General features: G+C 34.9%; 7 protein-coding genes across 10 annotated transcripts; 4 read left to right on the plus strand and 3 right to left on the minus strand.

Moving 5' to 3' along the window:
* Positions 1 to 2464: 2464 nt before the first annotated feature.
* On the plus strand, positions 2465 to 4777 carry LOC133314571 (protein CutA, chloroplastic). 3 transcript variants are annotated; one of them, XM_061516062.1, is made up of 6 exons: positions 2465 to 2746; positions 2864 to 2970; positions 3046 to 3108; positions 3816 to 3847; positions 4065 to 4159; positions 4415 to 4777. In XM_061516062.1, the coding sequence occupies exons 1-6, from the start codon at positions 2565 to 2567 to the stop codon at positions 4494 to 4496; spliced, it is 561 nt and encodes a 186-aa protein (XP_061372046.1). In that variant the 5' UTR covers positions 2465 to 2564; the 3' UTR covers positions 4497 to 4777. The 3 variants fall into 3 exon arrangements, with proteins under 3 accessions (XP_061372046.1, XP_061372044.1, XP_061372045.1); XM_061516060.1 differs by having other exon boundaries at positions 2466 to 2737; positions 2843 to 2970; positions 4415 to 4771; XM_061516061.1 differs by having other exon boundaries at positions 2466 to 2716; positions 2843 to 2970; positions 4415 to 4769.
* Positions 4778 to 6564: 1787 nt separating this feature from the next.
* LOC133314573 (14-3-3-like protein B) lies at positions 6565 to 9281 on the minus strand. The gene is made up of 4 exons (XM_061516064.1): positions 8708 to 9281; positions 8496 to 8618; positions 6974 to 7090; positions 6565 to 6828 (listed from the first exon to the last, which is right to left on the minus strand). The coding sequence occupies exons 1-4, from the start codon at positions 9194 to 9196 to the stop codon at positions 6808 to 6810; spliced, it is 750 nt and encodes a 249-aa protein (XP_061372048.1). The 5' UTR covers positions 9197 to 9281; the 3' UTR covers positions 6565 to 6807.
* Positions 9282 to 9525: 244 nt separating this feature from the next.
* On the plus strand, positions 9526 to 11286 carry LOC133314608 (pentatricopeptide repeat-containing protein At5g18475). Its single transcript, XM_061516106.1, has one exon. It carries the CDS (start codon positions 9549 to 9551, stop codon positions 11073 to 11075), a length of 1527 nt encoding a protein of 508 aa, XP_061372090.1. The 5' UTR covers positions 9526 to 9548; the 3' UTR covers positions 11076 to 11286.
* A 1243-nt stretch (positions 11287 to 12529) lies between these two features.
* On the plus strand, positions 12530 to 22499 carry LOC133314572 (glucose-6-phosphate isomerase 1, chloroplastic). The gene is made up of 14 exons (XM_061516063.1): positions 12530 to 13153; positions 13261 to 13383; positions 14634 to 14732; positions 14824 to 14907; positions 15467 to 15610; positions 15683 to 15748; positions 17540 to 17608; positions 17698 to 17805; positions 20568 to 20620; positions 20706 to 20844; positions 20955 to 21111; positions 21325 to 21403; positions 21786 to 21852; positions 21965 to 22499. The coding sequence occupies exons 1-14, from the start codon at positions 12626 to 12628 to the stop codon at positions 22097 to 22099; spliced, it is 1851 nt and encodes a 616-aa protein (XP_061372047.1). The 5' UTR covers positions 12530 to 12625; the 3' UTR covers positions 22100 to 22499.
* Positions 22500 to 22702: 203 nt separating this feature from the next.
* Positions 22703 to 27054, minus strand: LOC133314593 (uncharacterized). Of its 2 annotated transcripts, none has more exons than XM_061516088.1 (6): positions 26512 to 27054; positions 26197 to 26287; positions 25925 to 26082; positions 23892 to 23919; positions 23587 to 23695; positions 22703 to 23288 (listed from the first exon to the last, which is right to left on the minus strand). In XM_061516088.1, exons 1-6 carry the CDS (start codon positions 26710 to 26712, stop codon positions 23207 to 23209), a joined length of 669 nt encoding a protein of 222 aa, XP_061372072.1. In that variant the 5' UTR covers positions 26713 to 27054; the 3' UTR covers positions 22703 to 23206. The 2 variants fall into 2 exon arrangements, with proteins under 2 accessions (XP_061372072.1, XP_061372071.1); XM_061516087.1 differs by having other exon boundaries at positions 25925 to 26085.
* Positions 27055 to 39251: 12197 nt separating this feature from the next.
* LOC133314585 (rho GTPase-activating protein REN1) lies at positions 39252 to 53546 on the plus strand. The gene is given in 24 exon segments (XM_061516078.1): positions 39252 to 39310; positions 39487 to 39573; positions 39879 to 39915; positions 41797 to 41873; positions 43301 to 43371; positions 43488 to 43566; positions 43846 to 43990; positions 44404 to 44523; positions 44653 to 44730; positions 45309 to 45364; positions 45449 to 45518; positions 45843 to 45927; positions 46988 to 47236; positions 47238 to 47262; positions 47661 to 47873; positions 48964 to 49269; positions 49475 to 49524; positions 50466 to 50526; positions 50618 to 50701; positions 50797 to 50853; positions 50968 to 51131; positions 51380 to 51440; positions 52274 to 52384; positions 52773 to 53546. Coding segments are annotated over 24 exon segments (2727 nt in total). The 5' UTR covers positions 39252 to 39280; the 3' UTR covers positions 53184 to 53546.
* Positions 53547 to 59057: 5511 nt separating this feature from the next.
* LOC133314592 (mitochondrial uncoupling protein 5-like) lies at positions 59058 to 60572 on the minus strand. The gene has a single exon (XM_061516086.1). It carries the CDS (start codon positions 60215 to 60217, stop codon positions 59258 to 59260), a length of 960 nt encoding a protein of 319 aa, XP_061372070.1. The 5' UTR covers positions 60218 to 60572; the 3' UTR covers positions 59058 to 59257.
* Positions 60573 to 70633: the final 10061 nt, after the last annotated feature.

Consider the following 70633-nt stretch of genomic DNA (forward strand, 5'->3'; position numbering starts at 1 on the left):
AAATTTAGTTAATATTATACTACTTAATCTATAATTTTGCAAACAATAAGTAAAAGGGTGATTGATTCCTTAAAAGGAGCTAGGGGATGAGAAATAATGTAAATACTTCCTCAAGTTATCATGAACAATTTAGATAATGTTTTTTTATATGTGTTGAATCTTGATTGAATTAATTTTAACACTCCGAAAACGGCTTTTTGACCCTTATAACATTTTATTAATAATTATTTATCAAATTGACCTTCATTATAAACTATTTCAAAAATTTAACCTAAAAAAAAAACATAACACCAATCTACCCCTGTTTGACCGTTGACCACCAAGCCTACCCAGGTACACCCCTCCTTACCCGGATATATTTTGAAATTTTATGCCTACTCGAGTAGGGAGGGGTGTACCCAGATATATTTCTTGAGATCTGAGAAATTGCTTGAATTATTTACTCGGGTACTGAGATGGTGTACCCGGGTAAATTCTGGAACTGCAAGTAGTTGCTAGATTGTCAATTATAGAAAACGCAAACTAGTTTATCATGATCGGAGGCTCAAATTATAAAACTAGCTTCATATTTTTAAACAACAAAGATTCTAAAGACCTTTTGAATTGCCTTCTTCATTTTCTTCCTAGATGCCAAGTATTTTTCACCCTTACTTGTGAATTCATTTTCAACACCCTTTCTTCGGATAACTGACTGAATCTCGTACATGTTTTCCTTTGATTGCAAGAGGCAATCATGGGCTGTACTACAAATATCCAGAAGCCTCAGAGACCCTTCTAATAGGTCATCAACCCACTTGTCACTGCATTTTAATGTCAAGGATTGTTGGGTAGTTGGCAACAGAAGCAACTTCCTAGCATAATTAGTTTGTGACATATAGAAGATGATGACAAAGAGGTGGTGGTGGCGGCTTCAGAATCCTTCAATCTCTGCAAATGCTCCTGCAAATCCGTCAACTTCTTAGCTCACTTGGTTGCTTCTACAAAGAGGTGGTGGTTGCTTCTACCTAGTGAGATTTACCCGGGTACACCCCTCAATACCTGGGTAAATAATTCAAGCAATTTCTTAGATCTCAAGAAATATATCCGGGTACACCCCTCCCTACCTGGGTAGGCATAAAATTTTAAAATATACCCGGGTAGGGAGGGGTGTACCCGAGTAGGCTTGGTGGTCAACGGTCAAACAAGGGTAGATTGGTGTTATGTTTTTTGAGGAGGTTAAATTTTTGAAATAGTTTATAATGAAGGTCAATTTAGTAATTAATTATTAATACAAGGTTATAAGGGTCAAAAAGTCCTCCGAAACCACTTAGAGGGTGTTTGGTAGGGTTTTTTTAAGGGGATAGATGGGTAAGTATAGGAGGGGATTTGTGATGGATATGTTTGGTAGAGGAGTCTGAGAAATAAAGCTGGGCAATGGGTTTCCCCATGAATCTCTGAAAGCAGCATTAAATTGGCTCCAAAATACTGTTCTAGAACACCACTTTGGAGGTGGTATAAGAAGAAAACTAGGAAAATGATCTTTTAGGAGCCAAAAATGTTACGTTATTGCCCCTGACCACTTACCTCTCTCCTTTGCAAAACTTCTTCCTGTGTAGTTCACTGACCTGTGGACAAGTGAGACATGAAGATGGTTGAATTCATTTTAAAGAAAAAGTGGAGGATGATTCAACACGTATTTAAGTAAGTGAAGTCAGAATGTTTATTCTGATGAACACCCTAAACAAACGGATTTTCACAAATACAGGTGTTAAGATTTTTGTTGGTTGTTCTGTCATGCCATAGCCAACACCATACTGTTATGGAATCATTCTGAAATGCATCGGTGTTGCAAGTGGCCATGTGTGTAGAAGAACTATTTTTTTTTTTAGCATTGGGGATTCAAAAAAACCTACCAAAACGTTTCGATTATTATATGTATTACAACTTATGGGATTCAACCATTTCAAAGGCGAGTTAACAACAAAAATAAACCAATTAACTCAGACCGCACACCATGGAATCATATAACAAACTCAAAAAGCAAACGAGGAAACCCACCTCACAACGAAAAAAAAGAACACTCTACGCATGAAAGGATAAAGCAGAAATTACTCACTTTTGATGGCACCTTGCAAGTCGATCTTGATGTCAAAGCTTGTAAGTCGGTGTAATATTAAGGGAAATTTTGGAAATTTTGTCATATTTCCCCATCAATCTTTTACTTTCAACCAAACATAGTTTTAGTAAATTTTATATAATTTTTCTGGTATTATTTCGGTCTACCAAACAACATTTTTAAAATTTCTCTACTTATCTAAGTTTACAACTATTTCTCTACTATTTACATTTATCTGGTTAAAAAAAATTTATCCTTTACCAAACACTCATTTACGCACCATAATCTGGTGCATCGGGAAGCATTGGGGGCAGTTCCTGAACTTTACAGGTGTCACAAGCAAGGACATGATACGTAGGTTGTTGAGAGAAGCAAAGGTTTAGTTCAGTGTGACAAGCAAAGGAGCAGGAGGGAGCTTGATGGATACGCGCAGCACCATATAAGATGTTGTCGATCCTCACTTCCCAAAATGGCTTCAACACTCTGCTCCTCCGTCTCTTCATCATTCCTCCCTTCCTCTACGTTACGACGTCGTCTACCCCTTGTTGGTGCGTTTTGCGTTCTCAGTTTGGGATTCTCCAATTTCTACGCACCCTTGTATTCCTCTGCCTTCAAAACGGGGTGCGTTCAATCTCTCTTACGGTACTCACTGTGCCACCGTCATAACGGAGTTTCTCTTCGATTTCTCTCTCTCTCTCTCTCTCTCTCTCTCTCTCTCTCTCTATAATTCAATTGCTTCTTTTTCAGATCCAAATTAGGTAGCCATAGCCAGTCTCGTGCGAAGAGCAGTAGCTTCATCAGAATGGAAGGGAGTAACAGTAACACCACTGTCCCAAGCATCGTTGTCTATGTCACTGTTCCCAACAAAGAAGCAGGTTCCAGGAACATGTCCGGTTCTTTATTTTTAATGTTGTTTCTTTGTTATTTGATGTATGTTATTGTTTCTGCAGGTAAGAAGCTGGCTGAAAGCATTGTTACAGAAAAGCTTGCAGCTTGTGTAAATAGGGTACCGGGTAAGAATTTCCTACGAATCATGTTGTTACCTTTTGCATAATTATTGGATTTCTAAGCGTGTATTGAGGTGAGAATTTTCGTCTTGGACTAGAATTTTCTAATGACTACCAAGATCCTGATTAGAAATTTCACTTCGCATTATGGGTTACTTTGTTTGCATCTATCTGTATAAGGTGTTCCGGGAAATACTCTAGCAATATGAACATGTCAGACAAAGTTTCATAGCTTTCTTAAACTTTTACTTTTTTAATTTTTTTTATTGGACTCATTTGTCGCTTGAATCACTAGAATAGATGGTTCTATTACTGGTTCCTCAAATTGAAAACGTTTTTGGGTATTTTTTTTTTAATTACTCCATTTCTGATCATGTAATTGCTAAATTGTGAACTATAGATATATTTATTTTGATACATGGTCAGAACTACCTTTTGCATCCTTTGTTATTTGCGTGCCCACATGTAGGATTGTAGGTAACTTAGACTTGAATGAATTCCAATACCTGACATCTACCTTCACTTTGAGCTTATATACTTGTTTCACATATGGTGTGTATGATCATGTCAACCACCTGTGCCATCGTAGTGGTAGGGTGGAATGGATCGAGTTTGGTATGGTCTTGAGTTAATTTGTTTTCTAACCAAGTTGATTATAGAAGTTGCATCCCATGTCTGACTTTTAAAAGCCACATGTATTATGTCCTGTGCAGGTATCGAATCAGTGTACCAGTGGCAGGGAAATGTATGACCTACTATTTCTCAGTTGACCTGTTTGAATACTAAATTACTGATAGTAGTATAAACCTTTTTCTTTTATTTTTAAGAAAAAGTTTTCATGCTAACATTAAAAGTTCTTATTTTCTAGTGTGCATTTAGGTTCTTGTGGAGTTTTTTAAGAAAATTTATTTGAAAGTATTGTTGTAGCTTGATTTTGCAAGCTTTGTGTTGCAATTTGACAGATTGAAACTGATTCTGAGGAACTTCTCATAATCAAGACTAGGCAATCCCTTCTGGAAGCTCTGACAGAGCATGTCAAAGCAAATCACGAATACGAGTAAGGCTGATACATCTAGTAAATAATCTTGCAATAAAATTTGAATTTGTTTTGTAAAATGAAAAGTTTGAGTTGCATTTACTATTCGATCCTAAAAGAAAGCTTGAAGAACGGAACACTTAAACCATATATCTGCCAGGACTCAAGAATCTTGACGTTAATATTTAAATCTATGTTGAAATGAACTTGAGGTGCAACTGCAGAAAACAGTAATGCATTCACATGCTTCTTACCTCTTCCTTTTGTCTCTTTCAGTGTGCCAGAGGTGATCTCCTTACCCATCACTGGGGGCAATCTTAGATATTTAGAATGGATTAAAGAGAACACAAAGGAGTGACTAACAAGTTTAGCCAGAGGGAGTGAGTTTAAGAGTTCATTCTTCTGCCTTTGTGTGATAAATAAAGCTGGCATGTCATCTATGTAACTAGGCAATGAGTTTTAAATATAATTATGCCGAGAATGATGATCAGACTTGTGTTACTGCTGGTGGCTAGGGTTGAATGTGAGATTTTATGAGTAGACATTTTCGTTGTGATTTATGTACATTCGACCTTTTTTTTTTTTTTTTGTTATGGCTGATTTATGTGTTCCCAGCACCATGCACCTATCTATCTGCTTTGGGGTTCAAAAGTATTTTTTTTTTCTACATAAATTATGGAATTAGCATTCCGCCCACTCTTCTGGCCGTGTTATTCCTGTGTTTCTCTAAGACAGTGAAACACCCTTGGTGGGTTTGGTATATAAGCTTTGCCTTAAGCACTCCCCTACAAAAATATGACTCTGAAAAAAAGTTAAGGTAGTTTGCGGCGCTCGGACATAGTAGAATAAAATAAAATAAAATAAAAGCATTTTTTTTATAAGTAAAGTGAAGATGTATTATTGTCTAAGCTTATACATTGTTCTGTTTTATTTTTAAAATGTTAAATATAAAATAGAATCTGATGTCTTGCGTACTGTTCTAATAAGCCTGTCAAACGTAATTCATAGCCTGTGGTACCATAAAATAGTTATATGCCTTATTTTCAAAGGCATCTGTTAGGTCATTGAATTATTGCATGGAAGTGGGAGGCAGGTGGCCAACGTTTTAAACTTTACAGAGTTATAGTTGTAAAGCCAACAAATTGGTTTGGCTGCTTAGAGATTTTATGTTTATTTTGTTTTAAGCACATAATAAATACAACTAGTATCTAATTTCGTTAAAACTAGCCCAATAATACGTATAACTTTTACCATGCATTGAAATAGGGTAGATTAGTAGTGCATAAAATTATAAATTTGGTAGTCAATCCCCTTCACCAAAGTTCTAATCGAATCGTCTTTCAATTTCTGCTTCACATATAAATTTGGTGGTCAGTGCCTTTCAAAGAACATTCTCCCAACTAAGCTCCACTGGTCCGATTCTGATTTTCAATCTCAGATGTTTAGTTCTGATAGTGACTAGCTGCAATAAGATACTGTACAGTTTATTTTATTTTTATTTTTTTGTTAATTTTTTTAATGCTATCCTTGAATCTAGCCTACGGTTAAAATTTTTGAAGAGGGATTGACGGCATGGGTTTAATTAATTTTTTTCTTCAAATTATAAGGATTTAATTACAAACTTTTAAAACATAAAATAACTAAAAATTCCTAACTTGTATAGGTAAAAACACATTGATTTAACCTACAATTCTTCTGTCCATACAAATATAAAGGAAAGAAAATTGTTATTGTTCAAGGCTGGTAGCTAATCTAATAGACAACTTTTGTAGTGAGATCATTTACTGCCAATACTCAAGAATAAAGAAAAGCTCAAGCGTAAAGGACGAAGAGGATTGCTGCTTGTTGAGACTTGTATTTATAAAACCAACGCCAACACAGAACTTACAACTTTTTAGCCACGAGAAACAAAAAATATCTTCAATTAGTAGAAACAAAAATGATTGGTAGAGAATAAATTGTGCATTGCTCCAAATGTTGTAGATAGACAATACTCAACATCAAGTGTAGTTTTTTGGAATCTTACAAAAATAATGTGGTTCGCTACAGCAAACAAATTTGATATTTGTGTTTCCGAACAATATACCTGTCAGCATCATGTACGACGGAGAATATATTCCATAAGCGCCATCATAGTTGTTATGAATAATGCTGCTACAAGCACAATTCTAGTTCTTAGAGGACCACATGCTTGAATGGCGGCGTGCCCAAAATTTTAAAATAGGACCCCACTTGCAATCGAGTGTAAACTATGGTGGCTACTTTTATGACCCTATAGAAGTAACATGACCCTATAGAAGTAACATTTCTCGAAACAAATTATATAATCAATTGTCAAGTAATCTCATTCCATCAGATCAATTTCTTCCTTGAGTATTAAACTTGGATGTTGCACTCTAAATAATCTTTTCACAAAAAAACGTAGGTAAGGGAAGATTGCACCAGATATAATTAATTGGATTTCACATTATATAGTATCCTTTCCAGATCATATAACACAAAAAAGAGAAAAAAAGAAGAAAAAGGAGCCTGGTCTTCTGTTCACACAATATATCACAGATTGCCAATCATTTATAAACTAGGGTGATTCTTAATCAGCACAAAGAAATGACATTCAAAGCCCACCTCCTTCAGAGGAAGAATACGAGCCATCAACCTACAAGGGGATATCAGGGCTCATCTAGCTGGTCCTGCAGGAAGTCAGATATTGCTTAAACTAAGATTTTGATGCGTCATGTGTAATATTAGGAAGAGAGATTAAGCAAAATGCTTTAACAAAAAAAATAAAATTCTGTAATGTAATGAGCGTGGTTCTATGATGACATAAACATTTACCTGGACATCAGAAGTCCAAAGGGTGAGGTTGTCTCTTAAAAGTTGCATTATAAGGGTGCTGTCCTTGTAGGATTCTTCTCCCAAGGTGTCCAGCTCAGCAATTGCTTCCTCAAAAGCCTTTCAGAAAAATGAAAACCAATACGGTTCAGGAGATTTTAAATTCAATAAGGCTGAGTTCTTGTCCGAGTACTCAGTACACTAGAAGCCAAGCATGTTTTCTAGTATTCCAGGTAAATTTATTTAAATTTACAATAATATTTTTGCATTAAATCACTTTATATTAATATCCATGTTTATTATCACATTCATCAAAACACAATCATATTAAATGAGAAGAGGTGGTCACATTTGGTAAACACACTAGGGGATCCAGCATGTTTCAAACACGCCGGACCTCTTAACGAGTTTACTAGATGCTGCCATGTAGTAGCAGAGACACGCTTGGTGAGTTAGCGTGTTTCTGCTATACTAAACGGTAAATAAGTTGACTTTGTCAGCAAATGAGTATATTAAATTTTTAATAATAACGGTCAAAAAGCTCAAATCGAAGTGTACCTTTCCCAGGGGAAGAAAATCCAATTTTGGGTTAAAGTTAACAACTCTTCCAGTTTTAGTACACAACTAATTAACTACATTTTACAATTTAAAAAACAATAAATTTGTTTCAGATGAATAATAAAAAATTTCAAGCAAAATATCCCATTTAGTAGCAATTCAACATCAAAATCTCCAGTTTGCTTCATAAACAGATTTTGCAATAGGATAACCATAATATCATACATTGCAGATGAATAATATAACATTTTATTTCCAACGATAAAAAATCTGATGAACCAAAGTGAAAGTATTTCTGTTAACCAGCTTCTGTGTGTAATTTCGTCTGTTCTCTTATAGTTCAATTCAAGTAAAAAACTTACCTAGCTTCATGAGCACATTCAATGTCACATACTCACCAAACACAGAAATTTTTAGAAAATATAAGTTCCCCCACAATAACCTTAAAAAATACAAGTAGTCAAATGTAGCAGTAACACTGCTCTGCATTTCGTTGTTCATCCAGCTCAACTATCATGTGTACATATAGGAACTACGATTTATGCTACCAACCTTTTTCTTGTTTACTGTCAGCAAGGACTAACATTTAGAGCAAACAGATTGCTATATCAAGCCAAACAAGAGAAATTCACCCATCTTCTCATAAGATACACACAAACATATACCCAAGTCGCACAGTCAAAATCTATTAAACAAACCCTACACCCGATGAAGATAAAAAAAGTTCTTTTTTCTTGATAAAGTGGCAGGATAATTGCTTGACCAAACAAGGTGGCCACAAATGTTGTAATCAAGTTAACCAGAAATTTTCAAGGTAACAAATATATAATGTATTAGTAGAGCAAGCAAGCAGGTAAGACTTCATACATCAGTAAAATTATGTAATTTCAGATAGCACTCAACTCACAGCACAAAAATACAAACAAGTTATTGCAAAACAAATAATAAAAATGAGAAGATGCGTTACCTGTTTAGCCATACCACATGCTTTATCAGACTGGTTGAGAATTTCGTAGTAGAACACAGAAAAGTTAAGGGCCAAACCCAATCGTATAGGATGAGTAGGGGGTAGATCCGCATAAGCAATGTCCTTCAAGAAACAAACAACAATTATTATAATAATAAGAAAAAAATATTGAAATAAAAAAGGAAAAAAAGAAGAAGAAGAAAAAAAAAAACCTGGGCAGCCTTGTAAGACAACATAGTATCCTCAGCAGCAGTTTTTCTTTGATCCCCAACCTTAAACTCTGCCATATACCTATGATAATCTCCTTTCATTTTCAAATAGAAAACCTTCGATTCGCCGGCAGAAGCAGAGGGTATGAGATTCGAGTCCAAAAGGTTCAGAATACTGGCACACACATCGGATAACTCCGATTCCACCTTGGATCTGTAGCCTTTCACGAGACCCACGTGTTCGTCGTTCTTACGACCCTCCTCCTTCTGCTCTATCGACGACACAATCCGCCACGCCGCTCTGAGTGACCCAATCACGTTCTTATACGCCACGGACAACAGGTTCCTCTCTTCCACACTCAGCTCCGACGAAGGGGTGGACCCCACCACCAGCTTCTGCATGAACTCCACCATCTCCTCGTACCTTTCCGCCTGCTCCGCCAGCTTGGCCAGGTACACGCACTGATCCCTGCTTAGGTTTTCCAAAGCCATTGCTGAATCGCTATGCCACACAACACAACACAACACAGACAGAGTGTGTAACTGTAGCTGTATAATTGGGGTTTGTGTGATTATATCATATGTTGTTGGTAGGATTGAGCTGTCTTTGGATATGATTAAGTCTTTCGGGTCAAGTTGTGTTTCCTTTAGTCAAATGTTGGGTCAACCTCATAAATCGGGCCTGGCCCATAATTAAAAGGACAATACATTTGGGCCCATTATTAAAACGCTGCGTTCTGAATTGATACCACCATGGATAAATGGAATTGCAACCCTAACTCTAGTGTAGTAGAGAGTGAAGTGAGCATTGGTAACGTTGATTTGAATAGAATCATCGAATTTCATGAAAACTTCAGCGTTTTGCTGTAGCAGGTGTGTTACTTCCTCTCTGCCATGGATATCTCCACTTAAGCTTAGGAAAGCTGCCGAACGTAAACCAGATCCTCCTCCTGAAATCGGTGTTGCTTCAAACGAAGAAGCTCGGAGGAAGCACAAATATCTCTCTCATGAATCTGCCATCAACTTGATCAAACGAGAGAAAGATCCACAGCATGCATTGAAGATATTCAACATGGTAGCGGAACAAAAGGGTTTTAATCACAATAGTGCTACTTATGGAACGATTCTCCAGAAGCTTGCTCAGTCGAAGAAGTTTCAAGCCGTTGATCGAGTTCTGCATCAAATGACCTATGAGACTTGCGAATTTCATGAGGGTATATTTATTAACCTAATGAAGCATTTTTCGAAATCATGTCTTCATGAAAAAGTGCTTGAGACGTTTTTCTCCATTCAGTCAATTGTTCGTGAAAAGCCCTCTCCCAAAGCAATCAGCACTTGTCTCAATCTCTTGGTTGATTCGAACCAGGTTGATTTGGCACGAGAGTTGCTCTTGCATGCTAAGAGGAGTCTAACACGCAAGCCAAATGTGTGCATTTTCAATATCTTGGTGAAATACCACTGCAAAAATGGGGATATTGATTCTGCTTTTGAAGTTGTTGAAGAAATGAAGAACTCCAAGTTGTCCTACCCTAATTTAGTTACATACTCAACCCTGATGGATGGACTATGTCAAAAGGGAAGACTCAGAGAAGCTTTTGAGCTTTTTGAGGAAATGGTCTCAAAGGATAAGATCGTGCCTGATCCCCTTACTTACAATGTTTTGATCAATGGATTTTGCCGTGGAGGTAAACCTGATCGTGCTAGGAATGTGATTGAATTTATGAAAAATAATGGATGCCCTCCAAATGTATTTAATTACTCAGCCTTGGTGAATGGCTTATGTAAAGTGGGGAAATTGCAAGATGCAAAAGGGGTTTTTATTGAGATGAAGAGCTCTGGTTTGAAACCTGATACAGTTTGCTACACTGCTTTGATCAATTTCTTGTGTAGGAATGGGAAAATTGGTGAAGCTATAGAGTTGCTTAAAGAAATGAAGGAAAATGAATGCCGGGCCGATACTGTTACATTTAATGTGATTCTTGGAGGCCTTTGCAGAGAAGGTAGATTTGAGGAGGCTCTGGATATGCTCGAGAAACTCCCTTATCAGGGTGTCTATTTGAACAAAGGTAGTTACAGGATTGTTCTAAATTCGTTAATCCAAAAGGGTGAGTTGAAAAAGGCAAAGAAATTATTGGGGCTAATGCTAGGTAGGGGGTTTCTACCCCATTATGCTACCTCAAATGAACTATTGGTTAATTTTTGTAAGGAAGGCATGGCTGATGATGCTGCTATGGCACTGTTTGACTTGGTGGAGATGGGGTTCCAGCCGGGACTTGATTCTTGGGAACTTTTGATTGAATTAATTTGCAGAGACAGAAAATTATTGTATGTTTTTGAGCTGCTTGATGAATTAGTGATAAAAAATTCTTGATATTTACATTGTGAAATGAGTAAATGGGTTTCAGAAGCAATTGCTGCTTAGAATCCCTTCCTCACTTGTATAGAAGTGTATTCAGAAAAAACAGCAATGCGATTGATGAATTACAAATGTGGCATTCTCCATCAACAATTCCAAGAGGAAATTTCATGTATCAATTTCAACCTTGGTTTTGTCTCTCTTCATTTTCAAGCTAGCACTTCCCAATACCCACCATGTCAATCTAGGGCTGAAATCTGAAGTCTGAACCCTTCTAAAAGAATGAGACCATTGACAACTGCCCAAACAAAGCAGAAAGCTAGAAGCATTGACATTTGACATCATAAACGAAAGCTAGAATCTTACATAACTTTTGCTGAAATGTGATGACTGATGATTGATTTCTATTCATGCACTCCATAAAGAAGCACTTTGCTTAATGATGCTAGCGTAGAGGACATCTCTCCTGTCAAAACAGAATTAAGTCGAAAAACTTTCACAATGTCCAAATCAGGCCCTCCGAACGGTTAAGATTTTCTTGCAGCAAAAGAAATGGAAGAATTCAAATAAAGAAGAAGATTCATCATTGCAATTTAAAGCATTCTTTAGAAACATTGCTAAATTGGTACCGTACAATTGGCTGAATTTTATCGAATAAACTAATGGACTTAAATAGGCAAAATGAGTTACAAATTATAAGAATAAACATATAGACATATACAAAATTTGAATACAATTCAAACTATATACAATCTGAAAACAATCATGCTGATAAACACAGAATTCAAATGTATTCATGCAACAACTTATCCTATCAGGTAGTCTCCAATAAACATGAGTCATGATAGAGGAAGCTCGTCTCCAGTATCTGAAAGTAACACACACATATATAACGGAAAAGACGAACCTGCCACTACTTTTATATATATATATATATATATGTCACGGGCTTCAATAAACATAATTTTTTAATTTTTTTTTTACAATATTATTAATTAATATACTTTAATAAATATAATTTCTCGCACACAACATTGGTTAAGGTGAAATTTTTTTTTTGGCGGGGGAGTCGGAGATTGAGTTTAGTTTTACTTCAAAATAATTTAAAAACAATGCACAAAAAAATAATAATTTAAAAACAAATATCTAGATTATTTAATATAGCGACATCATATTCATTAATATTAGAAAATTTACTATTTCAGGAACAAATTTTGTGCACCTCAGCTGCCGGCTTTCAAGGAAAAAAGACATGGTTGGGGGCATTTCGGTAATATTGCAAGAAATGGAGAGTCATTTTGGCAAGGCAACAAATACACCAACCAATCAGCGTGCGAGTCTGGTGATGTGGCAAAGCACACAGAACCAGAAAACTAGTTTTAAACTAAAAGACAAAAACCACTCTCTCCAACGCTGTCACCTAAAAAACCAAAGCAAAAATCAAGTGACCAACCACATCGTCACATGCTTCAGCCTCACTTGTTCCTTGTTCCCTTCTCCTCCCAACAAACCTTAACTTAAAAAAAAGCGTTTCACAGTTTCATTGTCTCGTGAATAGCGTTGTGATGGCATCAATCTCAGGCATTTGTTCCTCTTCCCCAACAACTCTCAAATTCCAAAACCAATCTCCACCGTTGACCAACCCACACCGCAAAGAACTCATCTCGTTCCCCACTCGTCGGAGCCTCAGCCTCGTCTCCACTCGCTCCGTCGCTCGGGAGGTTCCGGCGGAGGTTTCCGATAAGGCGATAATTCCGAAGGAGCAGAAAGGATTGGAGAAAGATCCACGTGCACTGTGGCGTAGATACGTGGATTGGCTTTACCAGCATAAGGAGCTTGGACTTTACGTTGACGTGAGTCGGGTCGGGTTCACCGATGAATTTTTGCAGCAAATGGAGCCCCGGTTTCAAGCCGCGTTCCGAGCGATGGAGGAGCTTGAGAAGGGTGCGATTGCGAACCCTGATGAGGGTCGCATGGTGGGGCACTATTGGTTAAGGGACCCTAAGCGCGCACCAAACTCATTCCTCAGGACACAGATTGAGAACACTCTTGATGCTGTTTGCAAGTTTGCTGATGATGTCATCAGTGGTAAGGTTAGTAGTTCAATTGTTCTTTTTCTTTTGGTATTTTGTTATGATTTTGTTTTTTTTGTTTCAAATTAAGGTTTTAGTAATTTGTGTATGGCAATGTACTTTGGCAGATTAAGCCTCCTTCTTCTCCGGAAGGTCGCTTTACTCAGATACTTTCTGTTGGAATTGGAGGTTCAGCTCTTGGACCACAGTTTGTTGCAGAAGCTTTGTCTCCTGATAATCCTCCACTCAAGGTATCCATATTCTTGTGATGTTCACTGCTACTTCTGTTAATGCTAAATTGCAAGAGTTAGTAAGGACTACGGATTTATTTTATTGTGCATTCCAATTTACCCCTCAAATGTGGGACTTCAATTCAAGTTACATTACATAATACATATATTCTGATATGAAACCCCACACCAGAACCTTATGTTTCTGATGTGGGAGTCCAAGTCCCATACCTTGGAGTAAGAGCGTAACATTCCACCACACTCCGCATCCCCGGCACCCATGCGGGCTAGCTTTGCGCTAGTCTTTTACTAGCCCTGAGCGATCACTACAATGCCAGTGTCACCACCCGCGCGGCTCGATTGCAACTGGAAGACATAGTGGAAGGTTCTGATACCGATTGTTACGAACCTTGGGAGAACCTCACCTCAAAAACTAGCTCATGAGGTGGAAGAGCCCAAAGTCCACATAAACTCCATACCAGAATCTTATGTTTCCCATGTGGGAGTCCAAGTCTCATACCTTGGAGTAGGATCGTAACATATTCCTCCTGACACCTGAGTCCTGTCTAACATTTGTAAATCTTGTGATTTCAATTGTCACTAGCATTGAATAATGTTGTTACCTTCCTTGACTTCTCTACCTCGGCAGAGGATATTCTTTCTTTCTTTTTATTTGGAGGGGGGATGATGGACTTAGAGGTGTGGGGAAAAACCAAATGAACCCAACTGAACTATAAACTATTCCAAACCGTATTAAAAGAATCACATTTTTTTTAATCCATTCAAGAATCAAATCATTTTTTTCAAATCAGTTCAAGAACCGAACCATTTTTTTAAAACCGGTTCAAGAACCGAATCGCGTTACCAGTTCAGTTCGGTATAAGAATTGAACCAAACCATATCCACTCTTAGGAGTGCTAAAAAGCCAAATGAACTGAATTAAACTGAATCATGAACCAAACTGAACCGCACCACAATTTTCTAAACCGGTTTAAGAACCAATCCATTTTATTTGAACCAGTTCAAGAATTGAACCACTTTTTAAAACCGGTTCATTTTGTCCAAACCGAATCACTTTTCCAATTCGGTTCGGTATAAAAAACTGAACCGAACCATGCGCAACCCATTGATGGTAGTGATTAAGTAAGTGTGCCTTCTATTCTAAAGTTTCTGTTATTTGAAAATTACCTGAGCAACCAGTGTTGTTAAGTATAGATATAATTTTTTTGTTAGGCCTCGGGACTCACGTGATGTTTTTGGTCTTTTGACAGATAAGATTTGTTGACAACACAGATCCTGCTGGAATTGATCATCAGATTGCACAACTTGGCCCCGAGCTAGCTTCAACACTTGTAATAGTGATCTCAAAGGTCTGCATGGATATTATACTTATTTTGTTTGGTTACGATGTTATTAGTGTGTAAAAGATTTTTTTGACTTGAAAATGTCAATTATCTTCAGAGTGGAGGTACCCCCGAGACTAGAAATGGTTTATTAGAAGTACAGAAGGCATTTCGTGAAGCTGGCTTGGATTTTCCAAAACAGGTTTAATCTCAGGTTTTCATTTTTATGTTTTTTATTTCCCCATATTATTGCATAAACATTTGTACCTGAAGTTTAGGTAGCATTGTGGTGCTAGAATTCTGAACGACTGTTTTTTATGAGGGTGAACATGCCACATGTACTTAGATTGCTTTGCATTTACATTACTAGTGTGAAGATGCTCAGAATTCCAATTTTTCTCGCTGCTATACTCTTTATAATTATCATAGATTTGCTTACGTTGTTCAGCAATAGTTGAACTTCTGGTGTTATTTATGTTCCATTTCCTTTTTACTGCTAAACTGAAAAGCATGGTTAATTTTACTCTTTAAAATTGTGGAAAATTACCTTGTTTATTGATAGCAAGACTATTGTGGTTTTATGTATCTATTCTATAATTAAAAGCAATACCTACTGGAAAGTTGCCACTTTTGTCAATTTCTTTTTTGTTTTCACTGTTATGAATTTCCGAATTCTATTGACCCTACATCACTTGCACCTCTTCTGTCAGTGTCATTTTGTGGAAATTTGTTATAATTTGCTAGCGCATGCTATAATGCAGGGTGTAGCTATAACACAAGAAAATTCTTTGTTGGATAACACTGCCAGAATTGAGGGCTGGTTAGCTAGATTTCCTATGTTTGATTGGGTGGGAGGTAGAACATCGGAGATGTCTGCAGTTGGCCTGCTTCCAGCAGCCCTTCAGGTAAGTGGAGGTAAATGTAAATGTGTTTATTCCTTGATATTTTCTGTTCACTTATAATATTTCTTAATTTAGGCCATTGACGTTAGAGAAATGCTTGCTGGTGCATCATTGATGGATGAGGCAAATAGAAGTACTGTGGTATGCATCAGTTTCTAAACCATCTTCTTCTTTTCTTTTCTTTTTTTAAATCTAAATATTACTTTCAGAGTTGTACCCATGCAGATGAAGGAATTCAATTTGTAATAATGCAGGACTTATATCATATATAGAGTTATTCGTACTTAATAATTTGCCATACCTATGCTTAAGAACTACTGGTGCTTCATGTGGCAAATACATGAATGGTGGTTGGGTGTAAAGTGTATGGAAATTGGCATGAAACTAATTACAGCCTCATTAGTAAAACATTTTATGCATAACATTTTGCTGATGAAAATGTTTGTGACTACCTGACCCTTTATGTATCTGTTGGGGTTTGGTGATGTTCAGATCTGCTTCAGAAAATACTCATCTTTTACTGACTTTATCTGGTGCTTAGCAGTTTAGAGGCTGAAAAACTGTTTTGGGAGCTTTCACAGTACCTCCTTGAAAATGAATTATGATAACTATGATTCTGGGGCATGTTTGAGGTACTTCATATGCAGGGATCTGATTATGGGTGTGGCAAGTAATGATGTCATAGGGTAAATGTGTCATATATAGAGCAAATCCATCAAGTTGTATAAGCCAAGAAACTTTCTTTCTGAACCATACGTCATGTTTTCTTAGCCCCATTAGTTTTCTTCATCATGGATGTAGGAGTTTGATCCAGCATCTACTAAAATAACTTTTCACTGGTTTATTTTTTTAAAGAAGCTATATGATGTAGGACAGCCTGGTTTATTTTTATAAAGAAGCTATGTGATGTAGGACACGGCGGGGGGGGGGGGGGGGGATGAATTAGGTTTTGGGATTTCTTGGGCAGAATAGGGATGGAAATTAACAGATTTTATATGGGATAGGATCCTTTGACACCGGTGTCAAATTTTGAAATTTGACACCAAATCATAACCGTTGATTTCCGCGAATCAACGGTTATCATTTATTGGCAATTAATGATTAATTAATAAGTGTAATTTCCAGTAAATGATAACCGTTGATTGATGAAAATCAACGGTTAGGATTTGGTGTTAAATTTCAAAGTTTTACACCGGTATCAAAGGATCCTGCCCCTATATAAATGGGTTAAAGTTGGTAGGTAAAGGCAAAGGGATTTGCTAGTAATAGAACATGGTTTAGGTGGTAAATTAGCAGCTGTAGGGTGCTGTGAACTGTGCGTGTGGGATTAGTGTCTAGGGTTTAATGAGTTTCGAGACAAATTGAAGGAAGAATCGACTGGAGTTTTGATGAAAACGATCTTGTAAGGTTAGTTAATGCATGCAGCCCCAGAATCAAAGCTAAACTAAAATTTTGAGATATTTGATCTCTAATCTTATGTTCCTTGATGCTAGTGCGCCTTGCATCTATATTTTAGAGTTTTGTTCTTGAAAACATGTCTTTTTGTCATCATGGTGAGAAAATCAATAACGTGAGCTTGTGCTTAGAATAGGGATGTCTCAATTTCAACCTATAGCATGCTTTGTGGTGTTGTAAATTACTATTTTCTGCTTGAGATGATAGGATGCCCAAAATCATGTGAGTGTACGAGCACAGCCAAGTTGAGAATATTATGGTTGATGCGCCAGAATAGGGAAATATATATGATGATAAACGGAAATATTTGTCCAGAGGCCAACTTTTTAGAAAGCCCTTGCCTTCTTAAGAACAAACATTCCTTGATTGATTGTAAAATGCATTTTGTTTTTTTAAAGCTACTTTACCATCTTGGCTGCTTAACCTTTCTTCTCTCTCCGAGCAAAGGATCACTGGTTAATATATACTTTTGTGCAGTTAAGGAATAATCCTGCAGCTCTGCTGGCTTTATGTTGGTATTGGGCTACAGATGGCGTAGGATCCAAGGTGAGAATTGTATAATATTAAAGATTAGCATCTGTCTTCTGTTTTATTTCACTGTTGCTCATTGTTTTCTTTTCCTCCTTATTCCATAGGATATGGTTGTTCTTCCATACAAGGACAGCCTGTTATTATTTAGTAGATACTTGCAACAGCTGGTCATGGAATCTCTAGGCAAGGAGTTTGACTTGGACGGTAATCGGGTATGTCTTATTCTTATGGTAGAAAATCTGAAGATTATTTCCATATATTAAGAGATTTTGTCAAGTCCCTAATTGATGGGATTCAATCAATTAGGATTATAGGATTGATTAGTTTCCTTTTTTCACTTTATTTCCTTTTTACAATCACACGTGATATGTATACATACGTGTACCCTCTCCTTATTGCAATTACAATTACATAGAAATAAAATCCTTCTTTTTATTCCTTATTTCTGTTTTTCTTCATTAGTTCAATTCAAACATGGTATCAAGAGCTTTGACAATCCAACCTTAACCCGCTTTTTTTGTCACTGCCTAAAACCAGAACCCACCCTTACGAAGCTCCAATCGTCGAAGTGAGACCACCAGTCAATAGAGGAGGAAAAATCCAGCCGACCCATCCAAGTCCCATCTCCGGAACAGTGCCCACGCGCTGTCCGATCAACCTCCAGTCGGTCCTATTCGTCTCGTTTCCTTATTCCCATTTTGTTCCGGGGATCAAATCCTCGATTGGAGAAAAAAAAATTCCGGGTTCCTAAAGCCAAACCCTAGTTCTCTGTAAAGAATCAATTCAACCCAAAAGCCTAAGTTGTTAGGTGAAGGCCTCTTTAATGGTTTATATTATACTCTAATACGCTCCCTCACAAGAGAGTCCATTGGACTTGAAAGGTGGATGATGCATCAGGCCCAACCAACCTGTGCTAAGAAATTCTACAAAGAAAATGGGGGGCGGCGAGGATCAATCCCGAGACATGAGACTTTGATATCATGTAAAGAACCAATTCAACCCAAAAGCTTAAGCTGATGGGTGAGGCTACATTAATGGTTTTATATATCTCTAACATTCTCTCAGTCAAATCCTTATTCCATTTTATGGCTTCATCTACTGCCTCTTCAGGATCATCGTATGCAGACTCTGGGAGACAGTTTGACTCTGCAGATTACAAATCATAGGTTGAACGGTAAGAGCTTTCTACAATGGTCTCAATCGGTCAAGATGGTCATCTGGGCTAAGGGCAAGATGCGTTATCTCAATGGGAACATCAAGAAACCCGCAAAGAATGATCCTGAATATGAAGATTTGGAGATCAATAATTCCTTAGTGATGGCTTGGCTAATTAATTCGATGGACTGATCATACGTTTTTTCACAAGCACTCCGCAGATGGTAAAATTACTATTCTTATTGTTTATGTGGATGATATGATCATTACAGGTGATAATCATGAGGAATTGGATTCCTTGAAGAAGTATCTGGCAAACCAATTTGAAGTATTTTCTTAGCATGGAAGTGGCTCAGAGCAAATCAGGAATCACTATTACTTAGAAGAAGTATATCATTGATCTTTTACAAGAGATAGGCATGCTAGGATGCAAGCCAGCTAAGACCCCTGTGGAACCTAACTCTAAGTTGGTCATTGAAGATGGGAAAGAGGTGGCTAGAAAACACTATTAGAGATTGGTTGGAAAACTGATTTACATATCTCACACTCGACCTGACATTGCCTTCGTAGTAAGCATGGTTAGTCAATTCATGCACTAACTTAGGGAGAAACACTTGGGTGTTGTCCACAGGATCCTTAAGTACCTCAAGAACACTCCTAGCAGGGGACTATTCTTCAAAAAGGGGTTTAAGAGGATGATTGAAATCTACACTGATGCAAATTGGGCAGGTTCATTAGTGGACTGAAGATTTGCTTCAGGCTATTGCACCTACGTGCAGGGAAATCTTGTGACTAGAGGACTAAGAAACAAACTATAGTTGCAAGAAGTAGTGATGAGGCAGAATTTCGAGCTCTAGCTCATGGAGTTTGTGAGGGAGTGTGGTTGAGAAGACTATTTGAAAAATTAAAGATCTCTTATTCCCGACTAGTTAAACTATACTGCTACCACAAAGCTGCTGTAATCATCGCTCAAAATCTTGTCCACCATGATAAGACAAAACATGTGGAAGTTGACCGCCACTTCATCAAAGAAAAGCTAGATGATGAAAGCGTGTATGACGTACATTCCTACCGAAGAGCAAGAAGCAGACATCCTTACCAAAGGCCTGCATAGACCAGCATTTGAAGACCTAATTGGTAAGTTGGGAATGATTAACATGTTTCTCCCAACTTGAGGGGGAGTGTAGAAAATCTGAAGATTATTTCCATATATTAAGAGATTTTGTCAAATCCCTAATTGATGGGATTCAATCAATTAGGCTCAGTTTTTTTTCAGTTTTTATTTAGGATTGATTAGTTTCCTTTTTTCACTTTATTTCCTTTTTACAATCACACATGATGTGTATATATACATGTGCCCTCTCCTTATTGCAATTACAATTCAATAGAAATAAAATCCTTCTTTCTGTTTTTCTTCATTACTTCAATTCAAACACTTCTGTGCAACTAATCTAATTAACAATATATTTTTGTTCTTCATCCTGTATTTTGGGTGAATTTCTTGATGTCTTTTAATCAGTTTACAGCTGTGCCTGTATCAGAAAGTAGCCTGATGGACTCTGTAGACTGTAGGTTTTAATTGATGGTTTCTGTGTGGGTACAGTGTATGTATTGTCACACTTTCATGTGGAGCCTATTTGCATTACATGTCATATCATTAAATCGACCGAACCTTGTCGATAAGGGATCCTAGTTTTCCTAGGATGGTGGATCTTTCTTTCTACATATTATTTCACATTTGCTAACTATGCTAAGTTCTCAATGCTTCAATCCTGCATGAGTTAATGATATATCTGAAACTAACTTTTGGATTCCACAGGTTAATCAAGGAATTAGTGTCTATGGAAATAAAGGAAGCACAGATCAGCATGCGTGAGTTTTCATACTAGTTTGTAAGTTGGTTTGATATAGTTTATAGATTTGATTAATATCTACTAAACTGCGACCCCCCTTACAGCTATATTCAACAATTGAGGGAAGGTGTGCACAATTTCTTCGTTACATTTATTGAGGTGCTACGTGATAGACCCCCTGGTCATGATTGGGAACTAGAACCTGGTGTCACATGCGGTGACTACTTGTTTGGTATGCTACAGGTCTGATCTACTAATCAAGCATATTTTCTTACCGAACTCGGTGGTTTTGTTTAAGACTGGTTGTTGTTAGTTGTTCTTTTTGCTTAGTGCTAAAATTGGAGTTTCTGCAGGGAACAAGGTCAGCCTTGTATGCCAATAACCGAGAGTCCATCACTGTCACTGTACAAGAAGTGACACCGAGATCAGTTGGTGCTCTTGTTGCACTCTACGAACGAGCAGTAGGAATATATGCCTCTCTTGTCAACATAAATGCTTATCATCAACCTGGTAAATATGATTTCTTCAGCCTGTTTTACAATTTTCTTGTTTTCTAATAAAGAATTAAAAATTCATTTTTTACCCTTTCCTGTATTGGGGTCAATGATTTATGTTTCTTTGAAATTTTGAGTCAGTCAAGCTTAGTGAATTACACACGCAAGTTGTATTGTGTTAGTTTCTTCATTGTCATTTAACTCCCTCTGAATTGTGATAATTACTTAGGTGTGGAAGCCGGTAAAAAGGCAGCCGGTGAAGTATTAGCACTTCAGAAGCGAGTGTTGGCAGTGCTAAATGAAGCAAGGTATGATGTGTATTTTGACTGTATCAGGGCTCTCTTTGTCTTAGCTAGGATTATTTTGGGTATAGTCTTTGCTCTTGAGACTAGTGAAAATGAAAGCATGAGTTCGGAAGAGTTTTTCAGTGTATTTGAATTATTTTCTTTCAGTAAGATGTGTTGGCCCTTCTTGTTATCATGAGTACAAAATGACTATCCTACCTGGGACTTATTCCAATAATACTGTGATGCAAGGTGCATCCTACTGAAAATATTTGCAATTATTTGTTAAGGATAATAATCAGAGGATATCAATATCTGTCTGGAATGTGAACTTGTGCTTAGCATCTTTGTATATATTGTCAGTTAGGTCTGTCTCTAAATTATATTTATCTGTTTCTGTTTTCAGCTGCAAAGAGCCTGTTGAGCCATTGACGCTTGAAGAAGTAGCTGAGCGTTGTCATGCTCCAGACGATGTACATATATATATATTGGCCCTCTTTATTACTTTCTCAATTATGTTTAATAAGCAGTTTATTAAGGATTGTTGGAGAGGTTTAATAACATTTTTCACTTACATGTATGCAGATTGAAATGATTTACAAGATTATTGCTCACATGGCTGCCAATGACAGAGCACTTATTGCTGAAGGCAGCTGTGGATCACCACGGAGCTTCAAGGTTTTTCTTGGGGAGTGTAACGTTGATGAATTGTACGCTTGAGTTTGGGCTAATGAAATTTCGTGTTTGATAATGTTACTGTTACGGATCAAAAGAAAGGAAGCAGCTTGCAATAATTTGGTTTCGATGTTGAATCTCCATTCATTAATAATGAAAGTGGAGATTTTTGTTTAGACAAATTCCTGAGAGTGTTGAGTTTTGGTCGTCTGAATTGGAACCACATTTGATAAAAACATCATGTAACCAAATGGAGAACCAAGTACATAAATATAACTAAATAACTTGTTATTCTGTTGGCTTAGTTGTGTTGATGATTTGGGAGGTTTATGGGATTTGGACACTGTCTGTGCATTGCAAACAAAAAAGGAAACTGTAACATTTTGCGTGAACAGTACCATTGCCTGTTTATAAAGGCTAGAAGCAGGATTTGAAATGGCATTGGTACCGATATCACGACCTTTTTATTAGTATATCAATATTATTAGTGACGTCTTATATTGCTGAAGTATATATAGGAAATAATTTATTGTATTTTATATTTTAATCATCAGGTGTCTCATTTAATGAAAATATTTTATATTTAAAAAATAAAATACGCAGTTAAATATTATTCACTGACTGTCAAAAACATAATAGTGCCTTCACAAAAAAGCCAAGGTACCGAAAAAAAATCCTTTAAAAATTCCTTCGATACCTCGGTCCAAAACTACTACAACTACACTCACATTTTGCCCACTCTATTTGCGTGAACTGATGTGACTCTACCATTAGCAATAAACGCAAATGAAGTCAAAAGGGTTATGGGGTGATGGTTAAAAAAAATAAATGGGAAAAAAGATTAGGGAGCAAAAGCAGCAAAATGAAAGAGAACAAAAGGCAACCACAAGTTGGGTTCTCGGATGTGGTGGAGTGGGGAGACTGTTGCAGACCTGAGTTTTGAATACGATTTTGAATTGCACTTGGAAACATTTGAGTATTGATATTTACAATATCAAACTATATTAAGATCAATTGATCTGTGGTGCAAAGGAATTGCATCTATAATCCAACACGAACAGGGCGTGGAAAGCCAAGCTGAATTGCAGCACAAGCAAGAGTACGAGAGTTAAATTACTACACCACAACTTTGCTCCAAGCTGCATCGGTAAATCAGAGAAGCTTTGATATGACATGACAAGAAGTCCAGAAAGCTTTAGTTGCAGCCTTAAGAATAACAGGGTTTTGATATATCCTGTCAAGAATGCCAAATGTAAGTGGTAAATAAAAATGAACCTATTAGCCGAAAAAAGGTTGAAAATAAATCAGAATGACTTTCTCTTGTTATACTAAATGTAAAAGCAAATAACAAGAAAATGACACGCAAGGTATTCGGTATCTATTACATGAGATTATTAAATGTATGGTATCAAGCTGCAGGCAAATTATATAGGCAACAAATGCCACAACATTAAAGCAAGTTATGCGACGGGTGAATACAACAATAGGTTCCTTAACTATAAAGAGAAGTGGGGATTGGAATAACCACTTACCCAATGGCCGTGGCCCCCCATGATGCAACATTATAAATAACTTTGCTCCCATCCCAAGCCTTTCGAAGCTTTCCCTTTTTCTTTTTCACTGAAAATGTCTTGCTGAGCGCTAACAAAAAAACCAGAAAAAGTCAGAAATTCTTTCCCAGTCTTTTAGCTAACTGGCAATAAATTTGTCTCCACAAGAGCATAAAAAAGTTATTTGAATGAAAAGGTAGATGATAAAAAGTTATTTCTTCCGTGTTTTTCACTCAATTATATGGAGGAATAAGGTATCATATTAGGAAGGAAGCAAACAAACTCACCTTCCTGGAGTTGAAGAGGGGTCAAATCCTACAAATGGCAAAGAATCAATTAGAGAGAGAGAGAGAGCAGAAACTTCAGATACATTTGGCAGAATATGTTTGCTGTTATTGATCATAGATGGAATTAATAAAACAACATTCTTCACAGGCACAGAAGAAGAGAAAGACATGCCTTATTACTCAATGCAAGTGATTGATAGCCTACAGAAGAATGAAAAGGGCTAAAAAGATGCAACTATGGAAAAGGCATGTACATTACATGATTAAGTCTGTACTTCAATGGAATGACTTCTTGAGCATTGACTTGCAAGAAGAATCTATATCCATATCATCAAAGAAGCACAGACTGTAACATGATAGCCAGAAAGGCAGAAAGGAATGAAAAACATAGTATGATACCAATAATAAAGTCTAACAAATGCATTCCCAGCATAACAAGTATCTTGCATCTCTCTATTTTTTCGACATTATAGTTAATAACCTAATGATTGTGAGTTGCAACAACTTATTTCCTGAGATTAAACAGTTACCAGCCTCAAAGTGGGACATCTTTGTAGAGAAAATAAGCATTATAAACATAAAGTTCGATATTAAATATTAAATTCAGAAGTTCCCAGCTCAACTTCGCAAACAAGAAATAGTAGTGGTATATAACTATTCTCAAGTGACCACACACAAGTGGTAGAACACAATTTCATACAAGCCACAATAAAAACATAGAACATTTGTAAATTTAACACCTATATAGAGTAAAATTGTGGTGTCACAGCAACCAGCAGTACTGCTTCAAAATGAAACACTAGGCAAGGCAGCTTAGAATCCATCGACTGGGATAATAAAATATACTAGTAAATAATAACACTCCTTATATATATTTAAAAGTTTAGTATTTTTTTAATATAATATTTAAAGTAAGACCAAAGGAACACATTTTTGCATACAATAAAACACTAGGCAAGTCCTGCTTATATAGCATGGCAGCATATGATGCTCAGGTACAACGCTGATTTGGCATCTTATGAATATGCGTATAATACAGGTACGTCCATAATTTTGACGTTCTTTTTTCTTATTTTTTTGGTCGGATACGGTCAAGCCGATATGTAGCACACCTGTGCCAACACCAAGCTGATACACGACAATATAGAAAACTCCAAAATTGGCAATGAGTACCACTCATATTGGTGCAATTTGACCATTTATGAGTGAATTGTTTGACTCAATACTTCAGAGGACTGAAAATGGTTGTTTCTCAGCCAGGTTGCAACGGATTTAAATCAGATTTCACAACTAGCATGACAAACCTGCTTATTTGTGCTTCGTTGCAATTTTCTTAAACCAAAAATAGGTCTTTCTTGTATACTTATGTTCATTTCATATATAGGATTTTATAAATAATTTTTTATAAATTTTACTTTTGGCATAATTATATTTTGTGATATGATAATTAAGGTTTATTAATTGTGACTCAAGGAATATTATGTACTATGCAATATCTGTTACAATTTTAAAATATTTTATTTAATACCTTACCATATCCATACCTAGATTTTTTAAAAAAAATTGTATATGCATCACATAATCAACTGATCGTGATTTGTACACGTTTCAATGCAAAATAGATCGCAGCATATACATAGAAAAACAACTTTAAAGATGATTAGAGAAGAACAAATCCGCAAAACCTTTCAGCAAACATACAAGACATTTTTCAGTGTGCGGAATTTGCATCTCAATGGAGAAACATATATGGAGGTACGAACGGGCACAAGAAGGGAAAAGGTCCAGTATACATGGGGCCCTTAAGTAAGGCGAACAGCAGAAAGCATAAGACAGCTGGTTCCTATAGCATGTCAAGAAGCAATTGAAGTTTGAAGCCAAAAGATTTGGATTCTCATAAATTTCTAATTATTGCACAATAATATCATTCAGATGATGATATCGCGATGAATTAAATTATGCATAAGAGAAGCAAAAACAATAGGCACAGCACAGAGCGAACTGAAAAACAAGAGCATATACAGATAACATACCTTGGTCTGCTTGAGGGATAGCAAATATGCAGCCATGAAGCAAGCAATGCCCTCCACTATATCTTCTTGCCTAACAAGGACATAATCTTCTTGGTCTGAGTCAACATCTTCACCTTCCCAAAGATCATTTTCACTAATCATATCCCAAGAATTACCTTCTTCTGCCATAAATAACCCAATTTCCCCCACCTTTTATTAGCATTCCAAATTTAAAAGAATAAGAGAGAACAACTTTTATTAACTGAAATCATGAAAATGTAGAGAGATCATACCAGCTGAATTCTGTGAAACTGACACCTGGGCACACTCTAACTTTTCAAGGAAGGCAGGGCATTCAACTCTAGATTTGAGCATATCACATAACTGCATTGGGGCACATGGGGAACATCACATGTTCATTGAATAACATACATTTCTCATTAATTAAGACTCAATAATAGTGATAAATATCAGTGTCTAGATTCTAAACATATAGATAAGTGATATATTATTAGTGTCTAAATTATTAACAAGTTATTCTAAGCATATATCATAAGAGTCATGGCCTATCCAAACCCTAAAATTGAAAAAATTAAAATTAAAATTACCTCATCGGTTTCTGGATCAGGAGTTGACGAAGAGGTTGAGGTTTCAACGTCGCAATCGTCTTCATCAACATCAGCAGAATCAGTAGTGTTAATCAATTCAAGAGCTCTCTGACACTGCAAGAGCACGGCCTCAAGGGTCTTCCTCTTAACCCGAAGCGGGTCAAGGTCCGGGTCCGAATCCACCAAGGGTTTCGGATCCATTAACCTGATCCTTTAATGCAGCAACAACAGATTCATTCGTCGTTCGTTGTTGTGCATTTATTTGTTGGGTTGGGTTGGGTTTGGTGAGTGGGAGAAATGGAATTATTGGAATGGGACACGTGATTTTCGATTTTATGGATGTTAATTTGTTGCGATGCTGTGTTTTTGTCTCTTGCAGGTTATCAACGAAAAATATGAATTGAAATAAATAAAGAAAAAAGAAAAAAAGGAGGCGTTAGCGTTACTGCGTTAGGCTGTAGGGGCGTTCCAGATTGATGCCAAAACAATGTTTGCTTGGCATCGCTTTCGTGTACTGGAACTGTTCCCTCCTCCTATACGAAATGCCTCTATTTGCTTTACACAATCATCTTTGATATCTTTCTTTTTTATTTATTTATTTATATATATTCTTTAGATCTTTCACTTTGTCACGTTTGAAACTTTGAATTCAGTAAGACAGTAATATTCAAAACAATGTACGGATAAACTTTCAGAAATGAGAATCTTATTTTTGAATCTAACAGTGATTCTAATATTTTTAGAGAAGAACTTTGATGAGCTTTTTCAAGTATTATTAAAGGCTAACCTAAAATATCATTGTTCACTAAGTTTTTTATCTAAATGTCATGTGAACTATGTTATTTTTCTATTTGCCACGGGACCAAGTTCGCTACCCGGTGTAGCGAACTCGATTTGCTGACATGTCACATTTCTAGTGGACACCAAGTTCGCAACGTAGCGAACTCCATACTTTTTTTTTTAACTTGGTACTTATCATTCACTAGAAATGTGACACGTCAGCAAACCGAGTTCGCTACACCGGGTAGCGAACTTGCTCTCGTCGCAGATTGAAAAATAATACTGTTCACGTAACATTTAGGTAAAAAACTTGGTGAACAGTGACATTTTTGGTTGGTATTTCACTTGCATTATTAAGGATAATCCGTTTGTTTGTTTTGTTTAAGCTAAGAGTTATTTTTAAATTAAATTAACAAAATAAAACTTATAGGATATTGTAACAACTAATTAGTGTTACTATCAATGTTATTATCAATCAATTTCACCGTTAAATCGATTATGTTGATTCAACGGTTATATTTATTTTCATCTTTATATGGTTATGATTCTTCATATTTTATATTTTATATTTATTTTTACCTTTGTATAGTTATGATTTTCTATATTAAGATTAAAAAATATAAAGTGTTATTAATCCACTAACACTTGAATTTGTATAGCTATTAATGACTATAATGCAACAAACTCCTTTCTTCAAATCATGATCTAATAAATAAGTTTAAGAGGTGTATTCAATAAAGCGATGCTGTTAATTTCATCTGTATAACCTTGAAAAATATATATATATAATTTAAGCTAGTTGATATCAACAAGGTAATAACTAATAAAGATTGGCTTTCAAATAAATCATAATTTAAAATTGTTTTTTCTAACCTTTACTCTCTTACTTTCAAAAGTTACACTAAAACACACACAAAATAAAATAAAAAACTCATTCCAACCGCTTTCTTGAACATTACCTGGGTCTTTCTTTTTCTTTTTTGATACAATACAACTATGCTTTTTGACCATTATAGCTTTTTTTAAATAATTAATTACCAAATTGACCCTATTTATAAACTATTTCAAAAATTTAACCTCTTCAGAAAACATAACATCAATCTGCCCCTGTTTGACCGTTGACCATGAAGCCTACCCGGGTACACCCCTACCTACCCGGGTATATTTTGAAATTTTTTACCTACCCGGGTACACTCCTTCCTATCCGGGTATATTTCTTGAATCTAAAAAAATGTTTGAATTATTTACCTGGGTACAGAGGGGTGTACCCGAGTAAATAACAAAATCTCAGAACTTCGTTGCTCAATCCATATAAGTTCTGAGAACACCTTTAGAATTGTTTTGACATGCAGACGGTTGCTTTTATTAAAGCTGTGCTTAATTTTCCTTTCTGTGCAGGTTCTATCACAAAGGCATTTTGCATTGCATTTGTGATGACTTTCTTTAGTGGGTTTGATGTTCCAGTGTTCTGGCCAATACTTCTCTTCTACTGGGTAGTACTATTCACGCTTACTATGAGGAGACAGATATCACACATGATCAAATACAAATATGAATAATCAATTGCATAGAAGCGTCTTTTTTTTGTGTGGTGATGATTGTGGTTTAAATTTAACGTATGGCAGTGGTATGGCGGAGAGGTTTGAGTGAAGAGAGAAAGCATGGGGAGGAGTAAGGTTAAGCAGGGGAGGAGATTGCAGAAGATAATGAAGTGCTTGTGTTCGGGGGAGCAGTTAAGAGCAGCAGATGAAATGGTTCCTTGTTCGAAATCTGTTGCATCGAAGGATTATTATTTGGCAAATTCTGGCTGTGATGGACAAGTTGTGAGGAGGAGTGGTTGTGCTTGAAGTGGCTTGTAAGATATGCTTTTTGGGATCGAGATTTACCTGGGTACACCCCTTCCTACCCGGGTAAATAATTCAAGCAATTTTTCAGATGTCAAGAAATATACCCGGGTACACCCTTCCCTACCCGGGTAGGCATGAATTTTCAAAAAATACCCGGGTAGGCTTGGTGGTCAACGGTCAGACAGGGGCAGATTGGTGTTATGTTTTGTTGGGAGGTTAAATTTTTGAAATAGTTTATAATGAAGGTCAATTTGGTAATTAATTATTAATAAAGGGTTATAAGGGTAAAAAAGCCATAACTACCTGGGTCTTTTTCCGACAACTTTTGCCTACAGCGCTGGTTACTTTTTGAATTATTTATACCCGTACATTAATTTGGTTTTAGTGTATCGAAGTAATGCATGTTAATAAGTATTAAAAAAATGTGAAGGCAACAGAATTTTTATGAAAAAAAAAACATTTTAAGTGACAAGAGCATATAATCATACATTTTATTTTATTTGTATGTAATTAATAATAGTTAATATGAGCGACGAAAGTAATTGAATAATTGTAAATTATTCGGCCCAAAATGTTTCTGGGCAGCTTGCTGAAGCCTTATTCCAATATGTCTATTGGGCTTAAAAAGACACTTAAAGCCCGTCGAGCTCATTAAAAGGACACAACAAAACCCCTAGTAAAGAAAGAGAGTAACAAGGTTTAGAGGTAGTTTCTTTCAGCTTTAAAAAGAAATAACTTTTATCACTTCCTTATTTTAAAAGTACTTTTTATAAAAGTTAAAACTATTTATATTTTTATAAAAATATTTAGTTTTTGAAAAAAATATTTGGTTTTTGACTTTTGCTTCTTAGAAGTTAAAATTTTAGCTTTTGAAAAAGTAGGTTGTTGGCTTTTTTTGTGACTTCTCATTTTTTTAAAAGCAGACATCCAAACGAACTAAAAACGAGAAGTGCTTTTTTTCTTGAAAAAAATAGCTTTTGAAGAAAAAAAAAGCTCATCCAAACGGACCCTTAGTTGACATAAAACATTTGTTTACCCTCTTTTCTTTTTTTAAAAAAATTATCTATCTCCCATCTGTTTTCCTTGGACCCTTAAGAAGGTCACCTAGGGGGCGTTTAGTTGAGGAGAAATTTTTTTAATACCAGGGAAATATAATTGATAGGAAAATAGTTAGAAAGTGAGTTTGATAGAAAAATGTAAAAAAAGTTGTTTGGTTGGAAAAAAATTTACTGGGCAAATTAGGTAAGATTTATAAAGTTTATGTTTGGTGTGAGATAAAATATAGATGAGGAAATAGAGTTAAATTACCAAAACAACCCTTGAATCTTATATATATAATATTTAAATTATAATTTTAATCACCAAAAGCAACCCAATTCATTTCTCATTCTTCAACAGAATTGAAAACGACAAGGTAAAACAAAATCAGTTTTTTTTTTTGTTTTTTGTTTTTTGTTTTCAATGTTAAAGAGTAATTGGGTACTTAAATGGAAGAACAAAATCAATCAAAATGATGAAGAAGAAAATAAAACAGAGACTCCACTTTCAACAATATATACAAGGTCATTATTGTCTCCAGCATATAGCTCTTTTTCCCCTTCCCCATCTAAATCCCAAATACTACCCTCCATGTGGGTTTTTAAAACAGTATTTTTGATCAATTTTTACAAAAGAATCATAATGGCTGGGGAAACCAATTTGCTAGCAAAATTTGTTGAAACCATGTACCAAACATGGTCAAATAGGAATGCTGATAAAAGTTGCCCAGCTATTAAAATTTTAGCTTTTGAAAAAGTAAGTTTTTGGCTTTTTTTGTGACTTCTCCTTTTTTTAAAAGCAGACATCCAAACGAACTAAAAACGAGAAGTGCTTTTTTTCTTGAGAAAAAACAGCTTTTGAAGAAAAAAAAGCTCATCCAAACAGACCCTTAGTTGACATAAAACATTTGTTTACCCTCTTTTCTTTTTTTAAAAAAATTATCTATCTCCCATCTATTTTCCTTGGATCCCTTAAGAAGGTCACCTAGGGATTTATAAGAAGGCCCTCCTCCAAATTCACATGATAGATCATAGTTCTTTGAAAGAAGAGAAAAATGAAAAAAAAGATTTGAAAACAATGGAGATGGAGTGAGAGACAAAGCTTTGAATCTCTACCCTAATATGTTTAGATCAAGTAATATTAAATTTATCTCCTTCTTTTCCTTTTGTCGAAAGAATTAATGGATACATTTTTACTGTTGTACCGGTTATTCGTGTGTATTTTTATGCAATAATAATTATTATTATTATTATTATTAGGGGAATGATCCGTTTACAAATTTTTTTTATAAATTATACTAAGTATGACCAGTCATACACTCTTGATTGAAGTATGACCGGTCATACTTAATATAGTTTATAAGATTTTGTAAACAAAAAATTTATATATATAATATTATTATTATTATTATTATTCGGATTAAATTATGCATATCATTTTAACATGTATTTGTATTAATGATTATCAAGATATTCAAGAAGAAAATGAACTTTGAAATATAACATTTCATGTTCAGTACAAGTTTGAAAAATATAATAAGAGTAGGGTTATATTAACAAATTATTTTTTTAACAAACTTACAAACTACACTATGTCTGACCGGTAATACTCTACTCAAGAGTGTATTATCGGTCAGACATAGGGTAGTTTATAAGCAAAAAGTTTATAAATATAATCTTTCCCATATAATAATAAACGTTATTTTATTTTATTTTTGATTTTTCAATGTATCTTCCGGTCGACAGTCGAAGGCTAATCCTCTCGAGCCAAGAGATCACATTAAGTGAGTAAACCTCTCTCAATAAAGTCTTTTTTATACATATGACTATCTATCAACTGTGCTAGGCTTTGTTGGTACGATAAACGTTATTAATTCTCATACAAATGACGTTGTTATGTTTTGCGTAGTTTTTATTCATATTATGAGTAATGAGTATGTTATTTTTTTCAAAACATAAGAATTAAAATTGCATTTAACTTGTTTCATTAACCTTTTTTTAATTTTTTTTTCCACATATTCCTTTTTATTATCATCTAAACTTTTGTTGCGAGCTAGATAAAATTTACTTTTAATATTAATTGTTAATTAAATATATTTTTAAATTCATCTAAAATATAATTTCTATTGATGATATTTTTAAGAATGTAATTTTTAAATTTACAATTATGACTTGAAAGAAATGAGGAGCTTGTTCCTTTAAATAAAATTGAATTTGTTTACCAAAAAATAATAATTTGAATTTAAATTCTGAAAATGAAAAAAAAATCTTTTTTTAATATTAAAAAATAATTTTTAATATTGAAATTGATGACACACAAACTAAATTAATCGAAAAATAAATAAATAAATAAATAATCCTTAAACTTAGCCAATCAATTATCATGCTACCACTGCTTTGTATCTGTCTTTGAATTTTGGTAGCGTTTGACTTGGCAAACCAACAAGGGACAAAAGTTGCTATCTTCATTCAAGCTGTGAGTTTTGCAAACGGGAATGGATAGCAAAACCAATGCTATCAATTATGTTTTTTTTTTTTTTTCTCTCACAATAAATCATGTATTTTGTTTTTCTTTGTGAGCCATCAATCATGTATTTTATATTGAGAATTCCCCGTTAACTTTTAGGTAATTATAATTTTTTTACATAAAAAAATAAAGCTATTTTATATTATTTTTTATTTTATGAAATTTAAATATATTTTTAAAAAATATAATGATTGCAATTTTTTAACTCTCTCCACCATTTTTATTTATTACTTGAGGTTATATTATAAGAATTATTTTTTAAAAAAAGTTTTAATTATAAAAACACATTTAACTATGAATGTATATTACTTGACTAATTTTTCTTTGATTTAACAATACCAAAGATAAAATAAAAAAAATGACTCATTAATTTTATATAACGACAAATAACAACAAATAATTATGTCAAGGTTTTCCTTCATTCACAATAGTAAAAATAGGGTTTAATGTATTACAAAAAAATAGGTTTAATGTTTATCATATTGTAGGAAATAAATTCTATCTCCTACACAAACATAAAAGTGTGTGAGGCCCATGTGAGGAGATAACGTCAAACATAGACTAGGCATGTTTACTTTCTGAAAATGTTAGCACAAACATAAACACACGTGAGATAAATCTCAGTAATATTGAGGTTTTCAAACTATAACCAGTTCGGCCACTCTAACGAAAAATATCATTCTCTCAAATCATGTTCATGATAACAAAATCTATATTTCAATAGTAACTGGAATAATAAACATAAAAAAGAACATGTAATATTCAACTAAAACTACTAAAACCCAGCCTCTGAGGGTTTCTGAATGTAAAAGGTTACTGAGTGGCCGAGCTCAAAGCCAAGTAAGGCGTCCCATACAAGTTACAATATTACCGTGTGATCCTTAACTTCTTTGGTGTTAGGAATGTGGCTTCCATACTCAAGGGGGGTGAATTGAGTATTACAAGATTTTCACAAAAGTCCCCTTCTAGTTTCTAAATAATCATTTCAAGCAAACTTTGATATGTTGAAAGCTAATCAATACATTCAAACAATCCATAATATATAATATATCACAATTATAGAACTTATTCTAACACATACAAGATATCAAAGAAGCAATTAAAGTGCTAGAAATAAAGAGTTTAGAGTTTAAAGAATTGCAAACACAATATATCCTTGTTCGGTCACTACCACTTGTGACCTACATCTAGACTGAAGTCACTCGATCAACTCTTACACTAATGGTCAAGCTTCACGGGTGCTTAACAAACCTTTACAATCTCCAAGACTTCGGATTCTGTTATGGGTACTTGGCAACCTTATAATTCACTCTAAATTTACTTAGGTATTTGGATACCTCTCAAACAATGGGTTTCATAACCCTTTCAACTCAAGAATACGAGGAGGGAAATATTTGGAAATGAACATACACTCTCAAAGTGTGGATATACAACTTGAAGCACTATGGGTATATGGATTTTCAAGATATGAGCTCAAATATGTTTGATATTTGAAAGATATGAAAGAATATGCAAATGATAGTGTAGAAGCTCTCAAATCATCCTTAAGATGTGTAAGAATAGTGATCTTAATGTTTTAAGGTCATAAAGAATGTATTTATAGTGATTTTTCTCAAAATTATCCATTTATAGCTGTTATGGGCTTTATATTGCAGGGGGAATCAATTTCCATACTTAGGGAATCGATTCCCAACCTTTCCAGGAAGAGAGAATCGATTCTCACATGGTGGTAATCAATTTTCTAGTTTGGGAATTGATTCCCATATGCAGAGAATCGATTCCTAACCTGTTGGAGGGCTGGAAATTCGACAACAATAACACTATTTCGTATTTTGGGCATAACTTGAGTTATTCTTGTTGGATTGATGTGAATTTTGTCTTGTTGGAAATATAAAAGAAATATCTACAACTTCTATGAATAGCACAAGATCCAAATTTATCATATTGGATACAAAAAATTGTATGGAAAGCAGCAACAAAATTATGCAACAAATTCTAAGTTCAAATGTGTTCTAGCTTGCTTCCAACCATTTTTTGTGTGAAAGATCTTGACTTGATAAATATGTTTTGAAGTTATAAAATATGTCAATGATCTTTTTCATGAGTTTTGTCAAATTTCTTTCAAGTATATAAATGTTATAATTATGCAATTCGAAAAACACGTTTACTTTGAGAAAAACTTTGAGCTCATGCATTACAATGCAATCTACCATATACCCTCACATATATTATAAGTCCTAAAGATATATTCTAAATATGATTTTAGACTTAGCTTCATGTCTTGTGGCTTGGATCTTTACTTGAGTTTGATGCTTTGACTTGTTGGATATAATAATACTTGACACTTTGTTGGATTTGATCATTTTTCACCATGGTTATGATATTGAGCTTCTCTTAGATGTTATCCATAGTTTGTTGTCTTTGATCTTAGTGTTACTATTCTAATTATTCTTTGTTGCTCTTGATCCAATGATCTTGCCACTTTGATATGACATTACTCTTCTTGTGTGGCTACATTATATGTCTTCAATATCCACATATAGTTGATATTTTTTGCTCTTGATCAATGCTCTTCTCTTTTTGTTGTTGTCACTTTGTTATCATCAAAAACATACCTTGTATCTACATTTGGGTCAGTTCACATCAGAATTATTCGTTAAAGATTATATATTTTGTTAAATATTCATTTGGTATCAAAGGAATAAAAATTTAGTTCTATAGTCCTTATTCAATATTATTTTTATAGCCAATATGAGCATATCCATCAAATCCATAAAACCAAAATTTAGAAGATAAAACCAAAATATAGAAGAAATCCATAAGAAAATAGTTTGCCAGAATAACAGCACCTCCACAACTTTTAGAGAAATATCTTTCAAAATACAACCTTTAAGTATATAAATAGGTGAAAAAATAATGAAACTAGGAAAATGTGGTTCTCTCACAATATTTTCTTTCTCTCTCTTTCTCTTCCTAAAAGAGGGGTTTTTATATAGAATTTTGATTTTTTTAAATAATAATATTTTAATAAAATAATAATTTTGTAAACTTGTAGGGGGTGCCTCCATATTGCCGTCCTCCTTGCCATATTTTAAATTTTATATTATTTTATTATTATAATATTATTTTATTATTATAATACTATTTAATTATTATTTTCATTTTTTTAATGTTACAATAGGTGAACATTCAAGAAAAAGAGCGCATTGCACGTGTTTTGAGTATTTCTTCTTAAGGTGCACTCAAAATTATTTGGAAACCAAGGCATAAACAGATTCATGAAGTCCACCACTTAAATTTGATTAGTTCCTATTTGCTTATTGATTAAAAGTTTGTAAGATAACTCTTAATTTTTATTTTTATTTTCTTTTAGCTATTGCTAGAGTAGGCAATACGAGAGCATTTATCTAGTGATAATTGAGGTTTTACACTTTTGGCTTAGAGTTAAGCTGAAAGTGTGTTTAGCAATGGTCAGGGGTTTGACAAGTGGGGAGCAATTTACTAGTATAAATTTGGGTATCTAAATCTAGAGGTGGGTTTGGTTGAATTCTTATACAATGATAAAATATGTTTTATTCTTGTACTTTGAATTAAGCGTGGCTCATAATAGTGGATTTCTTTTCCAATTGGATAGAGGTATCCAAATTTGGGGTCGTGGATTTTCCCCCTCCTTTTGGAGTTTTTCACACGTATTTACTTGTGTTATCTTTTTGCTATTTTCTTTATTGGTTAAAATTATTATTGATTTAAATTTATTAATTTTAAATAACTCAATTCGGCTCTTGAGTTTAGTTGGGACCAACAATAAAAATTGTTGACTAAAATCGTCACCCTATAACTTTGTATATACCATATTGGATCATCAAGAAAGATAAACGAATGCAACCATACTCATATCCAATGGCGGACACAGGTTGGTGCAATTTTGCAGACACAAAATTTGGGGGGGGGGGGGGAATTCACATGGGGCGGGTGATTTAAGTCAAGTAAAAAAAGAAAAAGAAAAAGAAAAAGAAAGATTAAAAGAAAAAGGTAGAAAAAGGTAAAAATATGTCCAACCCAACTAACTCCTGCAATTAAAAGCTTAAAGCTTAAACCCTAGTCCATTGTTTTGTTTTTTGTTTTTATAAACCTTATTAGTTCCAAATCTTAATAAACATCAACATTCCTAAAATTCAATCTTCATCAAATGGAGGAGAATCGCATGAGATTTCTCACGTTTTTTTGTGAAACAAAAGTGGTCAACTTTGGATCAAATAAATATCGACAAAGGTGGATTTTTGATCGATTAACTCCTACAATTATACTATATTTTACAAATGTCTTTTGTGGTGTTTATTTATTTTTTAATTATCGTTATCTATTATTTCCTTAAAACTTTGGTTGATTCACCAAAGCTTTATTTTTGAAGTGGAAGCAAAAATTAGATTATGATCATGATCTTAAAAAAAAAATTGAGGGCAGTGCCCCCGAACCCTCTGCCTAAATGTGCAGACATAAAGTAAATATACTGGGTCCGCCACTACTCATATCCATGGAATTCAATTTGTGTTCTTTATCCTCATATGGGATTGGGATTCTTAATCTTTCTTATCCAAATCACACATTCTTGATTGAGATTCTGTTAGATGTAGAAGAAAAAATTGCTAATTGTTTAATGTATTGGGACTATAACTATAACCTAATTTATCTATTATTGGGTCCATTAAGCTCTCATTATACAAAATTAGACCAATATGAATATCCACTCATATAACTCATACCAATTCAGGAGTCCATTTGTTTTATTTTATTTTATTTTGATCACTTAATCTATTCAATAAATTAAATAACATGATATAATTAAAAATAAAATATAAAGCCCACAATAATATTAGGAAATAAAATTTCCAAACTATAAAAAAGATAGAATACAATTTTTTTTTCCTATTTGGTTCCCTTTTGATTTTATCTTTACCACAAAATCTAACTTAGATGTGTATTTATATAATTCTTCTTTTAAAAATTATACTACAATAAAACAGTTATTTCCTTCTTCTTTTTTGGGTGAAAAAAACAGTTATTTCCAATTTTCGAGGATACCAACATAATGTGGTAGTGTTATTACTTTAAAAAATATTAACAATACTATTTTGATATTTGGAAATATATATTATTTATTATTAAATAATTTTTATTGAATTAAAAATAAAATCAAACTATTTAATAAGATCTACATAAACTTCATTTAATAACAAAAATATTTAAAAAAATGTTGCCGATATTTCTTCTTGAAGTACTCTCACTCGTGTGATTATCGATAGCTACTACCTGATCATGAGCTATGAAGCACCGACACTTCAAAAACCCTGACGTGTCGTGTCCGACACTCCTCGACACTTCCCGACACTCCAACACGCGTTATAGAAATTCAAAAAAAGATTAAAATGTTGTGTTACATTGAGTTTTTAGTTACAACTATTAAATTCGTTGGATTACGACTACTATTTTATTGAGTTTAATATAAATATTTGGGATATCTTATGTTTCTTTGCAAAATTGATTAATATTATAAGTTTAGTTTCATTTTTTTGTTAAATTATTGAATATTAAATATAATATACACTACATAAATCAAAAATATTATTTAATATCAAAACGTGTCCTAACGTATCGAAATCTAACATTTTTTAGAATTAATGTGTCGAAGTATCATGTCGTATCGTGTCACGTGTTCCGTATCGGTATCGGTGCTACTAAAATTGCTTAGTCGTGAGTCGTGACCTTAACTCGGAAACAGAGACACGTGTCCGCACGTAGTGCGATTGTGCCATTTGGCAACCTTGTAACTTGTACTAAGAATAAATGAACACGTTATAAGCCAAACATAGTAGGATTTAGATTCTTAGTACGGAAAAGTGATACATATTCATGTTATTTTATCAGAATGAATTATTTAGAAATTATATATTTTTCTTTCTCTTATGATCATAAATGATTGTAATCAAATAATATGATACTTTTTTACGTGAGAATATCCAAATTTATCATAATAATAGAATAGGATAAGAGATTAAGAGTGTTGTGAAATGACAAAAAAGACTCGTTGCTTCGACCTAGTATAGTTTTCCCTCCATCATGGTGGTTCGTTTTTTAAGGTAGACATGTACAACTGCCATCAGATTAGGAAGACCCGCTCCTTCATTGCGAATTTTGGCTTTGCTTGACCACCCAAACATTTCTCACATCACATTCCATTTCGAGAAGACAGAGAAAACACAAATTCAAAGCCAAACACCAAAACACTCTTTCTTCACTTTCACGCTTTTCCATTCTCTTCCCTTTTTTCTTTTTTCTTTTTTCCCATCCCTCTCTTAACACGTTCTCTTTGATTATACTTTGTTCTCTTTGATTGATTTCTGTGCCAGGTATGGTACATTGCAAATTCAAAAAAAAGTTATCTTTTTTTTGAATACCCTTTTATTTATTTATTTTAATTCGTTTTAATGAATGTGGATGCAGGGTCTGGGTAATTGAGTGTGGTGATTTCTGCTGGCTAATCATTTAGGATATATTTCTGTGATTTTGGGATCACAGATATGACCAACACTAGTGGGGAATTATCTCAGGTGAGTTGCTCTTTTTATTTATTTACTTCCAGTGATTTTTAATGCATATGATGACATACATATTTATGACCATGAGTTTTGAATTAATTAAAGAATGAGGATTATGGTACCTTAGAATATGGACATTCTGAAAAAATATACATGTATATTCATCTGGCTATGTGTTTGTTTTGTAGGGAAATGGTGGTGCTTCTCTTCCCCCTCCTAATTCCCAGCCTGGACCACTAGAGCATCAACGTTCTCATGGTGGTAGCGGCAATACGGTAATTGTTGTCCTTTGCAAACGTGATATTTTGTGTGAATTTGGATCAACGGGACTATTTATTTTCCCATTGGACTTTTGCATGATCGTACATTTTTATTTTTATTTTGTTGGGAATCATTCTCAAGATTTTTCTTTTATTACAGTTTAAGCATATCCTAATTGAGCTTACCCAGATGATGAAAGGCATGCAAATTAGCAAAAAAAAAATTTCATCACTTTTAAATTTACCTGGATTGGAGTGAATACAGTTTTCATGTCCCTCTGTTACCCAAGTTCAAAGTCCTTTAATTTCATATCTTGCAGATTTTCAAGAGTGGGCCACTTTTCATATCTTCCAAAGGTGTGTTTTACTCCACTAGTTTTCACATTTTTGTCTAAGAAACTACACATTTACGTAATTTGTAATGCATAGAGTAAGTGCACAAGTTATATCTTTTTACCTGTAGTACAAATGACAGTCCTAAATGTTCAAAAGTAGGGGTGTAAATGGGCTAGGCTGGGCTTTGGCCATCCTGGCCCAAGCCTACGTAAAAAAAAATTCAGCCTATCTGACCTACTGGCCTGTTAAAGGCTTTATTTGTAGGCCAAACCCGGCCTATTTTCAAAAATAAGAAAGCCTGACATGGCCTGCAGGTCTTGTAGGCCTCCCACTATATATATACTAAGCAAAAAAAATAATTGTATAGAGCAAAAAAAGTTCCATTCATGTATGCACTAGTACTTCTCATAAGAAAAAATGACAAACAAGAAAGAGTCAACATAATACCTCAGCTCTAGAATGTATATCATAGAGGAATAGAGTCAAAGAAATGGGAAAAATAAGAAAAATACAATTACTGAATGCTGAAATAAAGTCTACAAGAGAATGTCATTCATCTAAAAATCTTTAAACTACCATCAAGACAAGGGAAATAAGAGTATTATTGAAAGATCTTCATTAGTAACATCATAATCCAGCAAGATACCCATTGCTCCATGGTATTAAGCTGCAACAGCATGTAAAATTTGGAGACATTAGACAAGTTTTCCTTTCATAAAATAAAATAGCACAAAAAGTAAGAGATATTGGTATTTGGTACTTTGTGTCTTTGCCACATAAAATAAATATTATTTTAATAAATTAAATAGGCCCGCCTACAAGGCTGTAGGCCGGGCTCGACAAAATTGGCCTATGGCCTATTTGTTAAAAAAACTTTTTTATAAGCCTAAGCCTACTCTACTTTTCTAAAAGGTTGGGCCTGGGCTGGGCTCAATGTAGGCCGGGCTGGGCCAGCCTGGCCATTTACACCCCTATTCAAAAGCCAAGCGAAAAATGGGTGTGATCTGCTAGTTTTTTTTCCCATTTTACAGAATAAATCACTCTCTTTTCCCATGTATTTTGCATCTACTCAAACCTATTCTCTATTATGAAAACATATAAAAATCTCTCTTAAATATTTAAAATAAACCATAACTAACTCCAAAGTGGCATTCCTACAAAGAGATTCATTAAATTGAACCGTCAACACATGGATGTTTTGTGGTCAATGTCATTCATACTTTTGTTCAGCCTTATGTGTTGACAAAAGGGAAACAAGGTATTCATTTGGTGCAACTTAATTAAAGATTCACTTTGGTATCGAACCATTTCAATTGAATGCATTCTTCACATTTTCTCAACATATGTAATGTTGAATATGGATAGGAAAGACATTTGACCACAAAGTATTCATTAGTTAATGTCTCAGTTAGCAATTTCGTTAGGCCTGACAACATTTTGGATTTAGTTGTAGCATTTTTTTCAAACAATGGAGTTGTATATTGGTTTTCATAATAAAAGGGAGATGCAAAATACTGGGGAGAGTAATTTACTCAAAAAAAAAAAAAAAATAACATAAAAAAACGACAGACCAGGAATTGAAGAGAACTTTGTAATGCCTCATCTTTGAAGAATAGTTAGAAAAGAAAGCTCTGATCTAACTCAATATTAGATAGGTAGGACTTGAGGAAATAAATATGCTACAGCATGAGTAATTTATTTATTTTTTTGGCCATCTACGATGTCAGTATTGAAATCCTTTATCTTTGCTGATTCTTCTTTTAATCCTTCCAAAATTTAATTGCCATATTTTTACAATATTTATATCACTCAAATGCAAAACTAGATTTCTACTCTTGGCAGAATGACCTAGGAGTTTGTGAAGTCATTATTACTGCATAGTATGTGTTTCTTGATGTGTAGGAATCGGATGGACATCCTGGAAGAAAAGGTGGTTTATTTTAACACAAACTTCACTAGTTTTCTTCAGAAGTGATCCTGTAAGTAATTTTGTTTGGTATCTAGTTTGTAACTATTGGTTAATCTTGTTCAACTATGTTTTCCTGAATTGTGTAAGCATTTGAACTGTGTTTTTAACACCCCAACCCCCACAAAAAAAGAAGAAGAAAGAAATCAAGTGCTTAATTAAAGGAATAAATCACATTCGTAGCCAATCATGCAGTTCATTCAATTTCAGAACAAAAATTACTTTTTTAACATCATTTATAATTCTGTTGCTATTTTCTTAAATAAGTGAAAATATATCTGTGGAAGAAGGGTTGGGTTTAGCGTTTCAAGTTTTAGGTACTTTAGTTAAAAGAAGGCTAATAGAAAGTGGATATAAGTTTATCGTTGTTTATACTTGTTGAGATATATAGTCCCACATTGGTTGTATGTGCAATTAATGTGGAGTTTACAAGGCCTTGGGCACTCTCATTCTTTGAGCTAGCTTTTGGGGTGGTATATCCCAAGGTTCTTTACATGGTATCAAAGCCTCGCCGTCCCCCACTTTCTCTTGTGGCATTTCTTAGCACAGGTAGGCTGGGCCTGTTGCATTGTCCACTCTTCAAGCCCAATGGGCTCTTGTGTGAGGGGGCGTGTTGAGATATATAGTCCCACATTGGTTGTATGTGCATTTAATGTGGAGTTTATAAGGCCTTGGGCACTCCCATTCTTTGAGCTAGCTTTTGGGGTGGTGTATCCCAAGCTTTTTTACAATACTAAAATTTCTTTGAGTAATTATATTTTATTTAATAATTTCCTTATCGTCATCTTATAGGAGCCATATTCTTTTTCAATTATTTACTAAGGGAAATGCCACATAGCCAGAAATTCTAAAAATGCTTATTAAGTTTTAGATTGATGAGTGATCTCTACCACTTTATAGTATACAACAGCCACCCTTGAATCTAGCTAAATTTTGGCAAAGTCATGGCTAATTTTTTCTTTTTTCCTGGCTATGAGGCACTGTTCTTTTAACAAGTAGGAACAGACATATTCTGCTTTTACTTGTCCTTGTATGATTAGGCACAATAGGATTGTCTTCGGGTTGAGGTTGATGCTGATTTTGATGACAAGAATACTGACCGGAAAGAGCTGGAAATAGTAAACAGAAGATTAGTTAGCCATGTATAACGCTTGATTTCACAGCTTCCTTGCTTTATCCTTTCAAATGTAGGGGATGCGATTTTGCTTTTTCTATACAAGTTTTTGTTATCTAAAGAGAGATTATGAACACTGATACATTGCTCGGAATAAATTATTTGTATCTCTCTTTCATTGCAATGGTTTTTGGCATACAATGTCAGATAAAAGAAACCTTATCAACACACACGAGCACACATGGAACTCTAGCATGTCTACATGGCTTTTGTATTGAGCAAACTTGTTACCTTATATATTTATTATTCTGTTTTCTGCTTTTCAGAATGCTGTCCCTCAGAAGGGAAACGAAGTGAATTTGACCCTTGGTGGCATTGACCTCAACAATTCAGGCAGGTTGGCTTGTTTTCCACAACTACACATTATTATCATTCTGTTTATCTTCATAATGTCAAGATATCAGGATCGTAAGTTTCATGACCTTCTGTAACTTATGATGGTGAATTTTGTAGTGTTGTTGTCAAACCAGATAAGAAACTTTTGACTGTACAATTTCCTGATGTTCATGATGGACGAGCTTTCACACTTAAGGTGCTTTATTTTTCTTCTTTTTCAGAATTTTCAATTCAGGAAATGTCTTTTTCCTTAAAAAGATATTAGGAGTTTTATTCTGTTGAATTGTATTTCAAGCCAAATTATTATTCAATGCTCTGATCGTGGTTGGTTTTTTTTTTTTTTTTAGATTGTATGTTTCTCTATCTGCATGATATATATGCTCATTGGTTCAACACAGACAGAGATATAGACAAAGAATGGAGAATTTAAAAAATTTCATCTGCTGCTAACATATTCCATTTGTTAATTCTGTAGGCTGAAACTACAGAGGATTTATATGAGTGGAAGACTGCACTTGAGAATGCTTTGGCACAAGCACCCAGTGCTGCCAATGTGATGGAGCAAAATGGTATCTTCAGGAACGATCAGACTGATTCAATTGATATTTCTTTGGACCAGTGTATGCTCTTGTTATAATTGTGCTTTACATATGTCATTTGACCTCACAGTTCGCACCTTATGGTGAATGCAAGATTAATGTTGTTCATGATCTGTATACAGTGCTTCATGAAACAATTTAATTGTCATCATGTAAATATTTGTTCAAATAATCATTGTTAAGTTTGCTGGTTTTCTGATTTGATCTCTGATATGGACATTACATATCAATTTTGTATAATGGCACTTGACAGTGGTAATGGTTTTAAAATCTGTAACATCTGATTGATTGTCTCTTTTGTATATTTGGGTTGCTTCTGGAGTATGTTATGCCTTTTAATCTGTTTTTTTATGTGATGATGCTTCTTCTTAATGCTGTAAAAGTTTAAAACTTTTTCCTTTCCTTTGATATGATTTTCTGCACTTCTTCTATAGTGAAGGAAAAAGAACCAGTGAAATCTATTGTCCTTGGCCGGCCAATTTTACTTGCTCTTGAGGATGCTGATGGTACTCCATCATTTTTGGAGAAAGCAATGATATTCATAGAAGAGCACGGTGGGTTTTCTTTTATATATATAGTGAAATGTGACTGCTTTTTAGTGCATGTTTACATTGGATTGTTCTAAACTCTTATATTAAAGTGTTAATGTGTTTCATATGAATCTAATAAACATCATTAAACAGGAGCTAACGTAGAAGGAATCTTGCGACAAGCAGCTGATGTTGATGAAGTTGAACGTCGAGTTCGGGAATATGAACAAGGTTTGTGCTTCTGTTCCTGGCTATCTTTGAAGTGTATGCTGCTGTTTGGATACATCTTCCTTAACTTGCTGGCTTGCCCTTGCTTCCATTTTAATTACATTGTGTGCTAAACATTGTTCTCACATGTCTAACCATTAATAGCTTTCAAAATATTTCAGGTTTTGCCTTGCAAATACTGCGAGAAATATGTGTTGTTTATCAAAGAGAAATCCTTATCAAATATGTTAATTAATAGATATTATATTGGACTCAGTGGAATTTCCTTAAATGTTCCTTCATGACTGAAAGGTCATAGGTTCGAACCCAGGAAACAGCCTCTTTGCAATTATGTAAGGATAAGGCTGCGTACAAGGATTTCCTCCACTCCACACTCGTTAGTCGGGTTTAACGGGAAGTGGTTTTTTGGTTTGCATAAGCTTATGATATGCTAGGGCCATTCTTTCTAGCAGAATAATGTTGGTGAAGCATATGAAGTGTTCTAGTTTTCCAATTGCAGACACTTTCTTTTTCCTTCTTTTTTTTTTTTGTCAAAATTACTCATCAATTCTTATGTTATTGGTTATGCCATATGGTTGCAGGAAAGGTTGAGTTTTCTGCAGATGAGGATGCACATGTTATTGGTGATTGTGTTAAGGTATCTTCGGTAAATTGAAGTGCTGATACCTTTTTATGTGTAGGCCATACATTATTAGAACTTCTTATTTCTTCAAATTTGCAGCATGTGCTTCGGGAAATGCCGTCTTCTCCAGTTCCCGCATCTTGTTGCAAGGCACTGTTAGAAGCTTGTCGTAAGTGTAATTTTAGTTTTACAATCTTTATCTAATTGTATAACAAATTAACAATCACCAAGTTACCCAGTATTTATGTCTTTTATGTAAGACTGATTTTCCATGATTGTTGTCAAATGAAAAGGTTTTCCGTTGAAGTTTAGAACAATGAAAAGGTTTTCCATTGTTTCTTGCCACATTGACTATCTTTTGGGGATACAGTAGAGAGGGACGATGGGATATTTTGGTTCTCAAGATTACACTTTTTTTTTTTTAATTATTTTTCAATTTATATAGATCTCTCTTGAAGTATAATTTTTCTTTCATTGTTCGAAATTCTATTAGGAACTGATCGTGCTAGTAGGGTTTCTGCTATGCGCACAGCAATAAATGACACTTTCCCTGAACCAAATCGCCGCTTATTGCAAAGGTATTTGATTAATAAATTCCTTTTTCCCATGTCTTTCCTTTTGGGAGGATAACTTTTATATTGCTATCTTTGTTATCTTATTTGCTGAATTTCAGGGTTTTAAGAATACTCTTATTTCTTTGTTAGTTAATTTAATTAGTAAATTATATGTTGTTGATTTGGGTTAGTCTTTTGTGTTCAGTAACCTAGAACATCACAAAATCTATGTCGAGTCAAAGATGTCTCTTGATTTGTATAAATATGATATGCCCATATTTAGGATCTATTTATTAAGATGTTGAATTCATTTTTTATGATTGAGATTCTATTAAACCAAAAAGAGGATCATTGAAGTGAATGGACCTTTTAAATGTTGGATTATTGTGCCTAATGCTCCAAAACTGTGCTAGTGAGCCAATAAATTACTAAAAAATTACAGATTGAAATAATAAATTATCAAAAATAGACTTTTTTTTTTAAAAAAACAACAACAACAAAAGCCTTTTCCTACTAGGTTGGGTCTGCTACATGGATCAAACCGTACCATTGTGTCTTTTTCATTAACACGATCAAATTGTCTGTCCATGTCAGAGATTTGACAAAGTTTTATATTGGATGTCGACTGTTTAACACAACCCTCATCTTTTATCCGGGTTAGAACTAGCTATGTAGTGATTTGCAACAAAGCACGACATAGGCAGAGTTTTTTTTTTCGTTCGTAATAACATGCTTGCTAAATAACTAATGAAAGAGGATTATTTTGACAAGTGATCTTTAAACATATAAATTTGATACCACATTGAATTCTAAGTATTATGAAAGATCCAGCTAACCAGTAAATGAGCTCATATGGGACATACTTTTCAGCCTTATTGGCTATGTCTATTTGATGTAACTCGTGATTGGATATATTCTATGAATATATGGGTAAAGTTCAGTTGTTACATTTATGGTTACATCATTTGCTAAATGAAACAGATCTTTTATGTTTTTGTTCACCAACTTTTCTTTGAACCATACTTTTCTATTATTTAGATAATGTTTTTTGGTGATGTAAATTATTGATTTCACTCTTGTACAGAATTCTCTTGATGATGCAAACTGTGGCTTCACGCAAAGCTGTGAATAGAATGAGCTCCTCAGCTGTGGCAGCTTGCATGGCACCCTTACTTCTTCGCCCCCTTCTTGCTGGAGAATGTGAGATCGAAAATGATTTTGATGTTGGTGGCGATGGTTCTGTTCAACTTTTACAAGCAGCTGCTGCGGCTAACCATGCTCAAGCAATTGTTATAACTTTATTAGAAGAATATAACATCATATTCGGGGTAATTATGTCTTGATATTGCTTTTTGCACGGCTTCCATTTATAAAATATGCAACCATGTCGCATGCATCTTATAGACTCTTACATGATTCTTAAGCTGTAGATGTTTTATGCTGGTATGTTGAATTATACTTGCCTCTGGTACACTTTTCTTTTTTGTAAATAATTACAGGAAATGTATTATTTCCTTACTGGTTGAATTCCTTTTGATGACAATGTAGTTTTTTTGAAGACTTGGAAATCATAAGCAGAGTGACTCTTTGCCTCTATATGATTAAATACATGATTCATCCTTAGATTATATATATACTCTCTTTTCGATGGAGCACATTGGTGTTTATATAGCTGACTCCACCTAATGGGATGAGGCTTGGTTGTTATTGTTATTTATTATTATTGTCTTCAGATTCCTAAGTTATTAGTGTTCTAGCAGGAAGGTTCTGTGTCCCCTGATATATACACCGACTCAGAAGAAGAGAGTGGATCTGAGACTGAAGAGGGTACAGATGATGATTTGTCCTATGATGATGATTATGACGATGAACAAGATGAATCAATACAGGGGTCCGACGCAGGTGAAGAAGATGATCTTGGTAGTGAATCCTACAGCGGAAGTGGAGCTTCTGATGCATCTGATGATAAGGTTTAAGCCTGATTCACTTATTTCATGACAATTTGGTGCAATTTTAATAAATATGTTTTTCATTAAAGAATATTCATTTCTTTTCATAGGACCAAGTTTAATTCGGAAATTTTTTAAATTATATAATCCATTTTGAAAAAAATCAAGTCAATTGTCTCGGGGATGGAAAAAGTGCTTAAGCACAGAAAATGCTAGTCAGCCAGAAATTTTTTGACAGAACCGAAGCTAGAGAATGACTTGGCATTGTTATTGACTCTTAGATGGATGAGTGATGCCTACCACTGTATCTATCCAAAAGCCACCCTGGAGTCTCGCTAAATACTGTTTAAGTTCTGTCCGGCATTTTCTGGCTATCTAGCACTATTTCGTTCAAGCAAATGTTTAGTTGTCATATATGGTAACAATGGTGGAGCAAGAAAATTTTGGAAAGGGGCAAAAAAAGCAAAATTCGAACTAACTTAGGCAAGACTACATTACAGTGGGTCGAAACTTAGATTTGGAGAAATCTCCGGGTTTAATTCTTTAGTACATGAGAAATAGTAAGGACTAGAGGGCGAACTTATATTACACCATCTTGATTTTAAGTCTGAAAGTAATCTAAGACAAAGATTTGATAAAATTGAAGGGGGCGATTGCTGCTTCTAACCCCTCCCTAACTCCACCAGTGATGTAACATTGCATAAATAAATAAACGAGTGGTACCAAATAACTTAATTCCTAAAAGAAGAGATGTGTAGTCCCTTCAGGTTGAACATGGTAGAGTAATTATTTAGCCTTAAATATTGCACCCTTTTCTTTTTTCGGTGTCCACTTCCTATCTTCAATTGAACTTAGTTTTCATTTTATACTATGTATTGTTGAACAAGCCATTCCCCTACCTTAGCTCTCAAAAACGCTCCTACACCTTGAATTATTATTTTGAACTAATTATATAGACTTGATGTTGTTTATCAATTTAATCTACACATCTTACACTTTTTCCTCCAAGACAGTCACATATGTGGCTTGAATCACTGCCACATGGGGGGTGGGGTACAGGGAGGAGAGAGGAAGGGTGAAACTATCTTACTTAATTTTTTGTAATGGACAGGACCATAATCATTCTAGCGCAAGTTCAAAATCCTCAGGTGAGAGTGAAGAATCTAAAGTTAAGCGAAAACTATCATCAAGGACACTTGTAGACTCACCAACTCAGCATGAAGATATCAAAAGCAGTGAAAATCTCAAGGGTCCAACTAAGACTGCTTTTGTAGATCAGACCAATAAGTCTGGTGATATAGTTGGAGGAGTTTCCACTGACCAAGCCACAAAGCATAACTCCAATCCTTCATGTATCAAAAAATCTATGTCCAATGGCCCAGCACCTCGACACCGCAACTTTTTGGGGCGCACCTCTGTGAGTAAATCTTTTCAGAATTAATGATGTGGTTTTTTTATCTTGCCAGTCATGTCTTTGTCACTTGCCATAAATTGATTAAAGCTTTTGCTATTAATGTTAAATATTATTTCCATTTAGTTTTTTCACCTCCCTTTGAGCCTAGTTAAATTGACTTTGTACTAATAAAGCTGGGGTTTAATCTCTTCTTTTGTATTCTGTCCAGGCAAGGAAGAACCTTTCCATGGAATCCATTGATTTTCCTGAGGATGATGAGTAAGTAATTGGCATCTATCAACTGTGTTATTTTCTTAATCTAAATCTTTAGTTGTATTTTGCTTCTACTTTATCTTATTTGTTGCCATTTAGAGTGTTTCTTGATACTCTAATCCTAGGAGAATTTAGACCAGTTGTGAATTAGTTTTGTGATTAATCAAAGCATGATATATTTGAGTGATAAACTGCAATGTCTTTGAAAGAGGGAGAAGAGTCTCTGATGAACGAGAATTTCTTAAGTACTCCGAAAATACTAAACCAATCCCTTAAAAACATAACACATGGCACATCATAACCATACATGCCAATTACCATTGGATTAAATTTAAAGACTAAATCTTAACTGTTGAGAATATTGCTCTTAGAGTATGCAAGTATTTTCCCTGAAGAACATAGATAACTGGTATGATGTTGATGTATCATATGAAATATGAATAGATAGCATAAGTGAAAGAAATGTCAAAACAAGGTAAATTTGTATGTAAAACAACTAATTGAAGTATCAAGTGCTTCAGTAAAAATGCTTTATATATTTTAATGTTTGAATCTATGTTAGTAAGAAAATAGTATTATATGCATGTTTACCTTGAGTTTCAGAAATGGTAAGATCAAAGCCCATCAGTTTCCGTTCTTTTTTGTGTTAAGAATTAGGGAAAATTGATCAGGGTGAGAAAAAATTTCCTTCCTTTGGGTCCACTGTCTCTCCATCATCTGCATCCTAACCCTTTCAGCCAGAATGGCTATGTCCATAACTTTCGGAAGTTTATAGCTACTTAATAATGAATTCAGAGAATGAGAATGCATATCTTAATGGTTCTAAATGTTGACCGGACCATGCTGTGTATGCTGTGATTTGATGTGGAGCATATGCTCAGAATGTGCGTGGCTGTTGTTAGTTTCTTAACGTTTCTCTGTCCACTAATTTATGTTTCTGACCATAGAGATGAAATTGAAAGGCTCGAAGCTGTTAGGACAGAATTACAAAACGAAATTGCAGAAGAGGTATGTTCTTGATTTCCATTCTGGATAACTTTTCTCATGTGTGTGTTAGAGTTCTTTAAAGTCAATTGACCAGGTTTACTTGCTATCACAGGTAAAGGCAAATGAAAAGCTGCAATCTCATATGGATAAACAAAAGAAAGACTTGGAAGAGCGTCGTCTGGCTCTTGAGCAAGATGTATGTTCATTATGAGAGAAGTTACCCACTTCTCATGCCCTTCTTTCTCCATATAAATAAATTGAGATTGTGTTTTCTAAAATTTCTTTTCACAGGTGGCTAGACTACAGGAACAGTTGCGCAAGGAGAAGAAGTCTCGGGTAACTCTTGAGGTAGGACAGTTTGTGATTTACTCAGCATTGATGAAAAGGCTAGTCATGTTCACTCAAAGTTGTTTAATGTGTTTTGATCATGCATCTAATTCACAATCTCCAAATCTTATACAGGCCAAGGCAGAGCTTGAGGAATTAGCTCTGGTAGAAGCAGATCTTGCTAACTTAGAGCGGAAGGTTGAGGAGCTTGGAGTGCGTCTTAATGCACAGCTTGAACGGAGTTATGGATCTAATCAACCACGCCAGATATCAAATCAAGAAAGAAAGTATGATTATCAGTACCTATGTGCTTGTTATTGCATTATTTTTTGTTCTTATGTTTACATTCTCAGGCTCCTAATTGTGTCATTTTTCTTGAAAAAATTTCTGTTCATGATATTTATTCCCACATCTTTTTTTAGAAGTCCTTTTGGCACTTTGTCTCTTTTTGCTTTCTTGGTGTTTGTTTGCACATGACTGTTTCTTTCTCTATGGCAATTGTATGGATAACTAAATTTTACTTCCTTCACGGGAATCTGTTTGACAGGAAACATAAGGCAGACACTGAAGTTGCTGCCACATCACAATCTGACAGGTCAATAAGTAAGGTAAATATATAATGTCGATAAATGATTGTTCCCTAGTCTCTGCCACAGCCACAAATTCCAATCTTTTAGAGCAATATTGCGGGGAGTGACCATAAATCATAGGCCCATTATTAAATATATGATTGCAATAAATATGATTAAAAAGGCTCATGTCTTTCAATATCTTCTCTATCTATACTATTAGAAGAAATCTATGCCTCTAATAGTTTCTCTAGTGAATAAATTTTATTAAAGTATAGAAAAAAATACACCTTTGATGGTTGGTTAAGGTGAGGAATAAAGATAGACTTCTGCACACAACTTGACAACTTTCCCATTCTCCCCTCCCTTGTAACATAAAAGTTTTAAAATATATAAAAATTAAAATTAAATTTTATTCCCACTTTCTACTTTAATAATCATTTTGTTTCTATCTGATCTATATGTGAGCAGGGATAAAAGAAGATCTTAGTGAATTTTAAAGCAATAAACATATTCATAAATAAGAAAAGGGGCTGGCACGTGGAAAGCCTAGGTATTAAGAACTTTGAACGATAAAGCATTCTCTGGTTATTTTGAAAGAATCCTATAGAACTTTTTTTCCCTACCAAATTTATTACAGCAGTTTATACTTTCTTGCTAGATAACAAATAGCATAATTCCTCGGGCTGTTATCTCTCAAGCTTTGCTTGGTTAAAAACCAAGGATTAAAATAACTTTGAGTGTGATTCTCTTTCATTTATTTTCTTATATGGCTTTATAGTAGAAAATGAGCAAGTTTGCTGAAAAATGATGATAGTAATGTGTAAATTGCAATTTCTTAAACCATGGGTAATTTTGAAATGATGCAACAGGACACTCATATTGGTGGAGCAGAAAGTGATAATGAGAGAAAGCCAGAGTCAACACCTTTACCAAACAAATATCCACCAACTAGTTCCAAGAAATCTGGTACAAAGGGTGAGGTAGGTTTCATAATATTTAATGTGAATCTAGATATAAATCAGCATTTTCTTTAAAATGTGTAATCTGAAATATTATCAAATACCACTCATCTAGTCAATGACAATGCTAGCTCTTTTTAGCTCAAATTAATTCCTGCGGACATTTTTCATAAGAAAAATGTCCTAATTGCTTTTATCCATGTCTATTCCTATCCTTGTAGCATCATTGTCACTTGTTTAACATGCCTTAGTAATTGTTATTGCTTCAAGAAAGGTAAAATTTGAACTTTTTCTCTTGCTAGCCTTGTGACAAATTTCTTTGTGGTGTTCCACTGGGATAACCTCATGTTGCAAATTGATAGGACTAGTGGACTAGATAGACTTATTTATTGAAATGCTTTCACAACAGGGAGCAAATTCCACTACTTCTGCTCTGACAAAACTGACATCCAGACTGAACTTTTTGAAGGTGGGTCGAAGTCAGGTTGCAAATGACCTCCAAAACATGGATAAAGGCAGAGAGTCAAGTCATTCTTCACACAACCTGGATAAAGGAAAAGGATCTGAACGTCACCAATCCCTTCCATCCCCTACTAGGCCAAACCCGGAAAAGGGTAGAGGCCTAGACAGTTCCCAGTCACTCCAGATTTCAGATAGAAGTTCGGGCAAAGGTAAATCACATCAAAATTCAGACAAATTGAGAAAATCAGATAGTCAGCCACACTACTCAGGTGATGGATGGAATCAACAACCAAAACACTTGGAAAGAGGAAGGTCAGAAGGTCATCATGAGTCTTATAATGTGGATAAAGGTCGATGATTACAGGGCCAATCTTTTGTTACATAACAAAATCCAGATGATACGAGGCCATTGCAATCCGTCAGTGTTTTTCTTGTCCACGTGGGCGCATTGCTCATGTCTTCAACAAATTTTTGTGTGGTTTATGAAATAGAGTGAGAAGAATCCTTCTTTGTTAAGGTTGGCACAAGAGCCCATATTTAATTGAGAGAATCTAAAAGGAGGATGTGCAAGGCGTAGTTCAACCATCCCCTTGACATAAGCAGAAGTGTTTGTAACCCAACATGCTGATTTTTACTGCCTCAGTAAACAGCATGATGATTTTGCAATTACATTATCGTATTTGTAACTGCAATAACGTTAAGAGTTGTTTGGCATAAGCTGGCACAGCATTATGCAGATAACATTGGTCCAAGTTCCTTTGTTCTGACAAATTTTTGAGTGCGTAACCTCATTGTGTCTTCGTATAAATTGTTTGAGAATAGTAAAAACCATTAAAAAAATTCTTACCTAATAAAGTTTTTGTGTTGAATTGGTTCTTATTGTTAAACTTAGAGAAATTGGGATAAAATCTTATGTTCTCCTTTGGAGAATTCTCATTTAAATAGTATGATATAATTACACAATCATAACTATACAATCATAACCTACAGCTAGCTAATTAATTAAGGATATAATTACACAATCACAACCTACAGCTGGCTAATTAATTAAGGATATAATTACAAATCATAACCTATAGCTGGCTAATTAATTAAGGATATAATTACAAATCTGCACAAATAATGCCAAATATTCTGCTCATCAATTCTATTGACATCCCCCCTCAAATTGATGCTGGTGAATCTACAAGCATCAATTTGCTGACGAGGAAATTATGTCGTTGACGTGTCAAAGACTTGGTGAGGATGTCAGCTAGTTGAACAGATGTTGAGACATGAGTAGAGTGATAATTCTACGGTCATAAGCTTCCCTGATTGAATGACAATCGACCTCTATGTGCTTTGTTCTTTCATGGTATACAGGATTTGCTGCAATCTGTATGGCACTTGTATTATCAGCATACAACGGAGTTGGTGTTGCTTGTGAATAACCAAGTTCTGAAAGAAGGCCCCGTAACCAAATAATCTCAGAGCATGCTGCAGACATGGACCGATATTCTGCTTCAGTGGAGGATTTAGAGACAGATTCTTGTTTCTTGCATTTCCAGGAGATAGGGGCATCTCCTAAAAACATACACCAGCCAGTAGTAGACTTCCTTGTGTCGGGACATCCAGCCCAATCAGCATCGCTGTATGCTTGAAGTTGTATTGTTGCATTTGTCGGAAAGAAGATACCACGGCTGTGAGTGGCCAACAAATATTTAATGATTCGTTGTACTGCTGTAAGATGCAAGTGTCTAGGATTTTGCATGAATTTGCTGACTGCGTGGACAACAAAAGAGATATCAGGTCTTGTGATGGTGAGGTAGATGAGACTTCCTACCAACTTTCGATATAAAGTTGGGTCTTGTAGAAGGTCACCTTCATCCCGTCTTAACTTTACATTAACTTCCATGGGAGTGTCAACCATAGTTGCAGTGGTGAGACCAGCTAGCTGAATTAGATCCTGAGTATATTTGTGCTGAGTGACAAAGATGCCTTTTTGTTGGAATTGTACTTCTGATCCCAAGAAATAAGTGAGTTGTCCAAGATTTTTCATGTGGAAAGTTGTATGCATCAATTGTTTGATTGTAGTGATAGCCTCTTGATCTGAGCCGGTGACGATAATGTCATCCACATAAACAAGGAGAATCACAATACCTTTGGAGGTCCTTTGTAGAAAAAGAGATGGATCATAGCTACTTTGGATGAAGGAAAAACCAAGTAATGTTGTGCTAAACTTTTCAAACCACACTCTTGGTGCCTGTTTTAATCCATACAAAGAACGTTTTAGCTTACAAACAGTATTAGGTAATAGTGAGGGCATACCCGTAGAAAGTTTGATGTAAACTTCTTCTTTGAGGTCATCATGAAGGAAGGCATTTTTGACATCTAACTGGTGAATTGGCCAAGATTCAGATGCAGCAATGGCAATAATAGTCCGCACAGTAGTCATCTTGGCCACCGGCGCAAAGGTCTCTTCATAGTCTAGGCCATATTCTTGCTTATTTCCAAGAACAACCAATCTAGCCTTGTATCGATCGATGGATCTATCTGAACGCAACTTTATAGTGAATACAAATTTACTGCCAAGAGGTTTAACCGATGAAGGACATGGAACAATGTCCCATGTTTGATTTTCCTCTAGTGCAAGAAGTTCAGTCTCTATAGCATCATGCCAACATTTATGCTCCATTGCCTGTTTATATGAAGAAGGAATAGGAATAGATGCTAAAGTTGCTGTCAAAGATAAAGATTCAAAAACACCATACTTTTCCGGTGGTTTACGAATGCGAGTACTGCGACGTAAAGGGGCAGGTTCTAGTGCATGCACTGGATCAGCAGCCAGAGAATGATCAGAAGGGGGCCTTGAAGGGATTGAAGTCTGAATTGGTGGAACAGTCGGACGTCTTTGGTAGACAATGACAGGAGGACGAGCTTGGTCTTCTGCAAAACTGTTAGGAAACAATGGCAAGACAGATTTGGATGTAGAAGATTGAGTGTCTTGGTTAGTAGCAAAAAAATATGTATCTTCTTGAAAGATGACATTTCTAGAAACCCGAATCCTATGTAAGTGAGGATCATAGCATAAAAACCTTTTTGATGGGCTGAGTAACCAAGAAAAGCACATTTAACAGATTGAGCTGTGAGTTTGGTGCGTTCTGGTGGCTGAAGATGAACATAACAGACACAACCAAAGGTGCGAAGAGTTGAATAATTGGGTTGTTTACCAAATAACCTTAAGAAAAGGGAATCATTGTGCAAGACTGGAGAAGGCAGTCGATTAATAAGGTGGACAACAGTTGAGAGAGCTTCACACCAAAAACGGGAGGGTACTAAAGAGTCCAACATTAAGGTACGGACAACATCAAGAAGATGACGGTTTTTTCTTTCAGCTATCTCATTTTGTTGGGGTGTGGAAGGACACGACCTTTGAGATAATATACCATTTTTCTGCAAGAACTCTTGAAACAAATGAGATGTGTATTCCCCCCCATTGTCAGAACGCGGAGTTTTAATTTTTGATGCAAACTGAGTTTGAACATAGGAATGAAAAAATTGGAATGCAGAGAAAGCGTCAGCTTTAGATCGCAAAAAATAGATCCATGTGAAACGACTATAGTCATCAATAAAAGTGATAAAATATTTGTAATGTGCATGAGATATTACAGGTGTGATGCCCCATAAATCACTGTGAATTATGTCAAAAGGCTGATTTACATTTGATTGATGAACTGGAAATGGTAGAATTTTACTTTTACCAAGTTTACAAGAATTGCAATCAAATTGAACAGCACTAAAAGATGGGAAATGTTTATTGCCAAGAACTCCAGATTTCATTAAGGCATGAAGTACATTCGAATTTGGGTGACCAAGACGCTTATGCCATAATTGAAAATTAACAGTTGCAGAATTACAAGAAATAAAAGGCTGAAAAGAACATGGTGACAACAATGAATAAAGAGCAAAAAGACGTCCAACTTTAGGCCCCTTCGCGATCACCTTCCCTGAGTGTTGATCATGCACATGACAACCAGACTTTGAGAATTCAACTTTGCAATCACTGTCAACTAATTGACCAACTGAAATAAGGTTACTGTTGAGATCAGGGGAAACATAAACATTAGTAAGAGATGAAGAAATATCACCAATTGCTGTGATAGGTAAATTGTTTCCATCCGCAGTGTGTATTTGTAAATTACCAGAGTAATTTGTAACATTGGTAAGAGAAGCAACATTGTTGGTCATATGATTGGATGCGCCAGAGTCAAAGTACCAAGGAGAGCTGGATAAAGAAACTTTACCTGAAAGACCCAAAGCAGAAAATGCAGAAACAATCATTTGTTGAACCATTTCAGGGGTTAAAGTTGGCACAGAAACAGGAGTAGTAGAAGAGCCAACAGTGGCAGTGAAGGCTGTTGCATTTCTCCGTGGTGGTCTGATTTGACATTCTTTGATGATGTGACCTTCTTTTTTGCAGTAATTACAGAACTTTTTAGGACAGTTTGAAGCAAAATGTCCATGGCCTTTGTAGCAGAAACATTGGACAGTACTCATGTCTCGACCTCGTGGTTTGGCTTGTACTGCATACGCTACAGGAAGGGAGGCAGATTTCTGGTGTTCCATGTTTGTCTGAGTAAGGAGACGTTGTTCTTCACGAAGCAATTCATTTAGACATTCATCCAAGGAGGGAATAGGAGCCCTATTCATTAGGTTGGTGCGAATGCCCTCAAAAGTAGATCTCAATTTCATAAGAAATTGATCTCGTTTTGTGGTGTCATGAACATTTTGGACTGCAGTTTGTCCTTCAGTCGACAAATCTTTATAGACAATGTCAGTATATTCAGCCCAAAGATTCATGAAATGAGAATAGAATTCAGAAATTGAGAGACTATCCTGTTGAAAAAGAGAAATTTCATGTTCAAGCTGGAACCTGCGAGCAGTGTTTGTTTGGTTATAAATTTTCTTCAAATAGTCCCACATCTTTGCTGCCGTTGTGAAGGGTCTGAGATTGAGGACAATACTAGGCTCAACAGAGCCTATGATCCAAGTCATTACCTGTGCATCTTTGGCCTCCCATTGGGCATGTGCCGCTTGGTGCGTAGTTTTGTCAGGAGCAGAATTAGTTCCGTCAACATGACCCCAAAGCTCCTTGCCTTTGACAAAGATCTGGAACTGAAATGCCCAGGTGGAGTAATTCTTTCCATTAAGACGAACAAAAAGAACATCATATTTTTCAGTAGACATGATGCTGAGAAAAATCGCGAGAGGAAAAAAAAAACAAGAATCGCGACGTGAACAGTACGCGCAAAAGACTAGAACTTGGGAACTCAGAGACTATGAGCACAACGAAAAATTTAGTAACGAAACCTAGACTGATACCATGTTAAACTTAGAGAAATTGGGATAAAACCTTATGTTCTCCTTTGGAGAATTCTCATTTAAATAGTATGATATAATTACACAATCATAACTATACAATCATAACCTACAGCTAGCTAATTAATTAAGTATATAATTACACAATCATAACCTACAGCTGGCTAATTAATTAAGGATATAATTACAAATCATAACCTACGGCTGGCTAATTAATTAAGGACAATTACAAATCTGCACAAATAATGCCAAATATTCTGCTCATCAATTCTATTGACACTTATAACATGTGTTGAATTGGTTCTTTATATGGTATAAGATCCTCCGTTGTCATTTAATTAATAATTATTTAAGTCTTGTAGAATTTGTTAGTACAAGTAAGAGAATCTGTGCATTGTCCACATTTTAAGCCTAATGAATTCTCGTGTGAGAGATATATTAGAGAATAATATAAATCATTAAAAAAATCCTTACACAATAACTTAACCTTTTAAGTTGAATTGGTTTTTTACATAAATTATCAACTTCAAGGAATCTCTTAAACCTAGATCACTAGATGGAATTCAAAGCCCCATGACTCTTCACAAAAAAATGAAAAAGAAAAAGCCAATGATACTTTTTTTTTTTTTTTGTAAAAAAATGCAACTTTTTTAAATGATGAGAAACACAGAATTATAAGGGAGAAATTTATTTCTAGCCCAATTTCTTGAATCGCTGCCTCATTGTTAGCATTGAATATATCCGTAAAATGCAATATGAATAACGTTATGGTACTTATCACAAATATGGATAATATAAACTAGTAAAGAAAACAATTAAGAAAAGACAAGTGGCGTGAAGTTGCACATCATATATAGATAGATAAAATCATTAATCTCAAAAAGGTGCTCTTCCCAAAATTTGAGGATGGTATATTCACTGTATAATATTCTCAAAAACACTAAAATCTCAAGAACAAAATAACTAAAAAATCCCAAAAAAAAAAAACTCCAAGCTATTAGGACTACAACTATTTATTAATTATCATCTTCGTCATAATCTAATCAAATCAAATGAATGAATAGTGAATGTGGATCAAAATTCCTTAAGCAGCTTCCTGACTTGTTCAAGGGTCACAAAGAGGACAACAGTAAAAGGTCCCTGTCTCGAAATAGTGGGAATGAAACCCTTGTAAAGGGCCATGGGCCCTTCAGCCCTAATAGTCTTGAGTGCACAATCCAAAGCCCCATTATAGGGTGGTTTCTCACCTGCCACCACCTTCATGTTCATAACCCTAGTTTTAATCACATCCACGGGGTTTGACGCCACCGCCGCCACAAACCCCGCCGAGAAGCTCGCCGCGATGTGGGTCCCAAGCCCATCTTTCATCCACCCTTTCTCAAGAATTGTCTCCTTGAACTGATCATACGAAGCCAACTGTGAAGCCGTAACGATCATAGCGCGGTTCACCGTAAGCGCTGAACCGCGCCACAGGCTACCAATTCCCTCATGATTCGCCATGCGCCGTATTGCGTCGAACACGCTCTTGTAGTTCCGCCGCTCACTCGCCGGAAGCCGACCGTCGGCTTGCATGCGGACCATCGCCACGTCGGCGGGGTTCCCGACGGCGGCACCGATCCCGCCGGCGACAAGACCCGCCGCTATCTTACGCGCGAGAGGCATGGTGCCGCGTTCGGGGTCCGTCCACTTTTGCTTGAGCACGTCGTAGAGACCCATGCGGGTGGTTGAATAGAGCGTTTGGCGGAGCACGGTGGCGGACACGCCGGAGAACAGAGCGGAGACACCCTCGGACTGGACGATGCGGACGCCGACAGAGATGGGTCCAGGAACAACGGACGAGGTACGAGGAACAACAATTGACGAGTTTGAGTGAAAAGCAAGAGCTGTGCGTAGATTTTGCATTGGGGGGTTGGGTTGTAGAGAGAGTTTTTCTCCCTGAAGCTGCATGCGAACTTTGATGAGATCAAGTGGGTGTGTGGTGCAGCCGGCAACAATGGATGCAACACCACCTTCGAAAAACCCTTTGAGACCCATCGTGTTGCAAATTGGTTTTTTTCGAGAAAGAAAGAAAAAAACAGAGACACTGAAGAGAACACGGTTATTGTAAGTGTTTGTGTTATAGTTTTTGGTGAGGAATGAAGAAGGGATGGGTTTGTGTACTTATAGTGTTCGTTGTTGTCAGAAAAAAAATTTAAAAGGTGATGAATTTTTTTATAAATCTTAAAAAAAGATATCCGAGTTGGGTACAAAGATTTGTTCCAAATTAATGACTAGGGAAATAGGGTAATTATTTTTCTCCAGATTAGATCTCTGCACTTAATTTCCATATTAAGATGATACGGGAAAAATATCCGGGAATATATTAATTGTATCTTGAAATAATTTATAGTATCTTAACTAATATTTTAAAGGTATAGGTTATACTTATAACTTTTTTTTCTTTATAAACTCTTACAACCAATATCTTAACTGTTAATTTTCGTCAATCAACGGTTAAGATTTTTGCAAATAAAATTTATTAATTAATTATTAATTCGTAATAAATCTTAACCGTTGATTGACAGAAATCAAATGTTAAGATATTAGTCGTAAGAAGTTGTAAAGAAAAATAGGTTGTTTTCCTATTTTAAAATAATTTCCTTATTTATTTATAAATCATGATTTAAAATTTAATAATATTATAAATAGGGATTAATGTTGTAGAGTTTAAATTATGGGATTAATATTTTTTATATTGTATGAGATAATTTTATTTTCTATATATATATATATATATAGGGAAAGATATTGTAACAACCAAGTTGTGTTACTACCAATCAATCTCATCGTTAGATTGATTATGATAATCCAACGGTTATATTTATTTTCATCTTTGTATAATTATGATTCCTCATATTTAAACTGAAAGCATTAAATATGGAAAATCATAACCATACAAAGGTGAAAATAAATATAAAGTTTTAAATTTGGAAAATCATGATCATACAAAGATGAAAAATAAATATAACCGTTGAATCAACATAATCGATCTAACGGTGAGATTAATTGGTAGTAACACAACTTGATTGTTACAATATTCTTCTCATATATATATATATATATATATATATATATATAGAGAGAGAGAGAGAGAGGTTATACTTACAGTTTTTTTTTTTACAATCATATTTTAACACCGTTGATTTTCGTCAATCAACGGTTATTATTTTCGCACATTAAACTCATTAATTAGTTATTAATTCATAATAAATGATAACCGTTGATTGACAAAAATCAACGGTGTTAAAATATGGTTGTAAGAGGTTGTAAAATAAAAGGTTGTAACTATAACCTTTCTCATATATATATATAGTTGGGTCTTATATATTTTTATGTGTACTTAAGAGATAAAATTATTTCTTACAATATAAGAAACACTTACCTCTTAAATAATATCGCAAAATGTTAAATCAATTCTAATTTTATATTATTAAGCTTTTATTTATTTTTTATCTAGATTCCTGTAATTTCAATCAGGAATAAATGATTGTTTTTATATTTAGGTTTGGACGGAAAATTTATGACTAATACCTAAATTACATAAGGATCTTTGTATAATCGATCACGTTAAGTGGTGGTGAAAATTCATTTAATGGTGAACACTACATTTGATAAGTTGCTTATCTTTTCAAATAATCAAAAATAAGACTTATCAACAAAACTTAAATTGTAATTCTCATCAATTGCTTGTCTAATAAATAGGCTAATTAACCCAATGAGTGTCCGTGATCGTGGTTGTTTGAAGCCTAAGGTAAAAAGTTCCAAATTGCGAAACTATAGTATACATTTTCAAAAAAAGAAAGGGGGCTAATTATAGCTTAAAAAATTCAAACCCTAAAACAAAGAAAAATAAAAATAAGATATAGCTAATAATAATTACGGGGAAGGTTATAATTACAACCTATTTTCTTTACAATATCTTACAACCATATATCTTAACCGTTGATTTCCGTCAATCAACGATTAAGATTTTCGCAAATTAAATTTATTAATTAATTATTAAATCACAATAAATGATAATCGTTAATTGGCGGAAATCAATGGTTAAGATATATGGTTGTAAGAGGTTGTAAGTATAACCTTCCCCATTAATTATTTCTTAAAAAATAAATAAAATTTCTAAAGATAATTTAACAAAGACAAATAAATAAACTTATCAATTAAGAAAAAGTTTAATATGTTTTCGAAGATAAGATTTAGATTTATTTTGAATTTAATTGATTATCAAGTTTTCAATCGTAATTGATCATTTTAATTGATTATCAAGTTTACAATCGTAATTTTAAATGTGATATTAAATCTCTTATTTAAAAACGTAATTATGTTTAATGGATCATAATTCCTTGAATTCCTGTGTTTGAGTATAAAGTGTAATGACTCACGAATTTAATAAACTGAAATTATTATATATAAATAGAATTACTAATTAAGATTGAAAATGTAAAATGATTCCTCCCCCCCCCCCCCCTCTCTCTCAATCTATACATATATAATAAAAAATTGTAACCTTTTATGAAAAAAAAAAAGACACCTTTGAATAAGAAAATGTATAGATAGTAAAAATAAATTATTATCATTATAACTATTACTTAGTAAATCACAGTTTTATTTGGAGAATAATATTTTTATTATTATTCTTTGTCATATACATAGCTGTAAGTTTTAAACAGCATGTTGTCTCTTTTTATTTTTACGTCATCATCTAATTTAAATATTTTAATAACTCAATATCAAATTAAAAAATATTTTAATAAAAAAATCGATAAATATAAAAAATAATTAAGTTATGAAAGAAATAAAAATAATTCAATTGAAATTTCATATTTTTTATTTACCAATTTTTTTTCAATTCTTTTGAACAAGTTAAGTACAAACTTTAAATTTGACTGACTTTTTTTTGTGGTAAATAAATTTAACTTGTTTAAATAAAAGAATAATATAAGCTTTGGTAATATATAATTTTTTACAAGGCAAGCGTTCAGCTTGGTTTAATTCATTCACACTTCTATACGTTATTATTTCATAAAAATATATTTTTGGTGAAATTATTAAATGATTTTTAATGTAATAAATTTTTTTAAAAAAATTAGAATAAATAAATTGAAAAAAAGTAACTACAACAATCAGAAATTGTAAATATACTGTTAATTCAGCTACAAAAATTTAGAAGGTAAAGTGAAGGCTTTTCAGCCCAGTGGATAGTGGTTCACTTTGACGCCAATCATTCAAGGTTGTTTATTGTCGTAAATAAATTCGAAAATTTCTCCTAGCTTCTTGGAGGGCCCCTCTTTCTTTAAAAAAAATAAAATATTTACCTAAAAAAAAAATCAAGGTACATTGAATGACCTCGAAAGAAACAAGTGTTCGGGAGCCTCACAATCCTTAAGAATCCATGAATTAGTCATCCATTTTTCTGAGCATTTCACGGCACCCCTTAGCCTCTTAGCTCTTTCTATGGAGACTATCATCCAAGAATCCTTAAAGATGAGAGGACCGTAAGACTGGATCATTTCAGAGTCAATTTTCTGATACACAGGATCCCTTTGCAGGGCAAGTGTAGAGCATACTAACTTCCTCATCCAGAGATTAGTAACTATAGTAAGAACATTATACTAAGTTTTCGGAGAGAAGAGAGAACTCTTTAGAACTCCATAGGGAAACACACAAGCTTTTATTTTCTGTAAACTCGTTCTGAGAATACAAGCACACACAAAGTTCCTTTTATAGGCAAGGAACCATAATAACGACAAAAAAGGAAATTACACCTCACCAAACATAATTATACAATAAGACAAACAACTTTTCTAAAAGTTGTATTATTGTTCACACTTTAATTATTCAATTTTTCTAAAAGTTGAATTATTGCACACTCTTTAAATTACAATCACACAAGTGTCCTTGTACTTCTAGACATCATCATTGTTGTCGGTACTAATGGACAAGTTGAGAGCTTTCCTTTCTTCTCTGTGGACCTCACTGTACATCTCTTCCCACCAAGGTTTGTCTGTTTTGACCTTTTCTTCAATTATCTCCATCATAACATCAGCATTTGGGTCCATGACATAATTTTCTGTTGGATCAAAGATCAAATCAATTTGCATTGGATCTTGGCCTTGTGAGGAACTTGGGCATGGGCCATGTGAAGAACTGGGATGGTCTTCTGGTTCTACATACCACTAAGTTCTTGGACATGTTTTAGCAGAGTTGTCTTGGAACAGGGATCTAATGGATAATCATTGAAATATCCCCAGAGATAAGGAATATTCTGAGACCAAAGAATTCCATCGGGCCTTTGCCAGTAAGGTCTGTGAATGATAAAAAAGGCAGTGATTTTTGAAATCTCTTCTTCTGTTTTTCCTTCTTGTTCTTTGGATAGGACAATCTTGTACGGTTCTTTCCTCCACCATGGTAATGGAGAATACCATTCCAACAAGGTCCATAAAAAGGAATCTGCAGCATCAGGAGTCATAAGAATCTCATAAGTTCTTTGAATCTCGAGAGCAAGAGGGACTGAGTAGTTGACTGTGAGACACCATATGCACCAGAGTATTTTTTCTGTAACATCAAAACCGATATCACAAAAAACTTCTAAAATATGCAAGAAAGAAATTTCTGGATTAAAGACAGAGGGTAGAACTTCTTTTGTTCTTGAGGTCTCATGGCAGTAATAAAAATAAAAATCTTTAGCAAATTTTTGGATTTGGTAAACTGAGGTAGGTTGTCCTAATTCTGGAGGATAGACTCTTTTTTGCTTGGCTGTTATAGGTAATGGTTCATGCATGAATATCAGAGGAAAAGGGACAGTGGCTATACTGGAAATGACTTGGACAGGTGCTTTAGGTTTGGAAGATTTGGAAGGTCTGGATAAGAGGTCAGGGATGATATTGTGGCTTCCTTTGATATGTTTGATAGTGAAATCATATCTAAAAAACCAATCTCTCAGTCTGAGGATCTGTGGGTCTGGTGGCATTTTGTTTTTGAATTCCAGGATTTTTAGAAAGGAGGAATTATCCATCTGGACTTCAAAATTATGACCACGAAGATGGAAATCAAATTTTTTGATTCCATTTTTGACTGTTAGGGCTTATTTGTAAGTGGTATGATAATGTAGTTCCGCATCTGTAAATTGTCCACTTGCATGTCCACAATAATATTTCTTGTTATCATCTTCTTCTATTAAGACAGCTCCCCAAAAATGATCACTGGCATCTGTTTGAAGAATTCTTTTACCAGTACGGGGAATTTTCAAGGCAGGTGGATTTTAAGCAATCTTTTTCAGTTCCTTGACAGCTTGGGTTTGTTCTGGACCCCATGGAGAAGGATTTTTCTTTAGAAGCTTTGACAATACGCTGGTGTACTTTGCTGCATGAGGAATGAAATCTCTAACATAATTAACAATTCCTAAGAACTGTTGAATTTGTTTCACAGTGAGATTTTCATCAGGATAATTTGCAAGTCCTTCTGCAATGTGTGGCTGTGGTTGATACATTCCTTTGGAGAAATGCATTTCCAAAAAATCAACTTCAGTCTGGGAAATGTAGATCTTTTTCTCAGAAAGCATTATCCCATGTTTGTCAGCTAATTCTGCAAACTGATTGAGCAGTTTCCTGTGTTCTTCCATATTTTTAGAAAAAAGAAGAACATCATCAATATATATAAGAATTGTATCTAAAAATGGAGCAAAGATTCTGGTCATTGCTTTCTGGAAAAGAGAAGGAGCCACTTTGAGACCAAATGGAAGCACTTTCCATTGGTACTGTGCATTCGAAATACAAAAATCAGTCTTGTATCTGTGAGCAGGATCTAATCCAAGTTGCCCGAAACCTGATTTCATATCAAACTTGGAAAAGATACGAGCATCCTTAAAAAGAACAGGAAGAGTGTCAACCTTTGGGATAGGAAATTTACCATCCTGAAAGAAATGATTCAGAGGCTTATAATCAATCACCAATCTTTTCTTGCCTCGGATCTTCTCTGATCTTTTTTCTACGTAAAATGCCTGGCATGCCCATGGAGATTTAGTAGGTTCTATCAAACCTTGCTTCAAGAGTTCTTGGCATTCTTGTCTTGCCAATTGAAGGTTTGAAGGGGACATTCCTGGGTGAGTTGCTTTGGTTGGATTGACATCTTCATTGAGCTTGAAAGGAAGTTGTACAAAAAATTCTTCATTCTTCCACAGAGGATTTGGATGAGAGAATTCTCCATGCTTATCTGTACACAGAGGCTGAAGTTTGGCTTTGATATCTTCAAGTTCAGGAGGAGCTTCAGAAATATAATCTCGAGGTTTCTGAATAGGTCTTGAAGTCTCTTTTGAATCTTACCCCTTGAGGAAGAATTTGAAGTTTTTAAGCTTTGGTATAGACATCCATGCCTATCAAAATGTCTTTATCAGGCAGAGGAGTTCCAATAACATTTGTCCAGACAACGCAGTCAGGGAAAAATCTTATCCCTATAGGTTGTTTGGTGATCAAATTGGTTCTGAATACTTTTCCATCAGCTGCTACACAGTAAGCTGTCTCCTTTTTCCATGCTTCAGGAGGTAAGATCTTAGGATCCATCATTGATCTTGCAGCACCAGTATCCATATAGGCAATCACCTTTTTAGGATGACTGAATTTGGATGACAAAATGTGGACTTCTACATTGGGCTTAGGTATTTCTGGGCTTAAATAGAACACCTCATTTATGGCAAAAACTGGAACATCACTATCAGAAGTTTCTGAATCAGAGGACGAATCCTGTAGTGCAAAGACAGTATCTTCATCTCCAGTACTTTGTTCAGAATACAAAGATTATGCATCTCCTTCGTCAAGATTTAAAGCAGTTATCATTTTTAATGTTTTATCTGACTTGTTAGGACAGTTCTTTGCGAAATGACCTTTCTTTTTTCAAATGAAACACTTCTGACCTTTGTTCTTCCCACGAAACTTCTTCTTCTTGAAGAACCTATATTGTTTCTGGGACCTTTTTCCTTTCTGCTTCTTGTTGTATTTCTTGAAATGGTTCTTTTTCTTGGTCTTGCAATCACAGTTGTTATCTTTGCATTTTATCTCCAGATAAGACTTCTTACAGGCTTGAGTATATTTTGACCTTTGATTCATCAGATCAGTCATATACTTATGCTGCTTGCAGAGTTTGTCAACCGCTTCAAGAGTCAGTTGGTGGATCTGTCCCATAGTAAGGGCTGTGAAATCTTTGCCTTGAGCAATTGCCATCCTGTTTAGCTCTGGTTGAATCTCCTTAGGAAGAGAAGCCACATAAGGGCCCGTTTGTATTCACTTTTTAAAAAAGTCTTTTTTATCACTTCCTTATTTTAAAAGTACTTTTTATAAAAGCTACAGCTATTTAGATTTTTAGAAAAATATTTGATTTTTGAAAAAAATATTTGACTTTTGACATCTGCTTTTTTGAGAAGCTAAAATTTTTAGCTTCCGAAAAAAGTAAGTTTTTGACTTTTTTTATGACTTCTGCTTTTTTTAAAAGCAAACGTACAAATAGACTTTTTTTGAGAAGTGCTTTTTTTTCTTAAAAAAATCAGCTTTTGAAGAAAAAAAAGCTTAATCAAACGGGCTCTAAGTGTTTTTGAGGCTTGGATCATTATATCCATTCAACAAATAGAATCTCTGCATCATTCTTTTAAAATGCTTTTCTAGATCCTTTATCTTCAAAGAGCAGCATTTCATCTCAAAAAATTATTGCATGTTTTTCTTGTCAATAATATCTCCATCTCCAATGAATTCCTGGTGGAGGACTCCGAGCATACCAGAGGAAGTACCTACTTGGTGAAGTTGATCTTGTCTGATACTTCCCAAGTTATGATACCATTCTTTGAGAGAACCAACCATTCTGGAACAAAACTATTCCATTACTTTGTAAGGGTCAGCATCAACAACTAAGAGTTTGGTGTCAATCCATGCTCCAAATTCTAGAAGTCTTTTTCTCCATAGGTTTGGAGAAATATCATCAAGTGTAAACCATGGTCCTGCTGCAGTTGATCTCTTAGGTTGAATTCTGCTAGTAGTATCACCTGCTTCAGATTTAGGGGAATCATAGTACGATTCAACTCTGGATTCTGTAGTTCTGACCATCAGTATGCTGGTAATATCAGCATAATTTGCTTCTGAAAGATCAGAAGAATCTAACTCATCATATTGTTCTTCATCAGAAGTTTCAGGAGTGGTTTCAAGAGTAGGTGTGATCTGGTTTCGGTTCAATAACAATCTCAGAGGAATCTGAGGAAGACTCTGTTGTTTCAGAGGTTTGGGATCCATCTGAGTCTTGGGGTTCTGCTTGGATTATGGTAAATTGTTCTTTGAGATCCACAGTCTCAAAAGTTCTTTTTAAAGAGCTAGGATTATTCATGTGGTCTGTAGAGTCCGAGGATGAGGAAGAAGTTGTTTCCATTCTAGTTCTAGATGAATGTTTTCTAGAAGTAGAAGGTTGTTTTCCTTTTTCTCTACTTTCTCTTTCTCTTCTGGGCTTTTGGTCATAAGGTTGGCTGGTTGGAAAAGTCCAAGGTTTTGGAGGATGAGGGTTGGTCCAGAATTCTGATGGTTTTTGGAAAGGAGAATAATAATTTGGCATAGGAGATGGCAAAAAGAGATTGTAGCTTTCTGTTGGTTCTGGCTTTTGCTGGATCTGATGTTTTTTTCAATGATTCTTTCCAGATCTTGAATTTCTTCTTTCAGCCTCCTTATCTTTCTATCTCTCATATTGGCTTCTGGAGTAAAGCCTAGCTTTTTGATCTCTTCTTCAAGCTGGGCTATCTGTTGCATGTTCTTCTCATAATGCTTTCGCATATTCTTTGAGAGATGTTGCAGACGATCTTCAACTGTATCCATCTGATTGCAAATATTTTCAACCTTAGTGTCAAGTCTTTTCAGAATAGAATTTTGAGCTTTAGCATTTTCAGTCTGCCAATTGAGAACTTCTTCAGCTTGGCTTAATGGCTTCAACTTACCATCTGGCTGCACTTCTCCTTGATTAATCAGAGGCCTGGTGGTGATTTTTGTGGTTGGGTCAATATGTCTCTCTAAAGGAGGAAAATCATGTGGTGAAAACATCATACAAGGTATGGGTTCAGGCTGGCATTTTGGAGACCAAGTTATGAGGTTAGGGTCATTTGGTGGTTCAGGTGGAAGTAATCCTTCTTCTCTCAGGATTTCTAAACCTCTTTTATAGATCCAAAAAGGCTCAGGTTTTTTCTGTATCTTAAGACCTACCCATGGGCCAATATCTGGGTCAGATCTTCTTTGGACAGGAGGAGGTGGTTTGCAATGCTGCGTACGACTCCTTGTATCCTCTTTTTGATCTTTTTCTTCATCTGAAGTATCTCTCGTGTGCATCCAACAATCACACTCAGGATCACACATATTAGGATCTACATCCCATATGAAATGATCATCAATACGATCAGTATAAATGGGAGATCCATCTGGCATTATCCCATGAACAAGGATCCAATCTTCTTTATAACAAGGAGATATCATCATAGATTGGAAAATAGGAAGGGTAGAGCTGCTGGCTACTGCACCAGGCTTTTTGAAGATTGTTCTGACGATTCCATCTACAGATCTTCTGAAAGTCGCCTCGTGAGATTGGATGGGCTTGCTGGCTTTATGAATCTTTTCATAATTAGTCAGCCATTCTAAAGGAATCAGTTCTGTCAGCTCTTCCCGAGATATCTTTCTCGGAATCTGAATGATAGAAGGAGTGTCTTCTGGATTTTTGGCTATGACAAACAGAGCATCATTGTGGCTATTAGGCAGCTGGGGAAGGTCAACAACATGATCTTGAAGTCTATAAATCATCTGATGATGAAGAGTTGCTGCATAAGCCTCAGAGACTTGATCAACTCCTGTCAGCTGGATCTGGACCTTCAACCTTTTTGGCAAGGTTTTATCTTTCAGGCTCACATTATAATTAGGAAAGATGGTTAAGACCACGCTTCCCGCATGAAAGGTTGTCAACACAGTTTCAATCACAGTATTTTCATAATGGATAAAGCTAGAATCTAGCAGAGCAACACGAGCTGTAACTGGCAGACCTTTCCTTCCATGAAGTGAAAGGATTAGTCTTATTGCACCAAAATGAAGTGCAGTATAGCCTTCTTGTCTCCAGTGAGTGATTAACTCCGTAGGAATCTCCAGATCTACATACTGCTCCTGAGAAGTGGCTTGTAGCTCACACTGATCCATTGTGGAAGACTGGACATATTCTTTCATCGTTGGTCTCCTGGTGGAGATCAACTTAGTGATACTTTTAAACACAGATTTCTGTCTTTTGTAAATATTGTAAGGACTGAGCAGTGGTGGTACTGTTTCAAGGATTTTTGCATCTTCAGGGACATAAGAGTACTTTTTAAGATTTTCTATTTTAGAGGAGATTTTTGAGGGAATGTGTTTAGGAAGG

Source organism: Gastrolobium bilobum, unplaced genomic scaffold (genome assembly GCF_033153095.1).
Source record: "Gastrolobium bilobum isolate Gb01-03AN ecotype WA unplaced genomic scaffold, APGP_CSIRO_Gbil_v1 utg24763, whole genome shotgun sequence".
NCBI classification, from domain to species: domain Eukaryota; kingdom Viridiplantae; phylum Streptophyta; class Magnoliopsida; order Fabales; family Fabaceae; genus Gastrolobium; species Gastrolobium bilobum.

What these genes read in the sequence shown, in the direction of transcription:
- LOC133314573 (XM_061516064.1), bottom strand. Translation starts at nt 9,196, where the DNA reads ATGGCTTTGGAAAACCTAAGCAGGGATCAGTGCGTGTACCTGGCCAAG. An exon ending in CATGTGGTATGGCTAAACAG is followed by an intron (nt 7,091 to 8,495) that starts GTAACGCATCTT and finishes TTTTTCTGAAAG; the next exon opens with GCTTTTGAGGAAGCAATTGC. An exon ending in TTTGGACTTCTGATGTCCAG is followed by an intron (nt 6,829 to 6,973) that starts GTAAATGTTTAT and finishes GACTTCCTGCAG; the next exon opens with GACCAGCTAGATGAGCCCTG.
- LOC133314592 (XM_061516086.1), bottom strand. Translation starts at nt 60,217, where the DNA reads ATGGGTCTCAAAGGGTTTTTCGAAGGTGGTGTTGCATCCATTGTTGCC.
- LOC133314608 (XM_061516106.1), top strand. Translation starts at nt 9,549, where the DNA reads ATGAAAACTTCAGCGTTTTGCTGTAGCAGGTGTGTTACTTCCTCTCTG.
- LOC133314571 (XM_061516060.1), top strand. Translation starts at nt 2,565, where the DNA reads ATGGCTTCAACACTCTGCTCCTCCGTCTCTTCATCATTCCTCCCTTCC. An exon ending in TGTTCCCAACAAAGAAGCAG is followed by an intron (nt 2,971 to 3,045) that starts GTTCCAGGAACA and finishes TTGTTTCTGCAG; the next exon opens with GTAAGAAGCTGGCTGAAAGC. An exon ending in TTGTGTAAATAGGGTACCGG is followed by an intron (nt 3,109 to 3,815) that starts GTAAGAATTTCC and finishes TGTCCTGTGCAG; the next exon opens with GTATCGAATCAGTGTACCAG.
- LOC133314572 (XM_061516063.1), top strand. Translation starts at nt 12,626, where the DNA reads ATGGCATCAATCTCAGGCATTTGTTCCTCTTCCCCAACAACTCTCAAA. An exon ending in TTGACTTGGACGGTAATCGG is followed by an intron (nt 17,806 to 20,567) that starts GTATGTCTTATT and finishes TGGATTCCACAG; the next exon opens with GTTAATCAAGGAATTAGTGT. An exon ending in GGAAGCACAGATCAGCATGC is followed by an intron (nt 20,621 to 20,705) that starts GTGAGTTTTCAT and finishes CCCCCCTTACAG; the next exon opens with CTATATTCAACAATTGAGGG.
- LOC133314593 (XM_061516087.1), bottom strand. Translation starts at nt 26,712, where the DNA reads ATGGATCCGAAACCCTTGGTGGATTCGGACCCGGACCTTGACCCGCTT. An exon ending in AGTTTCACAGAATTCAGCTG is followed by an intron (nt 26,086 to 26,196) that starts GTATGATCTCTC and finishes TATTTATGGCAG; the next exon opens with AAGAAGGTAATTCTTGGGAT. An exon ending in TGGGGGGCCACGGCCATTGG is followed by an intron (nt 23,289 to 23,586) that starts GTAAGTGGTTAT and finishes CATTCTTGACAG; the next exon opens with GATATATCAAAACCCTGTTA.